The 60,948-nt window shown below is 34.5% G+C and overlaps 5 protein-coding genes across 5 annotated transcripts; 3 read left to right on the top strand and 2 right to left on the bottom strand.

The window, feature by feature from the left end:
• Window positions 1–19,341: 19,341 nt before the first annotated feature.
• LOC145628157 (uncharacterized) lies at window positions 19,342–19,986 on the top strand. Its single transcript, XM_081680467.1, has one exon. The coding sequence runs from the start codon at window positions 19,342–19,344 to the stop codon at window positions 19,984–19,986; it is 645 nt and encodes a 214-aa protein (XP_081536593.1).
• Window positions 19,987–22,084: 2,098 nt separating this feature from the next.
• On the top strand, window positions 22,085–23,424 carry LOC145628156 (uncharacterized). Its single transcript, XM_081680466.1, has 3 exons — window positions 22,085–22,462; window positions 22,640–22,964; window positions 23,066–23,424. Exons 1-3 carry the CDS (start codon window positions 22,085–22,087, stop codon window positions 23,422–23,424), a joined length of 1,062 nt encoding a protein of 353 aa, XP_081536592.1.
• Window positions 23,425–28,581: 5,157 nt separating this feature from the next.
• On the bottom strand, window positions 28,582–29,669 carry LOC145627292 (putative sesquiterpene synthase). The gene is made up of 2 exons (XM_081679685.1): window positions 29,437–29,669; window positions 28,582–29,015 (listed from the first exon to the last, which is right to left on the bottom strand). The coding sequence occupies exons 1-2, from the start codon at window positions 29,659–29,661 to the stop codon at window positions 28,797–28,799; spliced, it is 444 nt and encodes a 147-aa protein (XP_081535811.1). The 5' UTR covers window positions 29,662–29,669; the 3' UTR covers window positions 28,582–28,796.
• A 970-nt stretch (window positions 29,670–30,639) lies between these two features.
• LOC145628155 (uncharacterized) lies at window positions 30,640–35,694 on the top strand. Its single transcript, XM_081680464.1, has 4 exons — window positions 30,640–32,229; window positions 33,430–34,488; window positions 34,723–34,804; window positions 34,931–35,694. The coding sequence occupies exons 1-4, from the start codon at window positions 30,640–30,642 to the stop codon at window positions 35,692–35,694; spliced, it is 3,495 nt and encodes a 1,164-aa protein (XP_081536590.1).
• Window positions 35,695–35,835: 141 nt separating this feature from the next.
• On the bottom strand, window positions 35,836–41,718 carry LOC145628154 (sesquiterpene synthase-like). The gene is made up of 4 exons (XM_081680463.1): window positions 41,594–41,718; window positions 40,472–40,767; window positions 36,388–36,684; window positions 35,836–36,088 (listed from the first exon to the last, which is right to left on the bottom strand). Exons 1-4 carry the CDS (start codon window positions 41,699–41,701, stop codon window positions 35,836–35,838), a joined length of 954 nt encoding a protein of 317 aa, XP_081536589.1. The 5' UTR covers window positions 41,702–41,718.
• Between the last annotated feature and the right edge of the window lie 19,230 nt (window positions 41,719–60,948).

Genomic DNA, 60,948 nt, shown 5'->3' with positions numbered 1-60,948 from the left:
TACTATTATCAAACTCATGGAGAGTATTAAGTTATTGAGATATCAGCCTGAAGTTTAACCATGTGAGATTTGATCGTTTCTTGATGAAAATGGTCTTGTGACCATTCATTGGAAAGCTTTTAAGACGAACTTTAATCTCTAATTTGAATTACGTCAAGAAAATGAGTAGAAAAAAAGTTATGATCAGTTGAAGTTGACCCTTGTGAAAATAACCCTTCAAGGCTTTCCAAAAACTTTTCATTTCTCTTTAAGGCACTCATCCTTCTTCCTCCATTACTCTATCAACCAAGCTTGCCCTTCTCCTTGTTCACTCATTTTTTATCACGCCCACATATAGTGCTAAAAATAGCTACATTACATAAAAAACACAAACAATCCGTTAAGCATGGATCGGATGGTACAAAATTTGCATAAAAATAGTATAAATAAAGAAATTTGATGTTGAATAATCACGAAAACAAGGTTCAAAAGTACCCTAAAATCATACCAAATAACAAGTTATAAAATCCCCTAAGCTAAGATTTTGCTTGTCCTCAAGCAAAACAATGATGTCAAACCATAGAAGGGAAATAATTTGCAAGAATCAAAACAAGGAGGGGCAACAAGGAGAAAGCACATACACACTAATCCGCATGGTAGCAACCACAATCACTTTTAGCGCAAGTGAGAAGCAATTTAAACCTCTAAGTCTCCCTAGAGGATGAGTTTTTATCTCGTGAGGGTTTCCAATGAGCTTGTCCCACAACTCACACAATCCACAACACATCGTCAAAAATACACAATCTCAATTTTTTCGCCCAAGTCAACTCATCGGGATATGAGACACAAGCAAGACAAGTGAGCAACTTTCAAGATATACCAATCATACAAATGTACACATGAGTTGGAGGTAAAGAGGAGAACTAAGCAAGGTTGCACTAGGATACTTCCTTAAACCTTTTACTAGTTCATTAGAGCACACCTAGATATTCCAAAATTGTAACAAGCCCTATTTCGGTTATAAAATCTCAAAATGCTATTCCACCTCCCAAAATGCACACCCAAAGCCCCTAAACTACACTCGAACTCGAGAATTTCATAATAAACATCAATGCAAACAAGGTGTGGGAGGCATCCACGAGTTGACCTTGCCACTCACCCCTTAACTATGACCGTTTTAGGTATTATCAACGACCGTTGCTAGCGGTCGCAAAAAACTGTTTTTTTAGTAGTGGTAGTTAGTGCTGGTTGCCGCTGTGCGTGCTACCGGAGGTTCGCGGCTGGTAGTAATGATGGTAGGTGGCTGGTTTGTGCGGTGGTGTCTGGTGTGTAAGGTAGATATTGCGGGTTGCACCAGGGGTAGGGTGGCTGATTGGTGGTTGGGCAGTGAATGTGTTTGTGAGAGGTAGAACTCGTAGAAGTAGCATGGATGGCTGATGATGATAGTGGTTGTTGCGAGGATGATGACTGGGACAGTAAGTAGCATTGCTGGCAGCCAAAAGAACTTGGGGTAGTGTCGCCGGAAAGGGAGATGGTGGTTGGGCATGTGGGGGTGGTTGTGTAATTTTTTTTTTAAAAAAAATATAAATTTAACCAAGGTTAATATTTAATGAAATATGGTTATGAATGAGATGAAATTTCTAACTAAGGTCATTTTGTATAATTAATTTTCAAGAGGGTCACCGTGGTGCGTAGCAGGAGCTGGGGGTCACCGTTGAGAATTTCCCTTTTTATTTTTATTATTCAACCAACCTAATTACATTATAAAATAATATGATTAATTTTTATTATTCCTCCTAATACTTTGTATCCGGATAAATGAAGCTAAGCAAGTTAAAATTACAGAGGGGAATATATAATCACCATCATCATCAATTTATCAATACTATATACGTAGTACTAAAGTAATCACCAGCATTATCCTAGAAGTACAAGTGTCACATTCACATTAAAAAAATTTCTTCCAAAAACTTTTTTTTCCTTAAAAAATAATATGATAATTGATTAAAAAAAATAAAGAGAGAGAGAGAGTAAATACTTTTTTTTTGGACTAATAAACATACAACCTAAATAATAGAACATTAACAACTTTATATAAATAAATTATTAAATGTACACACAATCTATAATTAAATACAAAGTTATAATAAATATATAAATATAAGTAATTTTTTCTTGTGAATATTCAAGTGTTGCTCGGGCAAAAAACTAATTAAAGATGATTTTGAAATTGTGCAAAAGTCACGTTCATCCGGCGGAAGTGGCCTGGTTAGCGACTAAAATTGAGGATGCATGCAAATACGTAAGACAATTTCATCATATACGACAAATTTAATAAGATATACTATATTATGTTGATTAGAGAAATAGAGCTGATTAGTCTACTAAGACTTGAGCTATATGTTCTTGTATGTTGTGCTGCGTGCTTCTCCTTATTACCTATTTACAAAAATAATTAGTAAATTAATAACTAGTTGGTGAACCATCAAGCAAATCATTTGAAATTTCTACACTCAATGGCTAGACTTGACTTGGTAAACCAATTTATGTCATGGACATCATATCATAGTGTATGATTGTATGAAGGATTTGTGCCTCCATATCTTAATAAAAAATTCTTTGGCAACTAACTCACACAGTCACACTCCCACTAAGGCCAAGATCAGAGCAAGCACGGTCTTCAAGAAAATGTGATTACAAGTGTCGAAAAATTGACCTGTTTAATTGATCCGATCTAATCTGAAATACCCACTCAAACACTAATTTAGTATGATTTAACTTAAAAATAAACTTGATTCGGTCCAATTGAACCTGACCTAAGTACCCAAATTGACACCTCTATTCTCATCCTCAACAGTTTGGACAAGTAACCTAATGAATAAATTAGTTGCTACTATTTATAGTCATGTTTATTCTATTACTAGATCATAGTACATTGTCTTTGATCTAGCTTTAATTATATTAAGAGTCAATCACTCCTTGTGTTACTCTAGGAAAAATCAATGTATTAGGCCGCTAAAGTGGCGGGTTGTGTGTTACTTCGTATTTTCCTTTGTTGTAAGAAAGAATAAAGCTTATGCATAATTTAAAATTTTGGATGGGTGGAAGAAGTAAAGGTGGGCATCGTGCCATGCCGGGTCGCCGCGGGCCGTGTCTAGCCGTGCCTAGGGGTGGCTCGTGCCGGGCCATGCCGTGCCAATTTTTGGCACACCCTAGCCCACGGCATAGCACCCGACCCACGTGCCTAGCGGGCCGACTGACCGTGCCGCCTGCCGTACCGTGTTCATGCCGTGCCTATTTTTAAAAAGTTTGTTCATGACACGGGCCACGACCCAGACTTGGGCCGCCGTGCCACTGGCGAGCTTGTGTCGGGCTCGTGTTGCCAGTGTGCCGGCATGACCCATGCCCTCCGTTGAACAAAAAAAAAGGCACTGTTAATTTGGCACAATTGTTGTTCTACGTAGTAGTTTAACTTAAAATTTTAGTAAATTTTATAATAAAAATTGATATTATGAAATTTTATGTTACTATAGGTTTAATAGCATTTTACATGATTAAACATGCTTACTATGTTAGTAAAAACCTTAGTCAATATATAGACAATAATATTCACAATAATGTTTATTATATTTATGGTTTTCATTGTATTTTCCCATTCATAATAATATTAGGCCACATTACAATAAAAACTATCCCTAATATTCTTTATTATCTTAACTTTCTATAATATAATATGGGAAAATACAAGTTAATCTGCCAGATAAATAAATTTTTGTTAATCTGATGGCATTTTTGTAAATATATTAAAAAAGCATGGTCATTTATTCAGTACTTTTGGTGAGCTGTCCAATTACTGTTTGCTTTTTTCTTTTACTGTTTGTGAGGAAATTACACATGTACCCCTCAACTAGTACATGAAAAGACGCATATACCCCTCCACTGGTACTTGAAAAGACAATTATACCCCCAGATATTTTGTTTATCTGGGGAATTAACTGGATATCCCTCCTATAATATATCACATATATCTTTTCACGATATTATCTCATATAATATTACTTTCATAATATCATATCACAATATACATTCCTGTCTCAATAAATATGCTACTAAAAACGTTAGTAAAAGTTAACACATAAATATTAAAAAAAATAAAAAATAAAAAATTAAGATGTATTCCATATCAATTATTATAGAATGGGGTGAGTGTATTGCGAATGGATGAAACCAAAATATAGTGAGAAAAAAGTGCAAGTAAATTTATGAACCTGAAAAAGTGGATGATACCCCAAAAAAAAAAAAAAAAAAAAAAAAAAAAAAAAAAAAAAAAAAAAGTACTACATTATTATATGGAATTTTTACTCCTCAACACCATATTATTATTATTATTAGTAATAGTAGTACAGTTTTATTTATTATTATTTCTAATTTGTGTAGAAACTATAACTTTATTTATTTAATTATATATTTGATTGTTGGCTTCTATATTATTTCAGAAATTCAATTATACTAATTCAACAATCTTAGTATGGCTCGAGAAATATCTAATTAATTAGGATTTTTTGTCAAAAACTACCTTTTATATACAACTTTTTGTGAAAAACTACCTTCTAAAAAATATGTTGTAAAAGACTACCAGAATTTGAAAAAATGTTGTAAAGGACTATCACTTGACGGATTATGGACGTTGACCTAATTTTCCGTCTTTGACTTTATCACGTGACCAGCACGTGCCACTTAATCACCCATTTCCCTCCCAAAATTCCCCAAAAATTAACCTAAGGGAAATTTCGTACTATTCATTCACGCAGTTAATCACTTAATCTCCCTCCATTAACGCTTCTCTTTCTCAACCACACTCAGTAGACGTCTTCCCCTGAGCTCTGAAGAACATTAATGGCGTTTTGCAGGGGTTATTGATTTTTCAACCATAAAGACCCAAATTTGGTAAGTTTTACATTGTTAATTAAATTTGTTCCTTCTAAATTGCACTGCTCATCTTCTTCTCTGGCTGACGAAAAAATTGAACTTTTGTTTGCTTGAAATGGGTAAAGCATCTGGGAAGTCGAGACGTGGATCTGGTGAGGGGACCAAGTGGTGAGTAATTCAAAAACCCAAGTAAGATTTCTTCTGGAAGGAAGATCCATCGCACCTGCATTAAAATCGCAATTATCAAATCAACACCCAATTGCGTTAAACATTACATATTCGCATATACAAAACAACTGATCAAGAAGTTCGCACGAATTAAGCAATGTACACATGGATTTCAGGAAACTTACAACAATTTGGAAGGAAATTCAAGACTGGGGCTGAATTGGAGAAGAATTCGTGAATTTAGGGTTCTAGGGTTACAAAAAGGGGGTGAATTGGAGAATTTGGGGAATTTTTGGGGAATTTTGGGAGGGAAATGGGTGATTAAGAGGCACGTGCTGGTCACGTGATAAAGTCAAAGACGGAAAATTAGGTCAACGTCCATAATCCGTCAAGTGGTAGTCTTTTACAACATTTTTTCAAATTCTGGTAGTCTTTTACAACATATTTTTTAAAAGGTAGTTTTTCACAAAAAGTTATATATAAAAGGTAGTTTTTGACAAAAAAATCCAATTAATTAACTTTAAAACACATTGACAGATGTAAGAAAAAATTACCATCTCGTAGAATCAAGCCCACATACTATGACCAACTTAAAAAAATTAAATATCTTAGAAGTCCCAAAACCTTTTATTTTAAAAAATGCCAACTTTCGAAAAAGAAACAAAAAAATATAGCAAACTTACAAAGTTGCAACTTGCAAGAGTCATCAACTAATAAAAACAAAATGTAATACAAGACAAAGAATTTTACGTGCGGCAATATCTAGACTTGTTCCCTTATATATATGTGCTTGCTTTACACTTTAATTTCATAACAACAAAAAAACTAAGTCTATTCATTTAAAAGACTTCAAAATAATCTCTTGCAAATTTCAATTCTCAAAAGTTTTTGAGAGAATATGACTTGTATGAATGATATGGTTAGTATGAATCATACGGTTACAGAAATCAATCGTCCGCTTGCTAATTATCCTCCCAACATATGGGGTGATCACTTCCTCAACTACACTCCCCGGACGAGGTTTTTATTTATTGTTATTACTGCTACTACTACTACTATTATTATCACCCGTTTTAATCTTGCTCTGGCGAATGAGTCGGCTCGACTTTAATCTGTTCTATAACTAGCCTTCTGGCCCATGCAATGCACGGGTTATTCATATAAAATTGTATTGAGAGATAAGTGAGAAAATATCTGTAAATCATTATAGGGTATAATTTGTAATCGGAAAAATTGTATTGAGGGATAAGTGAGGAAATATCAGTAAGTCATTATAGGGTATAATATGTAATTGGAAACATGATTAAAGAAATTAAAATTTTAGAACTTTAATCGAAAAAGAGGCTTAAATAGAAGGTGGAAGGGCTAAAATTAAAGAGAGAATATGAAAAGGTTGAATTAAAGGGGAGAGATGAAATGTGTATGAAATATGAAGTATAAGTTTAATGAAAGAATTAAAAAAAATGGTGTAATAAAAAATTAATAGTGTAAGATGACATGTGGCATTAGAGAAGTGTAATAGAATGGATGGGGACATGTATCTTTCTTAGTTTCTTGGTTATACTATTTAAATACTAATAAAGTATAAATATAGATTAGTTTGTAAAATTGGCTTTTCATTTTCTCATGTATATATAATTGAATTTGGCTTTAAACTTCATAAATTAATATTAATATTGCACATTTTAGTTTGTCATATACATACATTTAACAAGTTATCATTTAATAAATTTATAATAAAATCACCTTAGTTGTTGCATGTACTTAAGAAGTAAAGGATACATATACTACCTCCGTTTCTTATTATGTGCAACAAAAGAATATTCTATGTCTCACGAATAATACCCCTTTGTTGCACATAATAAGAAACGAAGGTAGTATTAAAATGCTTTTAAAGTCTCATGAAAAGAAATTTTTTATCTTTCATTTTTGTTTTTGTTTTTATACAAACAAACGTTAACAATCTATTGGTTTAGGTTACCCAAGGCCGAATGGAGAAAGAGGCGGAAGAGCTCAAAGAGCTAGTGCGCCAAGAAATTATGGACGTTCATAAGGACCCAAAGGAAAGACTTGAATTCTTAGATTACATACATCGCATTGGAGTGTCATACCACTTTGAAAATGAAATCGAAGACACTTTTCGAAATTTCTATAAGATGTATGATGATAGTTCCTACAAGGATGATCTTTACTATGTTTCTCTACGCTTTCGTCTCTTACGACAACATGGCTTCAATGTTTCATGTGGTATGTAATTCCAATGCATCTTCTTAATCGTTACATTTTTAATTTTGTACGCATAGTTTTGTAGAAACTATAAAGAGAGATTAGAGAAAAATATTTGATGATCTTATTGCAATGTTAACACACTTAAACAAAACATCACTAAAGAATTTTGGTGGTATAATAATAATTGGAGAAAAAAAAATGCTCTCAATTGAAAACGCCGAAAGGGCGACTGGGAAAACACAATTCGCTGATGAACGCGACCAATTGGATCGATCGAATAAAAAACCTAAGAGAAAAATTAACCATCTGAATTCCACTCTTAACAATGGAGTAGATGAAAACATGGAGGATGCGATGGATAATGAGACCCCCCTGCAATCAATGGAAGGTATACAGTTTAATAAGGTTGTGCAACAGGGTAACAACCCTTCATTCAGGGATATGCTAAATGAGTTGCCTAACTCAAATTCAACAAAGCATTCAATTGTTCAATTGGATGAAGAAGATGAAGAGGAAATCTCGGATGATGAAGAAGTGCCAGAGGAGGTCTTATTAGATGACAGGTGCCCTGTTATCAATCTATCAAAGGAGGAGAAGAGGAAATTAAGGAAACCATGGAAGGATTCCTTGATAATCAAGATGTTCAGTGGCAGGTTGGGTTACATGGGATTGATGAGAAGACTTAAGAAGAAATGGAACATAAAAGGAGAGTTGGCTTTAACTGATATTGGTTGCGATTTTTATATTGCAAGATTCACAAAACAAGCAGATTATAATTATGTGCTAACGCAAGGACCCTGGATGTTGGATGATAATTATTTGACTATCCGGAAATGGATACCAAATTTCGTCCCAGATGAGTCCCCTATCAAGGTGCTTACAGCATGGGTTCGCATTCCGAATTTGCCAGTGGAATACTTTGACATCAATTTCCTTAGCAAAATTGGTGCGAAAATTGGTAAAGTTCTGAGGGTAGATAAGACTACAGCCCAAGCTGAGAGAGGACAATTTACGAGACTAAGTGTGGAAATTGACCTATCGAAGCCTTTACTCCCAAAATTCTGGTTGAAGGGACGCATATGGAGAATCCAGTATGAAGGGATCCGTATGGTTTGTTTTAAGTGCGGTAAGCTTGGTCATGTTGAGGATGAATGTCCTGAGCTGAGAAAAGAAGGAGATAATGCAGCAGTGACTATTCATGACAATCCTCTTCATAGTCATAATCCTAAACCAGAGGAAAAGGAAAATTTTGGATCTTGGATGCTAGTAAAAAAACCAACTAGAAAAATGAATCCAAAACCTGATAAAGTTGGTCAGGGAGGGGGTGCTCCGGTGAACGGTGGTGCCAAGGTGGTAGACCAAGGAGCTGAAGGCTCAACCAGGTAGGGAGACAATTTGGGAAAGAACAAGTCAACCGAGATTCAAGGAGGAAAGCAGGGAGGGGGATCAAGATTTAGTATCCTGGAGGGATTCGAGGAGGAAAATAACAGAATAAATAAGGATAATTTGGATTCAATTGAGAAATCCATGAAGTCCCTAAATGATAATGATGGAAATTTTGAAAAAACAATAAATTTAGGGGATAATTCTCAATTATTTCGTATAGGAGGAAATATTCCAGTATCTTTCAAATCAAATAATATTCCAATTTCTCAGCACCACAATATTCCAAAAAAAGTGCAAAAAAAGATTTACCAAGAAAAAAAGAAGCCAGCTGGAGAGAAGTCAGAAGTGCCACTTAAGGAAAGTTCTAATGTTCCAAAAAATCCCTCAGTAAAGAAACAGCAATTGAATGCTCAAGGAAAGGAAAACACTGATGGCCAATTAGAGGATATTCAAGAAGCTAGATTGGAAGGCAATAAAACGCTATCACAAGCCTCAGAACAGCCATTCATAGCCAGCATCGAGCAACCGCACATTAACACTCATGTCTCGAACACCGTCATCGATCCGGGTGATGATTCCACCAGAGAAAATTTTGTGCGTTGGCCTCCCAATGGATCAGCCTTACATAGCAGTTATGTGCCCTCTACTCCATGTGATGGAGATGCAAATGGAATCAATGCTTCCACCAATTTCGAACCCCCCGGAATTGGTGATCACGGCAAGAATTCCCAATGAATTTCAGCGTTTGCTGAACTTGCTCAGGCTAGCTTATGTATCAAGCCTTCCATCTATTCCAGTTGATTTTATGAATAACATCCCTAATTTGAACCTGTACACAATACCCATCTCTTGTATGGTGTGGAACGTTCAAGGAGCAGGAAGCAAAAATTTTATCTCTGTTCTCAAAGATCTAGTGAAGATTCACCAACCAAATGTGTTAACTTTAGTGGAAACACATATGGGAGGCGAACAAGCAATAAAGATAGCAGGATGGCTAGGATATGATGGTCACTCAAGAGTTGATGCTATGGGATTTAGTGGAGGTATATGGGTGTATTGGAGAACGGCACTTGTGACTGTCCATCCAATCATGAAGCACAAACAACACATTACCATGGAGATTTCTAGGGTAGGTGCTATACCTTGGTATTTCTCGGCAATCTATGCAAGCCCGGACCCTTCGAAAAGGAAGGAATATGGGAGGAGTTAAAGAATTTTGCAGAAACGCATGACAAACCATGGCTCTTGGCGGGAGATTTTAATGATACAAGATTCCCATCGGAAAGAAATAAATCGTGCCACGAAACTACTAAAAGATCAAGATTGTTTAATAATTGGGTGGAAGAGATGGATCTTTTAGAAGTTGAATTTTCTGGTGCTTCGCACACTTGGGCAAGGGGCAAATCTGTCGAGACTCGGCAAAGTGCAAGATTAGACCGTGCATTGTGCAATTCACAATGGGCGATTCGTTTTGATCAAGCCTCGATGAAGCATTTAACGGCAATTCAGTCAGACCATAGCCCAATTTTTATCTCTCCTAATGGGTTTACACCTTTGCAAGCAATTCATAGACCGTTTCGTTTTCAAGCAACATGGCTAACTCATGAAAATTTCAAGGCATTTGTTGAAGAGAAGTGGGATGGTGAGAGCAATTTAATGCAAGCATTGGCGAAACTATCCACTGACTTACAATCTTGGAATAGAGTTGTGTTTGGGAATATTTTCAAGCAAAAAAGATCTCTTCTTGCAAGAATAGCTGGAGTCCAGGAAAAATTAGCTATCAAGGCCGATCGAGGTCTGATAAAGTTGGAGACAAAGCTTCAAAGGTGGCTAGATGAGGTACTTGAGAGAGAAGAAGTCTTGTGGTACCAAAAATCTCGAATTGAATGGATAAAAAATGGTGATCGAAACACCACTTATTTTCACCTAAGCACTATTGTAAGGAGGTGGAAAAATAAAGTGGTTGCCTTGAAGGGAGAATATGGTCAATGGATTCATGATAAAGTGGAAATTCGAGATCAGATTGTCAAATATTTCTCAAAGCTTTTTGAGGAGGAAGGAGAACCAGAGAGCTTCAATATTCCTCAAGATGTGTTCCCAGAATTACCTATGGCAGAATGGTGTTCCCTGACACGGCCGTATTCCAAATTTGAGATAGAGGCTGTTATTAAGGAGATGAGTGCGCTCAAGGCGCCAGGACCTGATGGATTCCAAGCCCTTTTTTACCAAAAGAATTGGGATACGATTGCAAATACAGTGATTAGCACGATTATGCCGGCTCTCGAGGGGAAGGGATTACCTGAAAATATGAATGAAACTTTTATTTCCCTTATCCCGAAAATTGACAAGCCTGAATTTGCCTCACAATTTCGCCCAATAGGGTTATGTAATGTTGCTTATAAGATCATTACAAAGGTAATTGTGAATAGATTAAAGCCGGTCCTCCCCGGGCTTATTTCCAACACTCAGGCTAGTTTTGTTCCGGGCCGCCAAATAACAGATAACATAGTCATTGTGCAAGAGGTTATCCATACAATGAGAAGGAAACAAGGAGAAAAGGGCTTCATGGCCATCAAAATTGATTTTGAAAAAGCTTATGATCGATTACGATCGTCCTTCATTAGGGATACTATGGTGCAAATGAATCTACCTATCTTCATGATTGAATTAATTATGGAATGCATTACGACGGCCTCTCTTCAAGTCTTATGGAATGGGGAACCTTCTCCTAAATTTAGACCCTCAAGGGGTATTAGACAAGGAGACCCCTTGTCTCCCTATCTTTTCGTGATGTGCATGGAGAGGTTATACCAAACAATTGAAGAAGCAATAATTCAAAAGAAGTGGAAGCCAATTCGAGCGAGTCGCGATGGTCCTCTTCTTTCCAACCTATTTTTCGCGGATGATATTATATTATTTGCGGAAGCTAGTATTGACCAAGCCGAAACAATCCATAATTGCTTAAGGAGATTTTGTGATGCATCAGGTCAGAAGGTAAGCCTTAGCAAATCACGAGTTTATTTTTCAAAAAATATGAGCACTGAATCAAAGGAAAATATCAGTGTGGCTCTTGGTATGGAGGCAACTGAGGACCTAGGTACGTACCTTGGCATGCCCACCTTAACGAGTCGAGTGACGAAGGATACCTTTCATCACTTGTGTGAGAAAATTGACAGAAGACTTGCGGGATGGAAATCTAAGTACCTTTCTCTAGCAGGAAGGATAACTCTTGCTAATTCGACTCTCTCGACGATGGCAATGTACTCTATGCAAACTGCCAAAATTCCAAGAATGACTTGTGAAGAAATTGATAAAAAAACTCGGCAATTTATTTGGGGAGGAAGTGATGAACAAAGAAAGGTGCATTTACTCTCCTGGGAACTGCTTCAAAAGCCAAAAGAACAAGGAGGAATTGGCATATATTCTGCAAAGCAAGCCAATGCTGCGTTTCTCACCAAGCTTGGATGGAGGGTCCTAGCAGATCCTAATGCTCTTTGGGCACGTGTGTTGAGAGCCAAATATTGCAAAGGTAGATGCGATCTTGAGATGTTCGAGCCAAAAGTTGGAATGTCAAATGTATGGAGTGGAATCACAGAAAATGCAAAAGTGATTGGGGAAGGTGTTAAGATTGCGTCTGGGAATGGAAAAAACACATCTTTCTGGAATCACAAATGGTGTACGGATCAGCCATTAAGAGACTTAGCAACCCATCCAATTCCTGAAGAATTAGCAGCTGCCACTGTCCATGACATGTGGGAAGAAGGAATGGGATGGAGATGGAATATCTTTAGCCCGTTCCTTGAGTCTACTTCGCTGAAGATCATCCAAAATCATGAATTGAGAATCGATAGCAGTTTGGGGGATTTGGTGTATTGGAAAGATGGAAATAAAGGCAAATTCTCCATTCGATCTGCCACAAGAATTATGAGGCACGAAACTGATTTTCTTGATGATAAGTGTTGGACTGCGGTCTGGAGTGCTCCCTTTCAGCAAAGAATCAGAGCTTTTTTATGGCTTGCTTGCCATGATAGGATCCTTGGGAATTTGAATCGATTTAAAAGAAAGTTAATTGATGATCCTAAATGTCATATCTGTGGTGCGAATGAGGAGAGCACCATTCATATCCTTCGAGATTGTCTTGCAGCTCGTATGGTGTGGAGAAAAACGCTTGATCCTTCAATAGCTCAGAAGTTTTATCATGGCAATGCAAAGGAATGGATCACTATGAATCTAATCGATCCAGATCAGGATGATGAACCAAATTGGGTGACCTATTTTGGAGTGGCAACTTGGTGGATTTGGGGTTGGCGAAACTGCTATGTCTATAATAGACAAAAAGAGCTGCCAATTGACTTTGGTGCCTTTCTCCAAGTCAGATACGAGGAAGCAAGAAGAGCACTTAAAAACATCATAGGAAATGCAGGGGAAAACAGAGAACGGACAAAGAGAAGTGAGACTTTTATCACTTGGAGGGCTCCGGATTATGGTTGGTACTCACTGAATTGTGATGGTGCTGTGAAAGGGTGTCTAGGGCCTGCAGGAGGAGGAGCATTAATAAGAGATTATAATGGCACTCTCATCTCAGCCTTCCACGCAAACTTTGGCTACTGCACAGCTTATAGGGCAGAGATTATGGCTCTTACTCGAGGCCTGGAAATGGCTCAAAATCTGCAAATCGAGAATTTGGAGGTTCAGCTTGACAATCTTGCTTGTGTTCAAGCTCTAAACATGCAGAAAATTCCCCGAGGTGAAAATGTTCATGAACTTGCTTACTGTCAAAAGCTATTGAATGATGAGAGATGGAATGTGAAAGTTGCTCATGTATACCGCGAAGGCAATCGAGCGGCGGATTGGTTGGCCAACCGCGGAGTTACTCAAGACTCTCCCTTAGAATTTATTAATAATGTTCCACTAGATTTAAGTCGTATTTTGGAGGAGGACTGTAGAGGCGTGGCTTTACCACGACTCATCCCTCCGTAGGTAGTTTCTTTGTTTGTTTATTTTTTGTTCTTTTATCTTGCTCTTTTTTGGAATTTCTTTCCTCCTTTGAATCAAAAAAAAAAAAAAAAAAAAAAAAAAAAAAAAAAAAAAAACATCACTGCCTTGCCTTATATAGGCCAATATCACGTACAAAAACAAAGCTGAAAAATATGCCAACTAACTACTTAATAATAGGAGCATGACTCCACTAACAAACCCACTATATCTCCTAATATTTCTCAACAACAATAAACATGCAATTGACTAATAAACAAATTGACCCACTAACATACTCCTAAAGCCTTTAGGAATGACCAAGTACACGTAACTACTACTCCTAATAATAAGGAGTAACTAATACACCAACAAGTTTCAAGTTAAATTAAAAATATTCCAAGTTTATTGATATAATATTTGTATGTATAAACCAGATGTGTTTGAAAACTTCAAATGTGAGAAACTGAGAATGGAAGCTTCAAGGAAAGGTGACAAATTAGGGGAGAAATAGAATAGCTTTTGTATTGCTTCATTATTATTCATCAATAGGTAGAGTATTTATACAAAACCTAAGAACATAAGATAGGAAACAATCTTCCTAAAAGATATACTTTAATAATATCTTAACATATAATAAACCTAAATATATTATTCTCCTAATAAGATCAATACGGAAAATATATAACACATATATTTTCCGATATTATCTCTAACACCCTTCCGCAATCGTAACGGCAGTAACACGAACATTGCGATTGGAAATTCTTCAAATTGTTGAAGCCGAGATGCACACTCTTGTGATGTCGCCTTCAATTTTTTTTTTCATTCTTCAATGATGAGAACGTTCACCTTTTTCGAACTCATCAGTCATCAATCAAACAGGAACGTCATTCTTTTCGAACCTGCAAATATAACAATTTTGGTTTTTCTAGAGCAAAACCGAGCTCCAATCAAATATTGGTTTGTCAGAGTAAACCACACTCAAATTTCTTATTGGTCTTTCAGAGTAAACCACACTCAAATTTCTTATTGGTCTTTCAGAGTAAACCACACTCAAATTTCTTATTGGTCTTTCAGAGTAAACCACACTCAAATTGGTCTTTTAGAGTAAACCACACTCAAATTTCTTATTGGTCTTTCAGAGTAAACCACACTCAAATCCAAAGGAGCAAAATTATGCTCGAATCAACTCACAAACCTTGTCTCATGGCACAAGGAGAACCAATTTCTTGTCTCACGACACCAGAGAGCCGAAAACTTTTTTTTTTTTTTTTCATCTTTGAGAGTCAAAGACACACCAACAACTTTATTTTGATCTCAATGCTTAGAAAAGCCACGCATGATGTAATGTATACATCAAGTCATCAACTCAAACTCTGCACCAACACTAACTTGCACAGCGGAATAAACTTAAAAAAAATTGGTAATTTTTGCTAAAGGATCATCCCACCGGTGGGTTTAATTTCTAACCCACCGGTAGGGGGGAAATTTTTTATGAACGGTCCCAAGATTTAACCTGCTCTTGATACCATGACAAATTAGGGGAGAAATAAAATAGCTTTTGTATTGCTTCATTATTATTCATCAATAGGTAGAGTATTTATACAAAACCTAAGAACATAAGATAGGAAACAATCTTCCTAAAAGATATACTTTAATAATATCTTAACATATAATAAACCTAAATATATTATTCTCCTAATAAGATCAATACGGAAAATATATAACACATATATTTTCCGATATTATCTCTAACATAAGGTTAACAAACGATGTCCATGGCCTATTGAGCTTGTATGAAGCATCATATCTAGGAGTACATGGAGAGACTACACTCGACGAAGCTCGTGCATTTGCTACTACTCATCTAACCTCCTTTTCTACACAATCAAACTCTCCCATGGCTAAACAAATAGCCCATGCCTTGAAACTACCCCTCCATCGACATAGTATAATGCTTGAATCGTGGTACCAAATTTCGTGGTATGTGTTAAATTTTGAAACAATATGAAATGCGCCTGGGCAACCCGAACAAAGAGGAGGAGAGTTTGGTCCACAAAATAGGCTTTGGAGCTTCCACACTAAAACCAATTGGCAATAGTAGGAGTAACTCCTCTACCTTATAAAGTGGAACCACCTCTCCTCTTTCTCCAATGAGGGGTCTTCTAATAGTATGAGTTAAAGCCTTTCCATAATGAAGCTTTGTTGAAATTTGCGAAGTTAGATTTTAACTTGGTTCAAATATTGCATAACAAGGAGCTAATAGATCATACTAGGTAATTAAATATATGAAGTAACTTATTGATACAAGTGATTTATCTAGCTAGGCTGCTAGGGTTAGTACTAATTTTTCTTTTACTCGGGTGGTGGAGAAGTCTAGATATGGTCACAAAATACCCTTTTGTTCGTGATAGAGTGGTAGAGGCCTATTTTTGGATTTTGGGTGTGTACTATGAGCCTAAGTACTTGTACGCGAGGATGCTGTTAAACAAATTGTTCAACATTATATCTGTAATAGATGAAATCTATGACGCTTATGGAACCTGTCAGATAATATAAACTCCTTGATTAGAATGATTTCCATTTATCAATATTTATAGGGTTACAATGAGAAACCTAATCATATTAGGTAACATAAGATGTGTACAGATATCAAAGATAATCTTATACAAAATATATCCTAAACCTAAGATGAGAATATTCTATGGATATTCTCTATCACACCCCCGCAGTCAGAGCGGGATCGGATGCTCAGACTGGATCTGAATCACGCATCGAACGGTAAGGATAGTATAGTAACCCATGATCAAAAGAGAAGTAGTAGACGTGTGCTGGTGATGACGATGAGAAGTAACAACCATGACCTACGTATAGTAGAGATATGCGCTTTTAGGCCGAAGGAGAAGAGTCACGCATATACTTAGGCCAAGTTGCAGATCCAGAGAAGAATAAGTTAAGGGATCAAACCATCATCGGGGAGAATGAAGATCGACACTACACTATTACGTGAAATCACAGTTGAAGAAAAACAAATAAAATTGCGCAAGAAAAGATTAAATTCCACCGCTTGAAATTAATCAATTCTCAAAAGAGAAACCAGGTAGCAAGAATTAATACTCCACAAAGATTCCAAGTGCTGCAATAATAAGGGGAGCTTACTTGATAGCAAAAGAGATATGCAAAAGTTTACCTTATTGTGATATACCACCACTAAAACAAAATCTGTGTGATTTTGTGTAGAAAAACCAATGAGGCAATGTAAGAATCATTGTTGGTCATGAGGAGGTGGAAATAGAGTGCGGCACATGGAGTAGGTTGGCAGATGTGGTTACTGCCAGTAGTGGGAGGTGGTAGTGTATGCGATTACCACCAATGATGGAGGAGGCTTTTGCGGTTGCTACTGTTTGTGGGAGGCGCAAGTCTACATAAAGATTTTTAAAAAAAAACTTTGAGAAAAGAAAAAAAAATCTATATGTGTGTTTGCGGAAGCATAAAAAATTTGTGTATATCCCGCCGGTGGGTTTAATTTTCTAATCCACCGGCAGGGTGAGAATTTTTGTATATGGTCCCAAGATCTCACCTAAGCTGTGATACCATGTCAGATAATATAAACTCCTTGATTAAAGTGATTTCCATTGGTAAATATTTATAGGGTTACAATGAGAAACCTAATCATATTAGGTAACAACAAAAATTTTAAAATTGGTGGTCTTTTGCAACATTTTTTTTAAAAGGTGGTTATATGAAAAAAAAAACAAGATTTAAAAGGTGGTTTTTTTTGCAAAATTTCCTAAAAATAATATTAAACAAACTTTTAAATCATCAATTAAATTTACATAAACAAAAATTAAAAAATTAATTGAAAACAAAAAATAAAAACAATAATGAAGGTAAGAAATCTTCTTCAATTACACTTTTTACAGTGAAAAATTTTCCAAAGCATCAAAAATTAAAGTAGTAAACAAACAAATATTTGAATTAGCAATTATATTTAAAATTGCAGAAATTTAAAATTTAAAACTTATTCGAAATCAAAAAATTAAAAAAGACGAATGTAATTTTTAAAACAAATTCAAAAGAAATTAAAATTTATCAAAAAAATGACATTTAAGAAAACAAACCAGAAAATTCATAATTAAGCAAGTTTTGGAGTTGTAAATTAAAAAGCAGTCCCTCGAGTAGGGTGAATAGTTCTCTCGTCTAGGGTTTGCTATTTCCCCCAATTTACCCACTGCAACTCCACGATTTCTGGCCAAATTGATCACAAAAATAATAATTCTTCCTGTCTTTCGATGATGGAGGACCAATTAGTGAAAGCGTGGGACAATCTGAAATTGACCGATGAAGAAAACCTTGTTCTCGATGGAGCGTCTTCCATGGTGGATACGGAGGAACCTGCTAACCGTCTTGCCTTGTCGCTGGTGGGGAAACTCCTCACCAAAAAAACTTTCAATGTTGATGCGATGAAACGTGTGTTAAAAAACTTGTGGCGTATCGATGACAATGTTGCGATTCGATCGGTAGACACAAACCTGTTTGTTTTCCAATTTTTCAAAACAGAGGACAGGGACAAAGTACTGAATGGGAGGCCTTGGGCTTTCGATAATCAAACCCTTTTGCTGAAGGAGACTTGTGCTGATGAACAACCTCCCGATGTCTGCTTTGACTCGTGCCCTTTTTGGATACGACTTCTTGATGTACCTTTTGGGAAACGAACCTCTCGATTTGTTAGGGAGGTGGGTGATTGTATTGGAGAATGCTTGGAGGTGGATGAGTCCGATCCTCTTGGATGGGAGGAGTACATGAGGGTAAAGGTGTTGGTGAATATTACCAAACCGCTTAGAAGGGGACTGAAGGTAGCGTTGGAGTCGGGGGTTACAAAATGGATTGGCTTCAAATATGAACGTCTCGGGGATTTTTGCTATTATTGTGGTGTAATGGGGCACATTGACAAAGACTGTATTGAGAAGGAGATGAGTGATGATGAATCACTGTTGGTGTTTCAATATGGTCCGTTTTTAACAGCTTCACCTCACCGTCCAAGGGTCTCTGCTTTGGACCGTGAGAAGGAGAGGACATGGGCTGCAAGACTAACAACGAAGAAGAGGATTCCTAGGACTGACTATAATGACCCTTTGGCAATTAGACTGGGTCCTCCGGGGGCTGCGAGAAAGCTATTGTTCTCATCCCCGAATGAGTGTAATGTGGTGACTCCAAAGCCTCGTACTGCGTCTCTGATGGCGGTTGCGGATAATGGGGGTGGTAAAATGGTGTTAAGGCCGAAAGCTCTTTGTGAAGTAAAGAGTTTTACTCCTGATAATACTCTTGGTACGGGCAGGGATGTAACTGTTGTGCACAATGGTGATGATGTTAGGAAGGAGGGGCCACATGTGTCAGAGAAGATGCCAAATGAAACTGTTCAAGCACCTACTTGCTCCAAGAAGGTACACAAGAGAATGAGAAGAGATGGGGCTGCTATTATGGACACATCAGAGAGCCATGAAAACCCAACTACTGCCAAGAAAAGAAATGCAGAAGATGCCCTTGTGGATGAACAACATGATCCAATAATTTCTTCCGAAAAAAACAGAAAATGTGTGTCAGTGATGTCTCTTCTTTTGTATCTATTAATGAAGTAGAGGGTCTTGGGAATGCCCGAGCCCTCGAAAAACAATGAAAATCATAAGTTGGAACTACCACGGGCTTGGCAACCCGAGGCAAGTTCGTGCCCTCCAAGATAAATGTTGGAGGGAGAGGCCAAACTTTGTTTTTGTTATGGAGTCGATGATTGATAGTTCTATTTTAAATAAAATAAAAAATAGATGTGGTTTTTCTTATGGTTTATGTCTTAGTAGTGTTGGTAATTCTGGAGGAATGGGTTTTTGGTGGAAAGATGTAAATGCGAATGATGTCTCTTACTCTGATCATCACTTTGAGGTGGATGTCTTAGATGGTGATAACTCTCCATTATGGAGGGCTATTGGCATATACGGGTGGCCGGAACAAACACAGAAACATAATACTTGGTCGTTGATGGCTTCTCTGAAGTCAAAAAGCGATTTGCCATGTGTAATGTTTGGAGATTTTAATGAAATTACTAGCTTGAGGGAAAAGGAGGTTGGTGTTCCTAGAAGTGAGAGACTTATGGATGCATTTAGAGATGCTATTGATACTTGCTGCTTTCGAGACTTGGGTTTTAAAGGTAGCATATACACATGGGAAAAAGGGAATTCTATGATAACTTATGTCCGTGAACGTCTGGATAGATTTTTTGCTGACGATGGTTGGGTGTCCTTGTTCCCAGATTATAAAGTTTGAAACTTTACTATTTATTGCTCTGATCATGCTCCAATTATGTTGTCATTGAAGAAGAGGTACAAATCTGAGGTAAAAGGGAAGTGCTTCCATTTTGAGCGACTTTGGCTCTCTCGGGAAGATTGTGGTGAGATTGTTGACAAAAGCTGGAATGCGAGCCTTGCTGTGGATATTAATCAGAAAATAGCCCGATGTGGTGAGGATTTGAGCTCATGGGCTAGTAAGACCTTCGGTTCGATAAAAAAAGAAAATAAAGATGGTTGAACAGAAGATGCGTGAGTTGAAGGAGGGTGCTATGGATGGTCCGACTTTGGACTCGTGCAAAAAATTATCCGAAGAGCTTGACTCCCTTTATTTGCAGGAAGAATCTTTTTGGTCCACTAGAGCTCGTGCAAATGAGCTTAGAGATGGTGATAAAAACACCAAATATTTTCACCATAAGGCCAGTCAACGAAGAGCAAAAAATCGCATCACAAGCTTACTTGATTCGAATGGCATTCTACTCCACCTACGGGTTGATCTTGAGCGTCTCATTGAGGCTTATTTCAACGATGTTTTCGCAACCAGTTCTCCCACGGGTTTCCAAGGTGCTCTTGAAGGTATAGAGGAGGTCGTTTCTGATGAGATGAATACAGTGCTAGATGTTGAGCCTACAGGTGAAAAAATCAGAGAAGCCCTGTTCCAAATGCATCCAAATAAAGCTCCCAGCCCCGATGGTATGCACGCTTTATTTTTTCAAAAATTTTGGCATATTATTGGGAATGATATCATTAGCTTTGTGAAGAGATGGTGGAGGGCTGAGGCGGGTTTGATAGAAATAAATAACACTTGTGTGGTGCTTAATCCAAAGGTTGATGATCCTAAATTAATATCTGAATTTAGGCCTATTAGTTGCTGCAATGTCATTTATAAAATTATTTCGAAAACTTTGGCCAACAAATTGAAGGGGTTTTTAGGTGATGTGATCTCCCAAAATCAGAGTGCGTTTGTTCCTAAGCGTCTTATTACTGATAATGCAATTGTCGCCTTTGAGATTTTTCATACTATGAAGAGAGGAGGGGAAGGAAAAAAGGGTAAAATTGCTTTGAAGCTAGACATGAGTAAGGCGTATGATCGTGTAGAGTGGGTAGGTGTTCTTGGAGAAGGTGATGGAAAAGATGGGTTTTTCCGGGGCTTGGATTGGAGAATCATGAATTGTCTTGAGACTGTCAAATTTTCTTTTAAGATCAATGGGCACATTTCAGATTCTATCACTCCATCTAGAGGGTTGAGACAAGGCGACCCAATTTCCCCGCACTTGTTCCTACTCTGTGCTGATGCTTTCTCGGGTTTGTTGAATAAAGCCGCTTCAAACAATCTTATTCATGGTGCGAGGATATGTAGGGGGGACCCCCGGGTCTCACACTTATTTTTTGCCGATGACAATATTCTTTTTGCTAGAGCCAATGTGCAAGAATGCTCCGTTATAGCTGACATTATCAGCAAGTATGAGAGGGCATCAAGTCAGAAAGTCAATCTAAGCAAGACCGAGGTTATTTTTAACAAAAAAGTTCGTACTGTTCGGAGGGAGGAAATTATTGAGATTTTAGGTGTGCAAGAGGTCGAACGTCATGAAAAATATCTAGGCCTTCCTACTATCATTAGCAGATCAAAAAAGGTGATTTTTGCAGGGCTCAAGGAAAGGTTATGGAAGAAGTTACAAGGGTTGAAGTAGAAACTGCTTTCAAGACCGGGGAAGGAAATACTTATCAAGGCTGTGGCCCAAGCAATCCTAACGTATATGATGAGTATTTTCAAAATTCCTGACACTTTGATCGATGAATTTCACTCTCTTCTAGCGAAATTTTGGTGGGGTTCGAATGATACTACTCGGAAGATGCACTGGCAAAGATGGGACCTCTTGTGTCAACCTAAAGGAAATGGGGGATTGGGATTTCGCGACCTTCGTTGCTTCAATCAAGCGTTGCTAGCTAAACAATTTTGGCGGCTTCATCATAATACGGGGTCTCTGTTACACTTAGTTCTCAAAGCGAAGTATTACTAGAGTTGTGATGTGTTGCAAGCGAATGTGGGTTTTGATCCTAGCTATGCTTGGCGTAGTATGTGGAGTGCAAAATCTTTGTTGCTCGATGGACTGAAGTGGAGAGTGGGCAATGGAAGCGCAATTAATGTTTGGTGTGATGCTTGGCTTCCAGGCAACACATCTTCTTTGGTTCCAACTCCGTCGGTTGATAGTGATATGGAGCTAAGAGTTATTGACCTGATTGACCACTCGTGTAATTCTTGGAATGATGAAGCTCTGAATAACACTTTTATAGCTGATGAACGTGCACTTGTGCTGTCAATTCTTCTGTCTAATAGAATGTCGAATGACTGTATGTTCTGGTGGCCGAGTAAAAATGGAGAATATAGTGTTCGATCAGGGTATTGGCTTAGCAAAAATGGGGGATATTTTGACACAGGTGATACGTGGGATAAGGTATGGAAAATAATCTGGAACTTGAATGCTCCACCTAAGCTCCGACATTTTTTGTGGAGAACTTGTAAGGGCTTTCTTGCGGTTCGAGAAAGACTTATATATCGCCATATTCTTGATGATAAAAATTGTGCAATATGTGGCAATGGCGATGAGTCTGTTATTCATGCTATTTTTTAGCGTGCTGCAGCAAAGGAGATATGGGCAACAAGCAACTTTAGGGATTTAATTGACCAAGGCCTAAGTGAGAGCTTCACTACTAGGATGCTGTGGTTGTGTGACAAAATATCGAAGGAGGAGTTGCCTGTTATGGCCTCTCTTTGTTGGCCAGCGTGGCACTGTAGGAACAAAGCAACATTTGACAGTGAGCCGTTTTCTACTACTGCAGTTGCTATTAGGATGTGTAAGCTGGTCCAAGAGTACAATGCATATGCTGAAAAAGTCCACTCACAAGTGACTCGTGCTGCTCCATCAACGAATAACGCTTGGCGATGCCCATCTTCAGGTAATATAAAAATAAATTGTACTGTGATGCAATGGTGGGAAACGAAGTTTAGTTGGGGGTGGTGTTTCGAGATGACTAGGGAGGTGTTCTTGCTGTTACAGTCAAAAGGGGAAGGTTGGGATGGACTGTTGATGAGGCAGAGGCTGCTGCAATGGCTTTTGGTATGTGTATTGCTAGAAGGTTAGGCTACTCAAGGGTGGAAGTTGAAAGTGATGCTTTGAAGGTGGTTGTGGGTGTTAAGCAGAAGGCTAATGGTTTCTCCCCTTTTTTCCTTTTACTTGATGATATTGTTGCTAGCTCTTTGCTTTTTAATTTTTTCTCTGTTTCTCATGTAAATCGGGCAGGGAACACCTTAGCTCATATGGTAGCGAGGTGGGATACTAGAAACTGTGATGAGTTTGTATGTTTTGGTCCGTTTCCTCAAAGTCTTTTAACTTTGGCGGAAATTGATCTCCTTTAATATTATTCCTTGCCGGTTTTCAAAAAAAAAAAAAAAAAACCAGAAAATTCAGATCTGATATAATTGAAAATTAAAATGAAATTTGAAATGAAAATTTCAAATCTAATATACAAGTAGTTGAGAAGTAAAATGAAAATTAGAAATTCTTGATAGGATAAAATGTGAATAAAACAAATCACAAAATCATCAAATTTAGATCTTTAACATAAACAAAAATAAAACAAAAACCAAAATCAATTATGAAAGCAAATCAATAGAAAATAAACAAATATGATTTTTATGCAAACAAAATTCTAATTTCTAACACTACATAATATATAAGTCTAGTAGGGTATACAAATTATGAAAATGAAAACAAAAATTGAAGGGAAAGAAAAGAAAAGAAGACAAACTTAAACAAGACCAGTGTCCGGGGATACAGAGGTAGCTGGTCAGAGCGTCCAGCAATGCTGAGGTGGGCTGGTCACAGCGTCAAGCGGAGGTGGCGTCGTGGGCGGTCAGTTTCGTTTATTATCAATTTCATAAAAAAAATACAATTATAAAAGGAGGAAGACATGGAGGTGGTGGAGATATGGATCGGAGGCAGCGTGGAGATATGGAGCCGATGGAGGAAGGGGTGAGTTTGAGAGAGAGAAGAAGAGTAAAATGAGTGAGGAATTGACTGTGATGAAAGTGAGAAGAAGAGGGGAGAAGGGGCTGGGCGTGAGAAATTATGAGGCGTGAGTTTAGGGTTTGAGGGAAAAGAGAATGAAGGAGAGATAAGCCTCTAAGGTTTTATCTTTTTACACATGACAATTCGTGTAATACTAGTAGATCAGTTCAAAATTTTTTTTTTAATTAATTAAAAAGAAGGAGAGACCATTTCTCTTAAATAAATTATCTTTCTCTTTTTTATTTATTTAATAAAATAAAGGAGAGACCACTTCATCTGTTAAATAGATGGTCTCTTATTTATTTATTTGTTTAATTAAAAAAAAAGGAGAGATCACTTCTTCTAAATAAATGGCCTCGTTTTATTTATTTATTTAATTAAAAAAAAATTTAGACCACTTATTTAGAATAGATAGTCTTTGATACGTTTTCATCTCTCTAAAATTAAATACAAGAGACCATTTATTTGAAATATTTGGTCTCTTGAATCCAAAAGACCACATATTTATTTAAATGGTCTCTTATTCTAAAAAATAAAAAAATTATTATTTTAAGAAGGATTTTATGCACAGTTTGTTGTTGTATTTCTAAGAATAAAGGAGGTCTTTCTATGAGATTGAAAATCTATTGGTTATTGTAGATTCTCGTTGATAGTAGGATGGATAGTCCTATTCTTCTAGATATTTTTAGAATATGGCCCAAGTTCATTCCATGTTTAAAGAATTTTAGCCACGCAAACACAAAGATTAATTTAAAGGGTAGTACAACTTTTAAAGGATTAGAATTATTTGGTAATTATCTCAAATGAAATTTATGTTGTAAAGTAGTCTTTAAATGGTAGAGTGAAACTTAGGCCTTGTTTGGTTGGATGTGGGAAGTAGAAGTTTCCATAAAATCTCAATTCCTATGAAATTGTAATGCCTAGGAATTTCCAAAAATTGTTTGGTTGGATGTGGGAATTTCCACTTCTCATGGGAAGTTCCACTTACCTAGTGGAACTAGGTAAGTTAATTCCTTCATTTTGTGGGAAGTGGATATAAAAAGAAAATAAAAGTTTGAATGTGTTTAGGATGTTTCTACTGTGTCATTCTTCAAAAAATGACACCATAACATGATAATGTGTCATATTATGATTGGTCTATTTTTTTATTTATTTTTAAAAGCCTAAATATACTATACATGTATGTATAATTGTAAATACATGTATTTTTTAAAAAATACGTAATTATAGCTTTTTAAAATCTATTATTTTTCTTATTAAAATCATTTTCGAAAATTAAATTATAATTAAAATTTAAGAAATAAAAAATTCATCATTGTTCATCATTAACCACTCTCATAATCTTGTATAATCTATTCGCAACGCAGACCAAAATTCCAACCAAAATTCCGTCAAAAATCCCGTCATATTCATTTACAAATTTTGTTTTAGGGTTCGATTGATAATTTTGATTAATTTAAAAATCACATTATTTGATGTTTTTGAGAATGAAAAAAACATTAGGAAATTGTATTATGATGATATAAAATGCAGATCCTTCATTTTTTGTAAACGATGAATGGATAATGAGTGTTTGCTCTTTGATCCGAAATCTTGTTTTGCAATTTTTGTAATCTGTTTATGGTTAGGTAATAACTTGTATTTAGTTAGGTCATTACCTTAAAAAATTTAGTTTTTATTTTGTAGTTAGATTCTACTTGTACGCTAATCGTATAAAAAAAAAAAAAATTATATGAAATTTTTATCATATAATTTTAGCAAAAAATGTTTTTGGGATCATTATCTTATTATATTTTGAAAAAAATATTTTTGAAATTTTTATCAAGTAAAAAATATTTATGGGATAATTATCTTATTATATTTTAGGAAAAAAATATTTTTGAAATCTTGGGTGTATAAATGAGTGGCTATAATATTGGGATATTCCTAATTAGCTTTTTTTTTTTTTTTTTTTTGTGTGTGTGTGTGTGTGTAAAGAAAGCCTTGTGAAGTAAGGCCATTAAATTTATAGTAGACAATTTAATTACTACGTGAAAACTTCAAATGAGCTAGTACAATAAGCTTAGAAAAAATGCTAACAAAAGGGAAGCATAAGTGACTATTTAATAATACTAGATGAAACCCGTGCGATGCATAGATTGTTTGAATTTTTAAAACATTTTTTTTAATTTTTTATTTATGTACTAATTTTTTTTATATGTATAGATAAATTTCGTAATATCAAAAGATAATATTTTAATTTAAACTTAAAAATCTCATTCGCCAATTTTACTTACGCGATAATTGAATTATTTAAATCTAAAAGTAACTAATAATCTCTTATTTAATTGACTATCACTAGATTTTATAATCGTACATGGCGTGCTAAGAAAATTAATTCCTACGTGGCTCTTTTAAAACTCGGGAAAAAACTTTCCTTTATATATGTATAACTAGTTATTGGCCCGGATGATGCCCCGGTTTATTATAAATTTAGTAATTTAATGAAACTATATTATGGCCTTGTTTGACACCGAGAGCTCAAATAGAGTGTGTGTGTGTGGTTTTTATTTTTTATTTTTTATTAATTTTTAAGATTATGACATCTTAACTACGTAGTTAGTTGTTTGTGTGAGCTAGTTGGTTTGACTATAAATTTTTTTTTTGGTTAATATAGAACAAATAATAATCAAATCTTAATAATTTTGATGTCAATATATACTATTAATTATTGCTCGTACTCTATAACTACAATTTTATGAACTAATGCACAAAAAATGGAGTAATGATTAATTTCTTACAAATTATATTATTGTGCAATTACTAAGGATTTCAAGGGGGATTTAAATTAGGGGTTACACATACGAAAAACCTTTCAATCAAATTATATTATTGTGCAATTATTATTCATCTTGGGTATTATATGGATAGGCTCAAGGAAAATTAGGGGGAAAATGGGGAAAGATTAATTAAACGTCACGTGACCGGCACAACGCCGGAAAAATTATCTCACTTTCCGACCAAGTGTAGTATCTTACAACATTTAGCTTTTATAAGGTAGTTTTTTACATTATTTTTTTTAAAGGTAGTTTCTCGCAAAAAAAATTGAAAATAGTATGGTGCACCCGGGTGCATTATGCGTATGGTGCACCCGGAAAGAACATTAGACATATTTTAATGAACATGGAAAAAAAAAAGAACATGCTAGTGGTTGAAAAAGAACATACCTGTGTTTGACAAAAGAACATGTTTGTGTTTGACAAGAACATGACATTACAAACAACATAAAGTCTTTACAAAAAGAACATGTTATTTTTCATGCTTACTTGGGTGGTTGAACGTGTTTGGTTAAAAAATCAGCTCACTTCTCGAGTCGGGCCAAGTTTTGGGCTGAAGTTTTTGTGCCCAAACCTGCCCAAAATGGTCCGGTCGTGCGGGCTTTTCGGGTTGAGTAAAAAAATCAACTAAATTGCATAAAAACGCAATCCCAAACCTGCCCAAAAATTTAAATTTACGGGCCGGGTTTGACCCGATTTGGGGGCGAAAAAAATCTGCCCAAAACCCGTCCAAAATCAAGCCGGGTCGGTCTAACTTTGATCACCTCTACCTAAAGAACATAAAGTCTTTACAAAAAGAACATGATAGTACAGTAAAGAATATGTTCTTTTTTCTAGTTACTCGGGTGATTGATTTTTTATTTTATTTTTTTTAATGTACATTCATTAAAGAACATATTGTATAATATAAAGAACATATAGTTCAAACTCAAAGAACATAATAATCAAATTTAAAGAACATATTATGCTCACGTTCTTTATAAATATCTATAATGTTCTTTTTTTCGCCCCATGTTCTTTTAAATATACCTAATGTTCTTTTCGGGTGCACCATGTGCATGGTGCACCCGGGTGCACCAACCATACATTATCAAAGGAAGAAGTTGCTATTTTTTTTTTCTTCTCGCATACCCAGTTTGATCTGTATAACACAATCGTAAATTTTGTGGTTTGGTGTACTGTAGGATTTCGCTTATGTACACTTTGGCCATTACCTAAACATGGAGTTAATCGTTTTCTGATGAATGACCAAATGTAATTTTTAAATTGAATGACCAAATGTAGTTTTTAATGTAATTTCAACTGTACAAAAAAAAAAAAAAAAAACAAAAACATTGATTGAACATAGTTACTATACATGAGATAGATGATTACTCTCACTATTAAACGTATCAACATATGTCTTACTGCCAATTCAAGTCATCAAGGTTAAACATCAAAAAAAAAAAATTTGAATTTTATTCATTTATGTTTTTTTTTTTTGCTGATCCCAACTACTCTTCATGGTAATAATATTTTTGTCTTAAATTTTAAACATGTTTATGAATATCAATCCATTACTTTTTATATCATAACTTCAAAATGTTCTTATTAGATGAAAATATCACGAAAAATAACAACTCAGGGCATTGCCTCGCAAATCAAAATAATAGTCCTAATATGCTTGAAACACAAAAAATCCACGTAAATGGTAAAAACGTGTAAGCCAAATTTAGATTAAAATTATAATCCAAGTAAAATAACATGGTTGCTCCACATCATGTATTATTGGAACCCTAGCTTAGCTTAGGGTCACTTCTTTAATTTGCCTCTTTGGCGTACGAACCATGATTTATTCAATGATAGGGTCAATTAGAATCATTTCGACTTGTCCTCTGATAAATTGAGTCATAGTATAGCCATCTTCACCATGGATAAACATCGTGTAATATTCTTGTTAAGTTAACGACACAAGTTAGCAATGGCATTGGAACAATAGTAGGTCTTAAAATCGCTTCGTTTAAGTCCTTCCATGCACACTCCACCTCCGATCGAAGCTCCTTGATGGTTTCTTCCATGGACGTACCAAACTGACCCATATGACTATTTAATGCTGTTGAAACATGGCCTCTTTTCACTTCAAACTGCAAAGTTGTTATACAATTCCATTAATTAAAAATAAGAATGAGTAACCATATGGTAATTTAGAGTAGTAATGTAAATTAAATATGTTGAGACCATAAACAATTCCACACGTGAGTTAAAGTGTTGTCCCGGCCCACATTATTAAAATGATGTTTTGTTTTTTTTTTTTTTTTTTTTTTTTTTTTTTTTAGGCAATTATTAAAATGATGTTAAGAGTGAGGGAGAGTGTTGTTGGGATAAGACAAAGCGGTGTCCTCTACTCAATGTAAGTCTAGAAAATACTCCTTTGACCTTTCATTGGCATATACTTTTATAGTTGTACCTTCTTAGACTTATAGAGTGGATACACTCGTGAAAGGCATGACTTACACTTATTTAACAAAATAACACGATAAATATTGAATGAATTTAGATACATACCTCATGGCTACAAATGTCATTCACGAGCCGCCCGATTACACAAGAGGCTTTTAGAGCCTTGGAAGAGTGGTTCACCCATTCAAAGGCATCTTTTGTTGCAAACTCCCCCATGCCTAGATAGGATGACGCAGCAACGAACAAATATCCGGAGCTATAAACCCCGTTTTTCATGTATTCATCGTAGGTTGGAACAAATTTTTGGTCACGCCATATGGCTTCTTGCATGTAGGCTTGGCAAGTATCTACCAACTGTTAGGAAAAAAAAATTAAAGCATTATTAATAATCATTATTATTGTTAATGTAATGTATAATTCATACTAGAAGCTTAGGGTTTGTTTGGCATCATTTTTGGTTTTCAGTTTTCTGTTTTTTTGAAAACCAAAAACCAAAAAACAGAAAACAAGAAAAAGGTGTTTCCACTTTTCTGTTGTCAGTTTTCAAAATTATCATGTTTTTAATAAGTTTAAATAATTTTTGATTCATTATGGGACATATATTACATACTTTTAAAAAACAAAAAAACCAAAAAACAGAAAACTACAGCAATGCCAAACGAACCCTAAACAAATAAAAACAATAATAACGGATAAATAAATAATAAAGCTCTTATTAATATGTACATGTTTTTTGGCCGAATGAATAGCATTTAATCGTTGCTCCGGGTCTAAATCTTTCTCAATTTCGTCAAACGTATCTTGCGTAGCTTGATAAATTACTTTCATGTAGTTAGGAAGTTGGTCGACGTAGCTTCTCTCACCCCTAATATTCCATCAATCAACATTCAAGTTATTAAATTAATTAAATAAACTTTGCCAAATATATATATATATATATATATATATATATATATATATATATATATATATATATATATATATATATATAACTACACGAAGTATATAATTAAATAAAGATGCATATGAAATTAAATCAAGTGTATGTATTCATGTGTTAGATAAAATATTGAGGATAAAATTTGGTAGAATATACTTGTTTCTATCTTTTATATTGTTTCCCTATTTCTAGCAACCTAATTAAGGTAACACTGGGAATAAGCTTTGTATATATATTGGTGATTACCCCAATTAATAAAAGTCAAGTTGTGAGTTTGTGCAATTCAACATGGTATCGGAGCTAGAACCCTAAAAATTCAATTTTTTTTTTTCTTCTCTTCTTTCCTGTTTCTTTTCTCACCGTGAACAATGGGGGATACACCACCTCCTCCACCACCCAAAATTGAAGTAAATTCCCCGTTTTACCTTGGACCGCAAGATCGGCCGGGTGATTTTATCACTTCTCAACGTTTGAAACTCGATAATTTCAATGACTGGGCTCACGCAATCCGAATTGCTCTGTCGTCTCGCCGCAAATTTGGTTTCTTGGACGGCAGTATTCCCACGTATGTTCCTCCCTGTACGAAGGATGACTGGATTACTATTCAATGTATGCTTGTTTCTTGGTTAATGAATACCATTGACCCTGAGGTAAAGTCGATGCTTTCTCACTATGATAATGCTAAGCGGTTGTGGGATGACTTACATGAACGTTTTTGCCTTGTTAATGGACCTCGAATTCAGCAAATTAAATCTGAAATTAATGCTTGTGAACAACCGCAAAGTATGCCGGTGGCTGTTTATTTTAGTGAACTTTCTGTTTTGTGGGATGAACTCGATAAACATGAACCTTTGATTGCTTGTAAATGTGGTAAATGCACTTGCAATATTGGCAAACAACATGCCGATAGGAGGGATGCTGATCGTCTTCAGCAGTTTTTGTTGGGGTTGTGCTCGGAGTATTATGCTCCACTTCGTTCCACCTTGTTATCCCAAGAACCCCTGCCCACGCTGAACAGAGCATTTCAGCAAATTTCCCAAGATGAGCGAGTTCGTGGTATTTCTCGCGCTAAGGAAGAACCACCGTCGTCTTCGGTGCTTGGTTTTGCGGTTCGAGCAGGTGCTGGCCGTGGTCGTGGTGGGTTGGCCAAACCACCGGTATGTGACAGGTGCAAGAAAGTCGGACACGAATCTAGTAAGTGTTGGGCCGATAAAATTTGTACTCACTGTAAGAAGAAGGGTCATGAGGAAAATAGGTGTTATGATCTTCATGGCTGGCCTGATGGGGTAGGACGTGGCAGAGGTCAGGTGAGGGCCAATGCTACCTCAGCAAGTGTTCTTGGTTCGGGTCCGGGTTCGCTAAGTGCTTCCAATTCTTCTTCTAATCAAGTGTTTACTAGTGAGCAATGGAAGGCAATCACGGGATTGATGGGTAATGCTACATTTTCTGATAATCGTTTGAGTGGTAAGTTTGATGATACCTCTTGGATTATTGACACCGGAGCTACGCATCATGTCACCGGAGAAAAACATTGGCTTTTTGATACAAAAAGTTTTGTATGTCCCGTTGGTTTGCCTAATGGAGATACGGTCTCAGCTTCCCTTATTGGCTCTGTTTCTTTATCGGACAAGATTACTCTCACCGGAGTACTTTATGTCCCTAATTTGAGTTGTAATTTGATTTCTGTTTCGCAACTCAATGATGACCTTAATTGTACTGTCCAATTTAACTCTTATATTTGTGCTATACAGGACCAAACGAAGGAGCTGATTGGAACGGGAACTAGGAGGGACGGATTGTACTACTTTAGCAAAACGGATTTGGTGCATCATGTGAGTGCTCTTGCTGCGAATTCAGAGTTGGTGTTGTGGCATCGTCGCATGGGTCATCCTTCCGAGAAAGTAGTTAAGTTACTTCCTACAGTTAGTAATAAAGCATGTTTAGATAAAGGATGTGAAGTATGTATGCGTGCTAAGCATCCTAGAGATAGTTTTCCTTTGAGTGACAATAAAGCGTCTAGAATTTTTGAAAAAATTCATTGTGATTTGTGGGGTCCGTATAGACATGTTTCGTCATGCGGTGCTCGTTATTTTTTTACTATAGTGGACGATTATTCTAGAGCCGTTTGGATTTATTTAATGAATGATAAAACGGAGGTTTTTCGTATGTTTTTGATGTTTGTTGCTATGGTGGAAAGACAATTTTCACAAACCATAAAAATTGTGCAAAGTGATAATGGTACGGAGTTTAATTGCTTGCGTGATTATTTTGATGCTACGGGTATTATTTTCCAAACCTCTTGTGTGGGTACACCGCAACAAAACGGGCTCCTAATGGTAGAATTTGGGTTTGTTGGAACCCAAAGAAGGTAGATGTCAGCACTCGGGGCTCTTTTACAGTAACTACTACGGACGGGACGGCAAGTGTACAATGTAAAAGTGTGGATTTGCCATGTTTGCATTCCGCGGTTTAACCAACTCGCTCTTGTCCAGTAGGCCCACGAAAGACGAACTTTAAGGTAGCACTCACTGAGGAAATCCAGATGAGAGAGAGGCTGCAGCAAATAAACACCACTGCCGCTCGCTAACAAGTCTCTCTAAGGTGGGAATTCTGAGTGGAGATAGAGATAAAAATAAATAAGTTGTACGCGTGCTCCTTCGCGAAGTAGCCGAGTGACCTTCAACCTTTCTGCAGCCAGGAAATAACCTGATCTTTGATTCTAAGGATTTCTAAGATAAGACCATGGGAAAAAAGAAAGGCTCTAAGTCCTTTTATCTCCCTAGATGGGGCATTAAAGGTCTTAGCACTTTCCCTCTTACCTTCGTCACCTTGCCTTGGATCCTTACTCGCTCTTGGGATAGGAATGAAGCCAGTGTCCCTCGACGGAGTCGTTTGGCACCTCGATGTCGACTCATCACATCCTGGGGAGGGTAGAGCGAAAGCACAAACAAATTTTGTCAGTTGGGAGAGCTTTGAGATTCCAGGCCAAATTACCCATTTATTTTTGGGGAGAGTGTGTTCTAGCCGCGGCTCACCTTATTAACCGCACTCCAACTCCGTTACTACAAAATAAAACCCCATTTGAAATTCTCTTTGATAAACCCCCTATGTTTGATGCTATTCGTACTTTTGGTTGTTTATGCTTTGCACATAATCAGAAAACTAATGGGGATAAGTTTGCAAGTAGGAGTCGGAAGTGTGTGTTTGTGGGCTATCCTTTTGGGAAGAAAGGGTGGCGTTTGTATGACCTTGAAGCTAAGGTGTTTTTTGTGTCTCGAGATGTTAAGTTCATTGAAGATGTATTCCCGTTTGCTACTCCAGACGATGTTAATATTGAGCCTCATGTGTATGATTCGGGTTATAATGTTCATGATGCTTTTGTTGAATTTGAGGAAGGTGATGTTTTTGTGGTCAACGATGTGTCAAACGACACACAAGAATTGGGTGAACGAGCCCCTGCGAGTAGCCCTGCTGCTGCTGACCCGCAGGGGGGGGCTGCGGGTGTGGACACCTCGGCACAGCAGCCCAGCTCACGGGGGACAGACCACACCGCAGTCAGGCCGCGGCCAGAAGGCACACACCGCAGCCTGGGTGCGGAGGCTACTGCTGGCAGCACCGAGGGTTTGCAGCAGCCAGGTTCCAGCCACGCCACTAGTGATGTCGGGGCAGCAGCTCCTGAGCTCTTGGGGCGTGGTTTCAGAGAAAAATTTCCGAATGTACGCCATCGGGATTTTGTGACTCACTCCGTATTTGCTAACAATCCGTCTCCCTCTACTCTGTCCTCCAATACTCCTTCAGGTACTCCTTATCCTTTAGCACATTATATAAATTGTGACAAGTTTTCTGTGAATTATTGTAAGTTTCTAGCAGCTATTGTTGGTGGTCATGATCCGAAGTCCTTTAAGGAGGCCATGAAACATGACGGTTGGAGGAAGTCTATGCAAGAAGAAATAAGGGCTTTGGAAGACAACGGTACATGGACCTTAGTGCATCTTCCCCCTGGTAAACGTGCACTAGGGAGTCAATGGGTGTTTAAGACAAAATATTTGTCTAATGGTGATATTGAACGACTCAAATCTCGTTTGGTAGTTTTTGGTAATCATCAGCAGGAAGGCATAGATTATGGTGAAACGTTTGCTCCGGTTGCAAAGATGACAACAGTTCGAGCTTTTCTTGCAATTGCGGCATCAAAGAATTGGGAACTTCATCAAATGGATGTGCATAATGCTTTCTTGCATGGTGATCTTGATGAGGAGGTATACATGAAATTACCTCCCGGGTTTGAAAGTGAGGATCCTACATTAGTCTGTCGCTTGGACAAGTCTTTGTACGGATTGAAGCAAGCACCGAGGTGTTGGTTTGCAAAGCTAACTACGGCTTTGAAAGGGTATGGTTTCATTCAATCTTACTCTGATTATTCCCTTTTTACGTACACTAAAGGCACTGTTCAGATTAATGTCTTAGTGTATGTTGATGATCTTATTATTTCTGGTAATCATTCCGCTGCACTCGTTGGTTTCAAGGCTTATCTCAGTGATTGTTTCAAGATGAAGGATCTAGGTCCTTTGAAATATTTTTTGGGCATAGAAGTTGCTCGTAGTATTTCAGGTTTATTTTTATGTCAAAGAAAATATACGTTGGATATTATTAGTGACGCAGGATTGTTAGGGGCAAAGCCGAGTGGTTTTCCTATGGAACAAAATCACAAGCTCGGTCGTGCAACAGGGGCTTTTCTTGAGGATCCGGAGGTGTATCGTAGGTTGGTTGGTCGTTTGATTTACCTAGGGGTAACTAGACCTGATCTAGCATACTCCGTTCATATTTTGTCTCAGTTTATGAAAGAGCCGCGCATTGAGCATTGGGAAGTAGCTCTTCGAGTTGTTCGTTATTTGAAAGGTACCCCGGGTCAGGGTATTTTGTTGAGTGCTACTAGTGACCTTACCTTGGAGGGTTGGTGTGATTCGGATTGGGCGGCTTGTCCTCTAACTCGTCGCTCTATCACAGGTTGGTTGGTGTTTTTAGGTCATTCTCCTATTTCTTGGAAGACTAAAAAGCAACCAACTGTTGCGACATCCTCTTGTGATGCCGAGTATAGATCTATGTTGGCAGTTACTTGTGCGCTAAAGTGGCTTAAGGGTTTGTTACTGAGCTTAGGTGTGCATCATCCTAAGGCAATCAAGTTGTTTTGTGACAGTCAATCTGCTTTGCACATTGCAAAGAATCCGGTTTTTCATGAAAGGACCAAACATATTGAAGTTGATTGTCATTTTGTGCGAGATGCAATTACAGAAGGCTTGATTTCTCCTTCCTACGTTCCTACGACTACTCAATTGGCCGACATTTTCACGAAGGCTCTTGGGAAGACACAGTTTGATAATATTTTGTCCAAGTTGGGCATTTATGATCCTAGTGCTCCAACTTGAGGGGGGGTATTGAGGATAAAATTTGGTAGAATATACTTGTTTCTATCTTTTATATTGTTTCCCTATTTCTAGCAACCTAATTAAGGTAACACTGGGAATAAGCTTTGTATATATATTGGTGATTACCCCAATTAATAAAAGTCAAGTTGTGAGTTTGTGCAATTCAACATAAAACCTTAGAAATGCTTCAGTGAAGAGTTGTAACTCATCAATGGTTCCATAAGAGTCGTAGATGTCGTCTATCACAGATACTAACTTGAAAAGTTTGTCATCTATGATCCTAGCTAATGAGTATTGGGGCTCATGGTACACGCCCAAAATCCAAAAGTAGGCCTCTACAACTCTGTCGCGTACAAAGTGTAGTTTCTTGACAAAATCTAGCTTTCTCCACCACCTGTTTTGAGCACAAACAAAAGCATTAGGATTTAGAAATACATCAACTCTTAAATGGTAATAAGTATCCCCAATATTTTTTTTGGTTGTATAGAGAGCCACAAGGGAAAATGATAAGAATCATCAATCTCGGATCCCTGCTAGAACAAAAAGAAGATTTAACCAACTGAGTAATCCCTCACTCTCAAGTTCCCCCAATATACTCCGTCATTTGTACATTTACATTAACATGCAACCGGCAAACACAATATGCTTTTGTTTGTTTGATAGAATCATTAGTAACCTCACATATTTACGTACCTAGTAAGTTCCCCAAGCTCGGTGTTGTACAATATTTGGAGCCTGTTAAAATCTACCTTTGCAAATCTAAGTAAACTTTCCTCATGAGAAGACTTTGATTCATAGATTGAGATTTGATATCTTGATTCCAGCCGTATACTGCGCCTATGAAGAGGTTGTTTCAAGGAACGCGCAACTTGTTCAGCCATGGGAGAGCTTAACTGTGTAGCAAATGATTTAAGTTGAGTAGTTGCAAATTCAAGGGCTTCGTCGAGTTTATCCTCTCCATGTACTCTTAAATATGATGCTTCATACAAGCTTAGTATTGCTTACACTTCGCTTGCTGTACATGCCTTAAAACTTCCATCTTCGCTTTTGAATTTGTCAAATACATCTGATTTTATTTGTAAAGAAAGACTAGCTTAGGTTAAAAAATATTCAAATATCACAACACGTAGAGAATGCATGGAATTTAAAAAGGTCGTATTTGAGTATTATATAATATGGGGAATATGAAAATAGATATATAATAGTAAAGTTCCCGTGCGATGCACAGTTTAAAAATCAAAATTTTAATTTCATAAAAACGAAACAAAAATAATTCAATTAGTAAAAATCGACATATTTACATTAACAAATTAATTATTAAAATTCTGTTCACCAATCACCACAATAATGGTCAATATATTTTTTACGGAATGTGATATGAAAATTATTTTATTGCTGTTATTTTATTCCTTTTCATTTTTTATATTGTTATTTTATTGATTAAAAATGAATAAAATATGCACTACACAAGCTAAGGAAAGTCGTTTCCTATTACCTGTAGTCTATAGAGGGATACAAAACTAAAATTTTATCGTCATATTAATCGCTTCAATAGTTATGCAATATAATATCTATTTTACCCATTATAATCACCAAATCTAAAGACTCGTAATTTTTTCATTATGCAGTATACAAGCTAAGTACCCTTATATCTTATCCACCTGTACATATTTTGTCTAAGCATTGTGCTAAAAAAATCACATAACAGTCGCACAACCTAAAACTGAGTGAATATACAACACAAATATGTATGTATAGATCGATATTGATAAATAATATATGAATTAGCTAGTAATAACACAATTTTTTATATGCGGCCTGTAGTATCATGCGGCAGGGGTTACTTGAGTTTCTCGGTCAGGGGTTACATAAGTTTTCAGGGTTACTTGAATTTCTTGGTCAGGGGTTACTCGAGTTTCTCGGTCAGGGGTTACTCGAGTCACAATTTTTTGAATGCGGCCTGACCGAGAAACTCGAGTAAGCCCTGATTGAGAAACTTGTGTAACCCCTGACTGAGTAACCTTTAACTGAGAAAACCCCTCGAGTAACCCTTGTCCGAACTCCTCAAGTAATCCCTAATCGAGTAACTCAAGTAACCTCTGACCGAGTAACTCTTGAGTGAAAAACTCAAGTAAGTCCTGACTGAGTAACTCAAGTAACCTTTGACTGAAAAACTCAAGTAAGTCCTGACTGAGTAACTCAAGTAACCCTTGACTTAAAAACTCAAGTAACCCCTGATCGAGTAACCCTGACTGAAAAACTTAAGTAACCCCTAATAAAAAAAATTAATAAAAAAAAAAAAAAAAAAAAAAAAAAAAAAAAACTCGAGAAACTCCTAGCGCATGGTGTGGCTTGTTGCACCAAAAATTGCTATAGTAATAATGGACTTATTTACATTAACAAATTAATTATAAAGTATTCACTAACAATAATGGCTAATACAAATATTAAGGAATGTGATATGAATAGTACTTTGTCATTTGTATTTCTTATATTTTACTTCTTTTTTATTTTTTATATTGTTATTTAATTAATTGAAAAAACGAATAACTTGTGAAAAAAAAAAAAAAACCCCGAATAAATTATTATGTTCTATTAAAGAAAAGTTATTTTCTATCTCCTGTGGAGGGAATTAAAACTAAAATTTTCTTGTCATATTAACCGGTTTAGGGTGTGTTTTATTCATCTAATTTGAACTTTTCTCTTTTAATTATTAGACCTTAACATCTTATTAAAACTTATTCTAATTGTAATTTGTACTTGGGTAACCTTTATTAAAACTAAATTGAATTTATCTGAACTTAATTGAACTTATTACGCTTGAAATAAGTGAAAATAAAGTGAACAAAACAGACCCTGATAGCTGTACAACCTAATATCTATTTTACCCGTCATATTTACTAAATCTTTTTTTTGTTTTTTTTTTGGAGAATACTAAATCTTTATTGACACATTAAGAACCTTATATCTTACCTACATATATACTTTCCTAAGCATTGTGCCAAAAACTTTACGATAACCAATGATTGAATATACAACATATATATATAGATGTAGATCAATATTGAAAACTAACATTTGAATAAAAGATACGGAGTATTTATTACTTGTAAGATTTATATGAATGAAAGACATAATTCATCATCAACTAATCAATCATGTTGGTAATGTATTTTTTTATGACCTGTATTCTTATAAATATGAATGAATAAAAAAAATTATATATAGCATATAGGTATGAATAAATTATATAAAATTAAAATATGATGAAAATTCAATGATTATAAAAATGAGAATAATCTTCATATATTAGATACGGAGTAATATTTAATTATTAATTATAGAATTGTATGGAATATTTAATAGTTATCATTTATGCATAAATATTTGGAATTCATTTTCAATATTTAGAATCAATCAAATTTATTTTTAAATCTATAAAATTTATATATTAAAAACTAACCAAAAATATTATGTAATATATTATGAAAATTTTACATATCATATTACAGATATATGATAAGCGAGTCATAAAATGACACTTGTTAGCTCTCATTGATCCACTTGTCATAAATTTGGCATAAATTTTTCTTATTTAGTACTTCGTATATAGTACTACAAATATAAAATATAAATCGAACACTCAAAATTACCCGACCTTGCCGATGGCGACTCAAACACTCAAAATTGACACCTCTAAGATCCACATTGATTCGCTTGTCATAATTATTTGGCAAAATTTTTTCTAACAATTAATTTCTCTTCTTTGCAAAATGATTAATAAGTAATTAGCATTTATTTATCATATAATCTCAAAATATCCAAAGTCATATATTTAATCGATCATTATTTATCTCATAATGTTTGGAGGAAAAAAAAAAAGAAACACTAAGCTCGATTCCTTAAACAGTCGTTTAACGCAACTACTTAGTAAGGAATTAAGAAGAATATCATACATTAATAATACTCTGAAATATGAATAGATGATATGCATTAAGTCATATACAAAATACAGATATAAATAGAGTAATATTTTTATTTTCAATTATTTACCATAATTGAATTTAGTTACTTTATCTTTTGTGCTTCATATATATATTTTTTAATTGTTTTACTATATTAAGAGAAGCGAATCAGAGACAGACATTTGGCAGCTCCACATTGATCCGCTTCTCTTTTAGTATAGTACTAGGTTAAAATCCCGTGCAATGCACGGTTAAATATTTTTGACAATAATAATATTACAAAATATAAAATATATGAAAGATATGTAGAAATATTTCTTTTGGGTATAAATGCAATACATATGATTGTCAAATTGGAAAAAATATATCTTAAGATGTAAATAGTTTACTAACTTTACTTACACATTTTGCCAAAAAAAAAAAAAAAAAAAAAAAACGAAAAAGGCGGGAAAATTTTTCACAAGGTCATGACAAGTGTCATTAGTTATTCGCTTTTAGTATAAGTTAATAGATATAGATAGATAGATAGATATAGATGCCACCTTTGCTAAGTTTTTCCAAAACAATTCCATTTTTTTTTTACCTTGATCTTCTTTTTAAAATGTCATATAATAGTGGCATATGATATTCTTATATGCCACGGTTAAAAAATAAATGTAATCATTAGATTATAAAACATATTCAACATGCATGACACTGTAATGCGATGTAGCCAGTGAATGTGTAGTCTTACCGCATGATTTTAAAAAAATAAATACGAACAAGTATCGTGTTAATAATCTAAAAATATTACGCAAGAGCAATATGATCATGGTGATGAAGATGGTGACATACCACATGAAACTTTGAGGCCATGTTGGCGTAGAAGACGAAAACGAAGAGAAACATAATAAAGATCATTCTCATAGGAACTATCATCGTACATCTTGTCGTGGAACTTTTGAAAAATGTCATCAATTTCATTTTCAAAGTGGTATGCAATTCCAAGCCGATGTATGTCATCTAGAAATACAAGTCTTTCTTTTGGATCCTTATCAACAACCAATATTTCTTTGCGCACTACCTCCTTCAGTTGTTTAGCCTCTTGCTCCATTTTCCTTTGGATAACCTATGCCAATAATATTCGTTAAATACAATTATTGTTATTCATTAGCCTCACCCCGTTTCAAATAAAATCAAAATACTAATGAAATGGGACTAGGCAACCCGAACGAGAAGGAGGCATGAGAGATTCCATACTAATCTATATATTATAAAGGGGAGTTTTTTCCCGAGTTTTTAGAGAGCCACGTAGGATCTAATTTTCTCAGCGCGCCATGTAGGATTATAAATCTTAGTAGTAGCCAATTAAATAAGAGATTATTAATTTCTTTTAGAATTAAATAATTTAAATGCCATGTAAGCAAAATTGACGAATGAGATTTTTAAATTTAAATTAATTAAATATTATATATTATCTTTTAATATTAGGAATTTTATCTAAATATATAACAAATTTTAGGCTCATAAATACAAAAAAAAAAAAACATTATTTAAAAAAAATCAAACAAACCGTGCATCGCACGGGCTTCATCTAGTTAAAACTAATTGGCAATAATAAAAGTAACTCCTCAACCTTATAAAATATTAAACGTGGGTCTGGACCGCATCCGCAAACCAAGAGAGAGAGTCCACTTCACAAGTCCAAGGAGGTTCCATTCCAAAACCACATGGCAATAGGAGGAGTAGCCCCTTAGCCTTATAAAGTGTTTAATTCTCTCTTCTTCAACCAATGTGGGACACTTACATGTGGTGACACTTGAGAGGTTTATTCTTCAACACAAATGGACTACATTGAGTTTCAACAGTATCTCTAACCACTTAAGCTATTTCGAGCTCAGTCTCATGCGTAAAAAATTTATCAAAAACTTTAAACATGTGTAAGTGATACATACCTCATCTGGAGGACAATAGTTTAGAAACTGATCGCCCCAAACGTCAGGATGATAATTAGCAATAGGACGACTTATTTCTGCGCTATCTTTCTCACACTCCATATTCATTTTGATTTCTAACGAGGGGTTTTTTTTTCGGTTTGTTAAAGAATAAAGTTTACTTTGTGAATATATTTAATTCTAGGCTTCTGTGGCGTACCCCTATACATAAGGGGACAACCAAATCATGAAACCAAGGCTCCTAGTGCACATCATAATACTAATATCTAGTATAAAAGGGTATTTTAGACATTAAAACATCTAGAAATAGTGTAACTAGTATGAATAGGAAGAATTTACAAGTCCACGTTTAACGGCCAACAATCAATCGTCAAATAATCCTCAGTGTGATACTTACTCACTTAGAGGTGGAATTACATATCGACATGGATTTGTATTTGTTTTTTTTACTATAAAAATATGTCAAATAACTTAGATAGTGTTTATCAAATACAAATAACAAAGAAATTAAAATATGTCAAATAACTTACATTGTATAATGGGCATCCACACAATATTTCATAACAGAGAGGGGTTTGGTTTTTTTTGGTTTTTTTTTTTTTTTTTTTTTTTTTTTTGAGGGGGAGTTTGAATGTGTGTGTGATACTGTGATGTTATACCTATAAAACTATAGATGCATGATTTTGACAAATAAATTTGATATATTGTCACAGTAAAGTTATTGGAAAGTTATACTCGGGTATTAATTTATATACTAAATTTTCAAATTATAAAGAAAACTACTTTAATCTCGTGCATTGCACGACTTAAATAGATATTATTTGTTTAAAATAGTTGTCAATATTCTGTATTTGAAATAGGCGTAATAATAATCTCATTAATAAGGAAATATTGTGTAGAACTACCCTAAAGATAGGGTCATTTGTGAACAACTACCCATTTTTTTTATTTGTTTAGAACTACCCGCAAGTTTGGAAAAGTTTGGGCAACACTACCTACTAACATTTTTCGTCCAATTAAAACGTTATTTTGACCCAATTTTTCACTTTTCTCAATTACAATGGCCAATTAATGCTAAAATAAGCAAAACCCCAATTCAATTAAACCCCCAAACCTTAGAAATTAAAAACCCCAAATAATACTACACTCATGAACCCTAAAATGAATTATGATTAAAACCCTAATTAGGTTAATTAAAGTAGATTAAAACCTTTATACAAATTGGGAGAGTTAATTGGGGTGGCAAAAGTGAAAAAAATGAGCTTTGATAACGTCTTAATTGGACGGAAAATGTTCATGAGTAGTGATACCCAAATGTTTTCAAACTTGTGGGTAGTTCTAAACAAATAAAAAAAAATGGGTAGTTGTTCACAAATGACCCTATGTTTAGGGTAGTTCTACACAAAATTTCCCATTAATTAATTTTGAAAGAAATATTGTGTTTTTTTAGTTTTAGAACTTAGGAGGAAAAAAGTAGAGAAAAAAAATTATAATGTCAAAAATAGTTTTGGCGGGAAATTTTTTCATAAAAAGTTGACAAGTGTCTCTTAATGATGTCAGCATCGTTTGTTTTAATAATAGTTAATAGATAATAATAATTTACACAATGCATATTTTTTCAAAAATCGAAATTTTATCAAAAAAACAAAATTATAAAATGAATTGATGACATCCAATATATTTTAGACGGAAAAATTTTCTACCACAATTTGACATGTGTACACTTTTCAAAAGCGATTGTTATTAAGAAAAAGAAAATAACAAAAGTTTGGGTAACACTACCCACTAACATTTTTCAAAAAGTGATTGTTATTTTCGTAACAGTTACGGAGTACAACGTTAGTTAAGTGTGTAATAGCTTAGTCACTTGTTGGATACATCACAATCAAGATGTATGGTATCGATCTGATTCACTCTACACCGGTTCACAATCAACATGATACTCCACAAATAGTACGGAGTTTATATTTTTAAGGGCCCGATCAACATATACTCCGCAAATAATAATATAATATACTACCTCCGTTAAGTGGCGGAACCGTGATTTTTATAATGGTAGGGCCATGGTACCATTTGAAAATTCCTGGCCTAAAATCATTGGAAAAAAGAAAAATTACATCCACTTAATACGAAGTATATACTATATAGCAATATAATCATGAAACAATGTTTGTAATATCATCAAATTTAGTTGACAATTGTATTTACAAACCTTTGCTATTCCAAAACCCATCAAATGATACCCCAAAAAAAAGACATTAAGCAATGACCCAGTTAAAATTGTTTTAGAATTTTCTTTTTCTTAACTATGGATTTAGAATCACTAAGCTAAATAGATTTTTCCTAACAAAAATACCAATTATAACTAACAGTTTAGACATCTACGTGTTAAAAGAAATAGGAAATTTTATGAAAAATTACCTATTATAGTCCAAAATTTGCGAGAAACTACCTATTAAAAAAATGTTGTAATTGACTATTTAATTTTTGAAAAAATGTTGTAATTTACTACCTTACGCCGGATTATAAAGGAGTTTGACAAAAATTCTCCGGTGTTAACTTGATCACGTGACACTTAGTGACTAGTAAAAATAATTGGGACTGATCTGAACTGATTGGAGTTTAACACCTCATATTTGAAATTTAAGAAGTTTGATAGAATGATAGTGTATAAAAAGTCACATTTATCCAGCAGAAGCCTAGTAGTAGACCAGTAAAAAGGGTTGAACTTTCTAATTATATTCAGTTTTAGTTAAAATGCTTAGTCTACGAAGACTAAGACTTGAGCTATATATATAATATTCTTTGATGTTGTGCTGCATGCGTGCTTCTTCTTATAACCTTAATTATTAGAAAAATACTTTGTAATTAGTTGTTGAACCGTCAAATCATTTGAAATTTCTACACTTAATAGAATAAAATAGAGTTCACTAACAAAAGTTGTCTTCAATAAAATGTACGTAATCCTCCCCCATCGACGGACTGAACAAGTCACACCTAACGAAGTAGATCACATTGTCTTCAATCTAGCTATCATTAAGAGTCGTTGTGAAGTTGTGTTACCCTAGTTGATCATACGGAGTAATAGAGATGAGAAAAATCCAGACAAAATTATTGACTAGTGTGTCAAATTTACTTATTGTCTCAATGTTAACAGTTAAATTTGGCTCACTTGTTTGGCGCGTTAAATATAACTGATAAAATATCAGTAAAAATTATTATAAAAGTTAACATTATAAAATTTAAGTTTAATATGTTTAATAACATATCATTTTAGTTACTCGTCAAAAAAAAAAAAAAAAAAAAAAAAAGAAAACAGATGTTTATATTGTTTACTATGTTAGCAAAACAATTTATTGGTAAAGTTTACATATATAAAAAGTGTTGAAAAAAAAAGTGTTTCAATTATTATTGTACAACTTAGGTAGTACATTTTGAATATTCAAATTGGTGGAACCAAATAATAATGACATACGAAAATCGCGGTACAACTTAAGTAGTACATTTTGAATATTCAGATTCGTGGAACCAAACCTAACTGATTTAATAATTTTCAAAATAACAACGTTAACAAATACATAAGATATTGAATCAAATAAAAATTTCCTTCAAAAAAACTACGATTGTCGAGTAGATCTTGCACTGTGGAACGTTTTCCGCTTATATCGTTGAAAAATACAGGCTTGTTGGAGAGACAATCTAATGATCCTTTGTAGCTGTGAGGATGTTTTTCTTCTGATTTATCTGTCTGCATTCGAAAACTTGATAACTTTTTTACCAACAAAATAATTTCACGACAATCCATTAGATCTAATATCATGGATTCAAAACTAAGAAATTTCTCCCCCGAAAAGAGGAGATAAACCTTGTCTTTCAAAGGAGGTCGAAAAAACCCTTGTCTTTCGAAAGAGGCCAGGTCGAAAAAACCCTTGTCTTTCGAAGGAGGTCGAAAAAACCCTTGTCTTTCGAACGAGATCGAAAACTCTTTCTTTTGAGGGAGAAAAGTTCCTCCCAAAAGGAGGAAGCATTATTATATAATCTAAAAAAACTTTAAAGAAACTAGGATTGGGGCTTCCCACCGGTGAAAACCGATGGAAGCCCCTTTAAAATTTAACAATGGAGGCTAAGGTTTTGGAGAGAGGAAGGAGCTGAGAGAGGAGAGGTTTTTTTTTTTAAGAATTTTCAAAATGAACCTAAAGTGACCTATAAATCACTTCAATTTGGTATAAAGTGAAGCTGATAAAACCAATATAAAATTAAACCGTTTACCCGAGTTGACACCCCTAAATCACATTAATTCTTTATCCTTATTACATTATCTTATCCTCTTTAACCCTAATTTTCTTACTAAACGCCCCACTATGAGATGAGCTTAATTAGGTTTTTTTTAAGGGAATGAGCATAATAAGTTCAAAATAAAAAAGGACTCACTCATTAATTAACTTGAAAAAAAAAAAAAAAAGTAGCGTATGCTGCGTGTGTGTGTGTCCATTATACTTTATGCTTATTCTAGAATATTTTAGATATACTAGGTTTATTTTTCTAAAATATTTTGTGTGTGTGTGTGTCCATTATACCTTATGATTATTCTAGAATATTTTAGATATACTAGGTTTAATTTTCTAGAATATTTTAGATATACTAGGTGTGTGTGTGTCCATTATACCTTTTGATTATTCTAGAATATTTTAGATATACTAGGTTTATTATTCTACAAGAAACCCTAATTGTATTACACGTATATATAAATGTACTCCTACTACATCATTCAGAAACATGATATAGATCTATTCTCTTCCCCACTTTATGCTCTTTCTCTTTAATTTCATAACATGTTATTAACACCAACACTAAGTATTACGAATTATTTAAATTTATGCTTTTTGATCTTGTTTATTTTAAGGAATGAATTATGATTATTATAATAAAACAAGGTATAAAAGTTATTGTGTGATGTATGATTATATTCTTTTGATTGCATGCATATGGAGTAATTATATTTAATTAGGTCATTGCCTCACATAATATCTGATCATAACTATAATTCTAAGCACAAACTTTTATATGTGGTTGGCCACACGGTGTGGCCAACCACAATTTTTTATTAAAAAAAATCTTAAACTAGTTTTCTCTCTCCTCTTTTCTTCTTCTCCAAGCAAACATTTCTTTTCTGTTTGTATCATTCAAGCTTTCTCTCTCTTACCTCTTTCATTTGCACTAGTGAGAAAAAATTCTAGAAAACCACTGATTTTTGCTCCATTTTTGTTTGATTCTACACCAATTTTGATTATTAACCTAGTATTATGCTCAACCATTTGTGTTGCAGCAATTAGAAAGCTCAATAGTATAGAAGAATCAATAACAAAGAAGAGGAGAGAAATTGCATTTATTGGAACTATCTTCGAAGTCGTCGCTTCAATTTGATTTTCCACCATTTTTGTTAAAATCAGCTCAACTTAGAGGTTTTTTAGGCCAAATTCGGCCATAAAAACTCTAGATCTAGAGTTTTCATGGCCGAATTTGGCTTTTTTAGCCGTATTTGAAGTGAAATTCGAAGCCATTGTTAATTTTAAAGGTATTTGTTCGATTTTTTTTTTTTTTTTTACGATTTGGTTGTGGGTTCAGTTGGATCTATGTTTGTTTGTGGGTTCGGTGTATGGAGGTGATGTCATGGCTTATTGGGGGTGAGGCTAGTGGCATTTTGGGGGTGGTGGTGGGTCAAGGGTTATAAGGTCGGGGGTTACTAGATAGATTACTTAAGTGGGCACTACAAGAAAAATCTCTTTTCGTAGCGATTATTTCGTAGCGATTGTATATTCGTTACAATATGCAAGTATGTTTGTGAAATAATTAAGAATGTCGTATCATTTTTACAATCGCCATAGTTTTCCCATATAAAATCGATACGGAAACATAATAATAGATATCAACACTATTTTTACACATTTATATAATTTTGAGAAATCGTAACATTTACAATCGCCACTAAATCCTAAAAATCGATACGAAAAGCCTTTTCAACACTAGATATATAAATATTGTTTGACAAATAATACATAAAATATGTCATTGCTTATTGGTGAAACATTTAATATAAGAGTTTGAGGTTGCATGTTCCAATCTTGTAAAGATCATACGCATGTTTTTTTTTTTTTTTTTTTTTTTTTGAAGAAAATGAGTTAAACATTTATAGCGATTGTAATCGCTACAATAATCACCACGATTGGATGTAGTTTTTTTTATCGATTATTGAGGCCAACCCCAGCGATATTGAAAATCACTACTAAAGGCTAAGGCAACGGGGGATATTGTATCGAATGACCATTCTTTGGGAAAGCATTTTGTTGCAATTACAATCGATACTAAAGGTTAAAATAATCGCTACGAAAAGGTTATTTTCTTGTAGTGATAAATTGGGAGGTTATTTAAGTGAGGTTACTTGAGGGGTTACTGGAGGGGTTACTTAAGTGGAGTTACCTAAGGGGTTACTAAGTCAGAGGGGTTACTAAGTCGGAGGGGTTACTTGAGGGGTTACTTGGTTCGGTCAGGGGCTACTAAGTCAGAGGGGTTACTATAGGGGTTACTTGGTCCGGTCAGGGGTTACTAGGTCCGATCAAGGGTTACTTGGTCAGGGGTTACTTGGTCCGGTCAGGGGTTACTAGGTTGGTGGTGTTATTTTGTCATTTGTTGATTTGACACCCTGCCGCATGGTGCGGTCAGCCGTACCACAAACACACTGAATTCTAAGATATTTTATTTATCAAGATATGTATACCGAGATTCCCTTTTGATTAGTATGTTATAAGTTCTAACAAATTAATTAAAGATAAGATTGATTTTATCAATTCGTAGCTCTATTAACCAAGAGACCAATTTTATTCGTAAATCAAGCCTATTTGCATCCTTAATATTAACCAAATATCTATATTTATTATGTTCGTCTATAAATTTAATTTGTCTTTATTTGTTTTTTCGAGGAATTGAATTGCTTGATACTTGTTAACTTGATACTAGTCAGATGTATGTTTATACAATTGTATTTTAAACTATAAAATCAATTTTTAGTTGCAACTTGCAAGCTAAAACTCTATAATGGTATACTTCTTTTCAATTTTGGACTTGAAGTTCTAAATTTTGTTCTTTTAATATAGGAAATTTTTTTAAAAATAATACAAACTTCAGCGGTCTGTCAAAAAAATCAATCTTTTAATTATTTTTAAATAATACAACCTTTACCTGTGTCCGCTTTAAACAAGTTATGACCAGTTATTAACTTAATTAATAGGTTATATGGACACGTGTCATTGATTGATTGGTTTGAAAATTTTGTTTGTTTTTAAATTTATTTAATGTTTTTAATTTTAAAAGATTATTATTTTTTTAATTAAAAAAAAAAACAATTTTCTCCATCTTTCCCACCAGCCACCAGCTGCCACCCCTTTCCTTTTCCACGGTATCTGCTAGCACCCCTCCCCGCCCTCCGACGCCGGCCGCGCCCAAATCTCCCTCTTTCGCGTCGGCGTCGACCCTGCTCCCCCAATCGCATGTTTCCCTCTTCCTCACGAACCACCAACTCCCTCCTCGATTCCTCTTTCCACATAAAAACCCCCTAAAATCCATTCCCAACCCTCGAAAACCCTAACTGAAATCGTCACCGACGGTTGGATAAGAAGACAGGGTTTGGGCATGGGCGGCGAGAGTGATGTTGGCAGAGCGCCGGGGAAGGGTATGGGGTGGCTGCCGGTGGCTGGTGGATGATTTTTTTAAAAAAAAATATTTAAATTGTTAATCATTATTAAATTTTTAATTAAGAGATAATTAAAGTGTTAAAGGAATTTATATAAATAAAATAATGGACATTTAGGTAAAATATCCTGTTTAAAGCGGACACCCCCCAATGTTTTTATTATTATCACATAATAAAAAAAATTGACTCATTTTTTGCGGACCGCTCAATGTGTATAATTTTTGACAATTTTTCCTTTAATATATACTTTAAATTATCTCATGTACATGCATTAAAATAGACATTAACTTAGTAACCTTATAAGAGGGTACTATTATAAAACATACTAACACAATTATATAATTATTGTTTGATGTGTGATTGAATTTGATTATATACCTATATACATGAACTTTAATAATAGGAATGATGAATAAATTTAACGTGAAGTATTCATAAGTAACAACTTGAAGTTCTTTAAATTCAAGAATAATTGAAGGGTCAGATATACCGTATATATGATCTGAATATGTCCACCAGTCACAGGACTAAAGTGATTTTATAAACACAATGTCAAGAAAAAAATATACAAAATATTTTGATTTGTCAAGAACATTACTTATAAATAAATTAAAACATCGTAGTTATACTAGTTTATTATACATTAAAAACGAACATAGGGTACATAAAAAAGAACGTTTCATGTAAAATAAAGAACATTACATATAATAAAAGAACATTACTTAGAAATAAAATAAAAGTACATATAAAAATAAAATAAAAATTTTAAAAAAAATATATCTTTTTTTATAAAGAACGGTACATTACATGTAAATAATGAAAAAATTCTACTACGTACCCAAACACATGGAAGAAGATGATGAACAACAATGGTAGTGCCAAAAATCAAGTAATTTCATGATAATAAAGCATTATATGAACAACTAACATTATCAAAAAAACACAAAATATATATAGGTTAAAATAACAAGCAAAGAGAGTTCACTATTGAACAACAACCTAGCACTACAAAAATTTGGCCTTTTAGCAATAGGGGAAATCTGTTGCTAATTGCTAAAAATCCGTCGCTAGACATATCTAGCTACGGATATCTAGCTACGGATATATCGACAGAATCACTCTGTTGGTAAAAACCTTGTCGCTAAATGAATTTAGAGACGGAAAAAAAAAATTCGTCGCTAGACTAAGCAACGGAAAAAATAAATCCGTCGCTGGATTTAGCAACGGAAAAAATAAATTCGTCGCTGGATTTAGCAACGGATTAAAAATATCCGTTGCTAGATTCAGCAACGGAAAAAAAAAAAACATTTTGAATCTTAAAAGAGCTGTTATTTGGGTCAACCTCACTCGGGTCAATCCGACTCGGCTTCCCATGTAAGGCTCCTTGAATCTCCAATCGCAAGAATTGCAGTTGGTAGGAGTCGAACCCGTGACCTCAATGTCACATAGTGAAACTCTTACCAACTATACCAAATATTATTTGTTTTCTTTTACGCACATAATTGATAATAAATGAAAGAAATATTAGGGATGGAATTTAAAATCCGTCTCTAGTATAGAAACAGAATTTAAAATCCGTCTCTAATTTAGAAACGGATTTTCAAATCCGTCTCTAATTTAGAAACGGATTTTCAAATCCGTCTCTAATTTAGAGACGGGTTAAAAATCTGTTTCTAGCTTAGAGATGGATTTGAAAATTCGTTTCTAGTTAAACATGGGCACGGGCCGTGCCGGCACGCGGGCGGCACAGGCCCGGCCAGGCACGGCCCCCACCCCGGCACGGCCAGGCACGGCCCGCGGCGGCACGGGCACGGCCCATGCCCATGTTTATTTCTAGTTAAGAGCTGCATTTAACTTACATAATTCGTCTCTAATGTAATATTTTACATAATTAGTTTTAAAAATTATTTAGTTACGGAATCAAAAAATCCGTCGCTCATATTAGCAACGGAAAAATAAAATCCGTCTCTAATTTAGCAACGGAAAAAAAAAATCCGTCTCTAACTTAGCAACACAAAATAAATCTGTCTCTAAATTGAGCAACGGAAAATAAATTTGTTGCTAGATTCAGCAACAGAAAATAAATCCGTTGCTAATTTAGCAACGGAAAAAAAAAACCGTTTCTAATTTAGAGACGGATTTTCAATTTCGTTGCCTAATTTAGCGACGGAATTTTAATTACGTCTCTAATTTAGAAACGGATTTTTTAATTTCGGCTCTAAATTAATTTAGAAACGGATTTTTTGATTCCGTCTCTAATTTAGAAACGGATAAAATTCCGTCGCTAGAATTCCGTTTCTATATGGACATTTTTTTGTAGTGTAGGGTTTCATATTCATGAAGTATAATAAAGATGAACAAAGAAAGAGAAGTCATATCTCAAATGAGTAGAAAACCCTTGTAAAGTGAATTAATAGTAGAAATGAAGTAAATAGAACACTCAATTGCAATTTTTTTTTAGCTAAAACCAAAAATACCCAAAATTCTCAAATAATGAAAAATCCGAAAATTTGATTGTGAAATTCAGATTTTAGAGTTTGTGAGTGATGAATTAAGCACAAAAAAGCTACAAAATCCATTGCATGATCTATGCACTAGGGTGCACCATGCAAGTTAAATTAAAAAATAAAAAAAGCGGAAAGAACATCCAGTTGTTTGAAAAAAAACATTCAAGTGTTTGAAAAAGAATATTCAAGTGTTTGGAAAAGAATATGCATTACTAAAGAACATAAAGACATTACAAAAATAATGTGATTAACACTTTATTAAAAATTTCATTAAAAATTACACATGAACGGAAAATTCTTTATCAAAGATAATATTTCCCCAAAAATAGTTTTCTCTCTATCCAAAAATTCAACTTCCCATGATAAATTTAGTTTTCTCTCACTAAAATTATTTTCAACTAAAATAATTCAAGATTTCATTTTAAAATTACATTTCAAAATTCAAAATAGCATATGTTAAAAGAACATAAGTTATAATGTAAAGAACATATAGTTCATACCCAAAGAATACACTTATCAAACGCAAATAACATGACGATAATAATAAATAATTAAATAATTAATAAATATTATATATGATAACAAAAAAAATAAAAAAAAATTGTCATGTGCATCATTCATTACCTCAAAGAACATACGAGCCAAATTCAAAGAGCATACTTTGTGTCATTAAAACCCAAAAAAACATGTTTAATCAACTACTTTGTATGTTAATAACATATGAATAAAAGAACATATAATTTCAAATATATATATATATATATATACATATATATATATATACATATATATATATATATACATATATATATATATATATATATATACATATATATATATAGGGTTGAGATTCAATGAGAAGGATGAGAAGGAACAAATGTGCATATATTTTATACTAAATGTGCATTTTTTTAATATTGAATGTGCATAATTGTGTTTCGAGCTGATAAAATTTTTTAATTTTCTAGAAAAACAAAAGTTATGCACATTTGTTCAAAAAATATGCACATCAAATTTGAGTCATTTTTGTTTTTCACATTTAGTTCAAAAAATATGCACATTTAGTACAAACATCTTTCTCATTCTTCTCATTTTAAGGGATCTAGTGAGAATAGACCCATATGTGAGAATTCATACTTATATGAGAACAAATATTGAATTTAGAACATATGAGTAAAAATTTAGAACATGTGTCTCAAATTAAAATTTAGAACATATGAGTAATAATTTAGAATTTCTATGTGAGTTATAATTTAGAACATCTGATTTAAGAATTAGAACATGTGAGTAAAAATTTAGAACATCATACCTAAGTTTCTGTAGTATAGCGTTTAGAACAAAATGCCTAGAAATTTAGAACCTAGACTCAGTTATTTTTAACATATGTAATAGTTCTTAAAAGAATAAACTTAGCTTTTCAAAATGTAGTTTTAATTGGAACATGATACTCAAATTTTAAGACCTTGAATTCAAAAACAAATCTAAACATATATGCAATATTTTTTAGAACATATGCAACATATTTTAGAACATATGTAACAGTTTTTAGAACATATTTAAATTTTTTAGAACATAATTTGTTAATCTTAAACACGAATTGAAATTCGATTTTTACAATGAATTGATTCGAAATCAGTTTATTCTTGATTTCCAAAGTAATTACAAAAACATATTAATTGTTGTTTAGTTTCTTATATTCAATTAAAATTCCTTGAAATTTCAAACTCTATAATTTGCCCAATTTGATTGATTAGGATGAAAAAAAAATTTGATTTCACATATTAAACTGCAATTAAGCTTGGTTTACCTTTGATTAAGCTTCACAACTTGAATTCCTTGACTACAATAGTTCAAAAGTTGATACAAAACACCTAAATTCTTGAGCATGCATGTGGTGATGGTGGTCATCGTGGAGAGGAGAGAGAGTGTTGGCCATGATATCAGGGAGAAGAGAAAGAGTGATGGTGGGGGAGGTAACGGCATAAAGGCTATGAAACAGGCGATGGTGGTGATAGAGGAACTAGAAATTGGATAGTGTTGGTGAGGAGAGGAGAGAGAATGTTGAGGTTGAAGATGATGGGTTTAATTTATCTTCAGAATATCTACCTTCACATATTAGAACATAGATGTGTTCTCACATAAATTTAGAACATGTAAACACTTGGTATAAAATATAGAAAATGGGAGTAAAAATATTAAACATATAAGTAAAAATATAGAACATGTGAGTAAAAATTGGAACATATGATTTCGAATTTAGAACATATAACTAAAAATCTTAGAACACACGCATGTTTTAAAATTTAGATCATATAAGTTAAAATTTCGGAATAAGTCATTCGAAATTTATAACATCTAACTTAACTAATTTATGGTTAAGAACATGTGAGTACTAATTTAGAACATCTGATATAATTTAGAACACCTGGGAAAAAGTCTAGAACATCAAATTTAAAATTTAGATTATACGAGTAAAAATTTAGAACATAAAAAGTGTTCTCACATAAGAAAAATTCTCACGAGAGCCTCCCCCTATATATATATATATATATATATATATATATATAGGAATTCTTAAAAGAATGCGCAATTACGGAATAAGAGCTAAAAGTTATCCCTCTCTCGACAGAGCTCGGGAACCCTGGGGCTGAGGATCCCTTTATTTCCTCCATGGATATCATCCCTAGGGGGAAAGCTGAGGGGATCCAGCTTTAAGAGTAACAGGCCAATAAAAGAAGGTTTGTGAGGTTCCAACTGTAGTGAAATGAAGGGTCTTTCTTAAAGTTCACTATGGTTGGAGGAAGACAGGTGGGAACGAGCGGAGCGAGAGCAAAGCAAGTTCCAGCGGTGGGTTGTCTTCATGGTGCCATTTCCATCTTTTTCATGGGAAGATATTCTTAGTTCGCTTTACTTCCTTTTTTGCTTTGTTTTCCAGCCTCAAGAGACTTACTAACACTATGCCTCATGCGAATTTTATAACTTCTTTTTGCAATGCATATATCAAACAAAGAAAAATTATTCTTTTCCTCTTACCTAACACTATAAGTTTTTGTATTGAAAATTCTCAAAAGTATGGGCATAGTGAATACATTATTCAACTATTTAATTAATATTTTCACAATGTCATGCTTAGATTAATTTGTGTTAGTTGAGACGATTAATACAAGGGGGGTGAATTGTATCGAGTTCCTAATAGCTACTTTTGCGGAATAATAAAACAATGCATATAAAGGACACATAGATTTTACAAGGAAACCTTCCAGGGCCCAACTGGAAGTAAAACCTCGACCCTACCTTAGGGATTTCAAACACAAACCACTTCACTATAATAGGGCAAACACCAAGTTACAACCTATTAACACAGACCTTTAAATACAAGTTCCACACTTGCTACTTGATAGGACCCTATCCTACCCAATCTAAGTACCACACTTAGATTCACTTGTACTGCCAATTAAAGTACAAAACTCTCAGCTTCACACTAGAAGCTTACACAACCTGTATGCGATGTAAAAATATAACAAACTCACCCAAATAACCTAACCAATACAAAGGTATGACACCTAGTATATGATAGGCAAGCTATGCACGAAATCCAAAACTAATATGACAAGTTAGAAGCTTGGTAAACTTACTCTATTAATGCTCAGTGATTTCTCCACGCATAAACTCGCCAAACCTTAAACCATTTCAATCTCTACTATTTATACGAGTATGACTTGTATAGCAAGTAGGTTTTCTAAAAGATAAATAAGTTAACTTAACTTATCTTTAAACACGGTTTTATGTAAATCAATATTGAAGAAAATCTTTTCCGGGAAATAAGATAGAAAAGATATTTATTAAAAAGAATTATCTTTTTAACAAACCGATTTTAAGAAAAAACTCTTCAGAAAATCTTTTCCTAAAATCTATCTTTTATATTTTCCATATTAATTAATTTACCAAGCCAACTTGCCACGCTTCGTGCATTAACCTACTTAACATATTAACAATAATCTAGAAGTTAAAAACCTTAACTAAATTGAATTGTTGTGCCGCGCCTTTGTACAGGTAAGTTATTGGTCTCCAAGCTTACTAAGTTCCACCAAAGATATTAGGCTTGCTGTCTTCAAGTTCCTGTTAGGGAACGTTCCTGTTAAGGAACTAGTTCTTGTTAGAGAACTCTTCCTCTGTGTTATTTAACTCTTTAAATAAAGATCTCTTCATGTCTTCTTAGTTCCAGTTACTTCTTCCATCACCATGACCAACTTCACCTAAACTAATCAAACACTTAAAAAACTTTATTAGTTGAGTTTGCTTTAGTTTAAGTTCCTCATCATCAAAACCTTTAAGCTTCAACACTTTGTAAGTTGTATGCCAACTTTTGTATCAAGATAGGTTGCACATCTAATAATTTATTTGTACACCGTTATGACCTATTCAAACGCATAGAAAGATATATTTTGGTCATAGTGAGAATGTGCATGATTCTTGCCTATTTTCATTGAGTCACTACACCTAAAGTGTAGATTGTAAGATCGGTTCCGATATATGTGATATATGGCAACTGGAAAGACAGTGCATTTGATGTTAATACCATAATGTATGAAATACCATAGATAAAAGTGGTATGTATAGATATCTGAGAATTATAATAGATGGCCTATGATAGGAAAAAAAATGTTATAATGGTACCAATTGGACGGAGATGTATTCAGATTTCATAGTTAATTAGCATGCAAAATTGTATCTTATTGAATTTTATAATACCAGTATACAATGGAACCGATAAATAGTATGCATGTGCATTATAGCATGGACTAGTGATAAGAGATCTAAAATATATATGTCCATTTTAATGTCGACATAATAATAATAATTAAAACTTTATCATGGACCAGAAGTCCATTGAAATATGGATTTTTAAATCCACACTGTATAGTGTCTTACATTATTTTGAGTCCTATGTATGTGTGAGTCACAGATTAATGGATTATTCATTGCATATGTAAGAAGTTGTTAGATGCATTACCCATTGTATATTTTGTTTAATTTGTTATCATGAATTCTACCCCTCATATTGCATGCATTAGTACTAGTTCTATACAACAACAACTGTGTTATATGTGAATGTTTGTGGTATGACCAGTTTATAATTATGATGAAGACTTACAAGAAGAAACTTATACTTTGATGGGCTTATAAATGTGATGACAGTTTATATGATAAAAATCCAATTGCATTTTATGTATTATGCATGAAAAATTACCGAAAAACTTACAAACAACGTATTCAAATATCTAGCCCTTCAATTCTACATTCTGAAAAATGAAAATGTTGATATTGTACTATTATCAAACTCATGGAGAGTATTAAGTTATTGAGATATCAGCCTGAAGTTTAACCATGTGAGATTTGATCGTTTCTTGATGAAAATGGTCTTGTGACCATTCATTGGAAAGCTTTTGAGACGAACTTTAATCTCTAATTTGAATTACGTCAAGAAAATGAGTAGAAAAAAAGTTATGATCAGTTGAAGTTGACCCTTGTGAAAATAACCCTTCAAGGCTTTCCAAAAGCTTTTCATTTCTCTTTAAGGCACTCATCCTTCTTCCTCCATTACTCTATCAACCAAGCTTGCCCTTCTCCTTGTTCACTCATTTTTGATCACGCCCACATATAGTGCTAAAAATAGCTACATTACATAAAAAACACAAACAATCCGTTAAGCATGGATCGGATGGTACAAAATTTGCATAAAAATAGGATAAATAAAGAAATTTGATGTTGAATAATCACGAAAACAAGGTTCAAAAGTACCCTAAAATCATACCAAATAACAAGTTATCAAATCCCCTAAGCTAAGATTTTGCTTGTCCTCAAGCAAAACAATGATGTCAAACCATAGAAGGGAAATAATTTGCTAGAATCAAAACAAGGAGGGGCAACAAGGAGAAAGCACATACACACTAATCAGCATGGTAGCAACCACAATCACTTTTAGCGCAAAGTGAGAAGCAATTTAAACCTCTAAGTCTCCCTAGAGGATGAGTTTTTATCTCGTGAGGGTTTCCAATGAGCTTGTCCCACAACTCACACAATCCACAACACATCGTCAAAAATACACAATCTCAATTTTTTCGCCCAAGTCAACTCATCGGGATATGAGACACAAGCAAGACAAGTGAGCAACTTTCAAGATATACCAATCATACAAATGTACACATGAGTTGGAGGTAAAGAGGAGAACTAAGCAAGGTTGCACTAGGATACTTCCTTAAACCTTTTACTAGTTCATTAGAGCACACCTAGATATTCCAAAATTGTAACAAGCCCTATTTCGGTTATAAAATCTCAAAATGCTATTCCACCTCCCAAAATGCACACCCAAAGCCCCTAAACTACACTCGAACTCGAGAATTTCATAATAAACATCAATGCAAACAAGGTGTGGGAGGCATCCACGAGTTGACCTTGCCACTCACCCCTTAACTATGACCGTTTTAGGTATTATCAACGACCGTTGCTAGCGGTCGCAAAAAACTGTTTTTTTAGTAGTGGTAGTTAGTGCTGGTTGCCGCTGTGCGTGCTACCGGAGGTTCGCGGCTGGTAGTAATGATGGTAGGTGGCTGGTTTGTGCGGTGGTGTCTGGTGTGTAAGGTAGATATTGCGGGTTGCACCAGGGGTAGGGTGGCTGATTGGTGGTTGGGCAGTGAATGTGTTTGTGAGAGGTAGAACTCGTAGAAGTAGCATGGATGGCTGATGATGATAGTGGTTGTTGCGAGGATGATGACTGGGACAGTAAGTAGCATTGCTGGCAGCCGAAAGAACTTGGGGTAGTGTCGCCGGAAAGGGAGATGGTGGCTGGGCATGTGGGGGTGGTTGGTTTTGGTGGTTGTGTAATTTTTTTTTTTAAAAAAATATAAATTTAACCAAGGTTAATATTTAATGAAATATGGTTATGAATGAGATGAAATTTCTAACTAATTTAAGGTCATTTTGTATAATTAATTTTCAAGAAGGTCACCGTGGTGCGTAGCAGGAGCTGGGGGTCACCGTTGAGAATTTCCCTTTTTATTTTTATTATTCAACCAACCTAATTACATTATAAAATAATATGATTAATTTTTATTATTCCTCCTAATACTTTGTATCCGGATAAATGAAGCTAAGAAAGTTAAAATTACAGGGGGGAATATATAATCATCATCATCATCAATTTATCAATACTATATACGTAGTACTAAAGTAATCACCAACATTATCCTAGAAGTACAAGTGTCACATTCACATTAAAAAAATTTCTTCCAAAAACTTTTTTTTCCTTAAAAAATAATATGATAATTGATTAAAAAAATAAAGAGAGAGAGAGAGTAAATACTTTTTTTTGGACTAATAAACATACAACCTAAATAATAGAACATTAACAACTTTATATAAATAAATTATTAAATGTACACACAATCTATAATTAAATACAAAGTTATAATAAATATATAAATATAAGTAATTTTTTCTTGTGAATATTCAAGTGTTGCTCGGGCAAAAAACTAATTAAAGATCATTTTGAAATTGTGCAAAAGTCACGTTCATCCGGCGGAAGTGGCCTGGTTAGCGATTAAAATTGAGGATGCATGTAAATACGTAAGACAATTTCATTATATACAACAAATTTAATAAGATATACTATATTATGTTGATTAGAGAAATAGAGCTGATTAGTCTACTAAGACTTGAGCTATATGTTCTTGTATGTTGTGCTGCGTGCTTCTCCTTATTACCTATTTACAAAAATAATTAGTAAATTAATAACTAGTTGGTGAACCATCAAGCAAATCATTTGAAATTTCTACACTCAATGGCTAGACTTGACTTGGTAAACCAATTTATGTCATGGACATCATATCATAGTGTATGATTGTATGAAGGATTTGTGCCTCCATATCTTACTAAAAAATTCTTTGGCAACTAACTCACACAGTCACACTCCCACTAAGGCCAAGATCAGAGCAAGCACGGTCTTCAAGAAAATGCGATTACAAGTGTCGAAAAATTGACCTGTTTAATTGATCCGATCTAATCTGAAATACCCACTCAAACACTAATTTAGTATGATTTAACTTAAAAATAAACTTGATTCGGTCCAATTGAACCTGACCTAAGTACCCAAATTGACACCTCTATTCTCATCCTCAACAGTTTGGACAAGTAACCTAATGAATAAATTAGTTGCTACTATTTACAGTCATGTTTATTCTATTACTAGATCACAGTACATTGTCTTTGATCTAGCTTTAATTATATTAAGAGTCATTCACTCCTTGTGTTACTCTAGGAAAAATCAATGTATTAGGCCGCTAAAGTGGCGGGTTGTGTGTTACTTCGTATTTTCCTTTGTTGTAAGAAAGAATAAAGCTTATGCATAATTTAAAATTTTGGATGGGTGGAAGAAGTAAAGGTGGGCATCCTGCCATGCCGGGTCGCCGCGGGCCGTGTCTAGCCGTGCCTAGGGGTGGCTCGTGCCGGGCCGTGCCGTGCCAATTTTTGGCACACCCCAGCCCACGGCATAGCACCCGACCCACGTGCCTGGCGGGCCGACTGACCGTGCCGCCACCGTACCGTGTTCATGCCATGCCTATTTTTAAAAAGTTTGTTCATGACACGGGCCACGACTCAGACTTGGGCCGCCGTGCCACTGGCGAGCTTGTGTCGGGCTCGTGCTGCCAGTGTGCCGGCATGACCCATGCCCTCCGTTGAACCAAAAAAAAGGCACTGTTAATTTGGCACAATTGTCAATAATGTTCTACGTAGTAGTTTAACTTGAAATTTTAGTAAATTTTATAATAAAAATTGATATTATGAAATTTTATGTTACTATAAGTTTAATAGCATTTTACATGATTAAACATGCTTACTATGTTAGTAAAAACCTTAGTCAATATATAGACAATAATATTCACAATAATGTTTATTATATTTATGGTTTTCATTGTATTTTCCCATTCATAATAATATTAGGCCACATTACAATAAAAACTATCCCTAATATTCTTTATTATCTTAACTTTCTATAATATAATATGGAAAAATACAAGTTAATCTGCCAGATAAACAAATTT

Source organism: Chenopodium album, chromosome 4 (genome assembly GCF_948465745.1).
Source record: "Chenopodium album chromosome 4, dcCheAlbu1.1, whole genome shotgun sequence".
Classification (NCBI taxonomy): Eukaryota; Viridiplantae; Streptophyta; class Magnoliopsida; order Caryophyllales; family Amaranthaceae; genus Chenopodium; species Chenopodium album.
This window is presented reverse-complemented; position numbering and strand designations above follow the sequence as displayed.

Coding starts and splice junctions, on each gene's coding strand:
- LOC145628157 (XM_081680467.1), top strand. CDS start 19,342: ATGAAAATCATAAGTTGGAACTACCACGGGCTTGGCAACCCGAGGCAA.
- LOC145628154 (XM_081680463.1), bottom strand. CDS start 41,701: ATGAATATGGAGTGTGAGAAAGATAGCGCAGAAATAAGTCGTCCTATT. Junction 36,685..40,471: donor ATGTCACCATCTTCATCACC/ATGATCATATTG, acceptor AGCAATACTAAG/CTTGTATGAAGCATCATATT. Junction 36,089..36,387: donor GAGCTTGGGGAACTTACTAG/GTACGTAAATAT, acceptor TGCTCAAAACAG/GTGGTGGAGAAAGCTAGATT.
- LOC145627292 (XM_081679685.1), bottom strand. CDS start 29,661: ATGCAAGAAGCCATATGGCGTGACCAAAAATTTGTTCCAACCTACGAT. Junction 29,016..29,436: donor ATGACATTTGTAGCCATGAG/GTATGTATCTAA, acceptor ACAACTTTGCAG/TTTGAAGTGAAAAGAGGCCA.
- LOC145628156 (XM_081680466.1), top strand. CDS start 22,085: ATGTGGAGTGCAAAATCTTTGTTGCTCGATGGACTGAAGTGGAGAGTG. Junction 22,463..22,639: donor CAGGTGATACGTGGGATAAG/GTATGGAAAATA, acceptor GCTATTTTTTAG/CGTGCTGCAGCAAAGGAGAT. Junction 22,965..23,065: donor TTGGCGATGCCCATCTTCAG/GTAATATAAAAA, acceptor TTGCTGTTACAG/TCAAAAGGGGAAGGTTGGGA.
- LOC145628155 (XM_081680464.1), top strand. CDS start 30,640: ATGGGGGATACACCACCTCCTCCACCACCCAAAATTGAAGTAAATTCC. Junction 32,230..33,429: donor GTTTAGATAAAGGATGTGAA/GTATGTATGCGT, acceptor GCACATAATCAG/AAAACTAATGGGGATAAGTT. Junction 34,489..34,722: donor GGGAACTTCATCAAATGGAT/GTGCATAATGCT, acceptor GGCACTGTTCAG/ATTAATGTCTTAGTGTATGT.